At 37.3% G+C, this 59,350-nt stretch overlaps 6 protein-coding genes across 19 annotated transcripts; 4 read left to right on the top strand and 2 right to left on the bottom strand.

The window, feature by feature from the left end:
* The first annotated feature begins 7,868 nt into the window (after window positions 1-7,868).
* LOC142524425 (uncharacterized) lies at window positions 7,869-22,176 on the top strand. 11 transcript variants are annotated; one of them, XM_075628416.1, is made up of 6 exons: window positions 7,869-8,352; window positions 8,494-8,602; window positions 19,864-19,923; window positions 20,042-20,220; window positions 20,679-20,722; window positions 21,535-22,176. In XM_075628416.1, exons 2-6 carry the CDS (start codon window positions 8,548-8,550, stop codon window positions 21,569-21,571), a joined length of 375 nt encoding a protein of 124 aa, XP_075484531.1. In that variant the 5' UTR covers window positions 7,869-8,352; window positions 8,494-8,547; the 3' UTR covers window positions 21,572-22,176. The 11 variants fall into 11 exon arrangements, 4 of the variants coding, with proteins under 4 accessions (XP_075484531.1, XP_075484530.1, XP_075484532.1 ...); XR_012814882.1 differs by having other exon boundaries at window positions 7,869-8,602; window positions 20,598-20,722; XR_012814886.1 differs by having other exon boundaries at window positions 7,869-8,602; window positions 19,864-19,997; window positions 20,094-20,220; window positions 20,598-20,722.
* Window positions 22,177-26,498: 4,322 nt separating this feature from the next.
* Window positions 26,499-27,553, top strand: LOC142525167 (transcription factor HEC1-like). Its single transcript, XM_075629346.1, has one exon. The coding sequence runs from the start codon at window positions 26,693-26,695 to the stop codon at window positions 27,467-27,469; it is 777 nt and encodes a 258-aa protein (XP_075485461.1). The 5' UTR covers window positions 26,499-26,692; the 3' UTR covers window positions 27,470-27,553.
* Window positions 27,554-34,039: 6,486 nt separating this feature from the next.
* Window positions 34,040-37,475, top strand: LOC142524010 (uncharacterized). Its single transcript, XM_075627738.1, has 4 exons — window positions 34,040-35,846; window positions 36,114-36,327; window positions 36,937-37,200; window positions 37,340-37,475. Exons 1-4 carry the CDS (start codon window positions 34,040-34,042, stop codon window positions 37,473-37,475), a joined length of 2,421 nt encoding a protein of 806 aa, XP_075483853.1.
* Window positions 37,476-42,812: 5,337 nt separating this feature from the next.
* On the bottom strand, window positions 42,813-46,275 carry LOC142525366 (uncharacterized). The gene is made up of 7 exons (XM_075629640.1): window positions 45,834-46,275; window positions 45,344-45,458; window positions 45,097-45,189; window positions 44,314-44,997; window positions 43,719-44,058; window positions 43,514-43,595; window positions 42,813-43,227 (listed from the first exon to the last, which is right to left on the bottom strand). Exons 1-7 carry the CDS (start codon window positions 46,035-46,037, stop codon window positions 43,021-43,023), a joined length of 1,725 nt encoding a protein of 574 aa, XP_075485755.1. The 5' UTR covers window positions 46,038-46,275; the 3' UTR covers window positions 42,813-43,020.
* A 2,432-nt stretch (window positions 46,276-48,707) lies between these two features.
* Window positions 48,708-53,916, top strand: LOC142524112 (THO complex subunit 5B). The gene is made up of 8 exons (XM_075627871.1): window positions 48,708-48,993; window positions 49,404-49,694; window positions 50,335-50,671; window positions 51,243-51,580; window positions 51,662-51,921; window positions 52,269-52,872; window positions 52,955-53,089; window positions 53,353-53,916. Exons 1-8 carry the CDS (start codon window positions 48,787-48,789, stop codon window positions 53,617-53,619), a joined length of 2,439 nt encoding a protein of 812 aa, XP_075483986.1. The 5' UTR covers window positions 48,708-48,786; the 3' UTR covers window positions 53,620-53,916.
* A 136-nt stretch (window positions 53,917-54,052) lies between these two features.
* On the bottom strand, window positions 54,053-57,327 carry LOC142524113 (bZIP transcription factor TRAB1-like). 4 transcript variants are annotated; one of them, XM_075627873.1, is made up of 5 exons: window positions 57,198-57,327; window positions 55,591-56,778; window positions 55,193-55,264; window positions 55,048-55,077; window positions 54,053-54,391 (listed from the first exon to the last, which is right to left on the bottom strand). In XM_075627873.1, the coding sequence occupies exons 2-5, from the start codon at window positions 56,659-56,661 to the stop codon at window positions 54,314-54,316; spliced, it is 1,251 nt and encodes a 416-aa protein (XP_075483988.1). In that variant the 5' UTR covers window positions 56,662-56,778; window positions 57,198-57,327; the 3' UTR covers window positions 54,053-54,313. The 4 variants fall into 4 exon arrangements, with proteins under 4 accessions (XP_075483988.1, XP_075483989.1, XP_075483990.1 ...); XM_075627874.1 differs by lacking the exon at window positions 57,198-57,327 and adding an exon at window positions 56,899-57,163; XM_075627875.1 differs by lacking the exon at window positions 57,198-57,327 and adding an exon at window positions 56,911-57,163 and having other exon boundaries at window positions 55,591-56,774.
* Between the last annotated feature and the right edge of the window lie 2,023 nt (window positions 57,328-59,350).

The raw sequence follows: 59,350 nt of genomic DNA, 5'->3' as shown, positions 1-59,350 counted from the left end.
CAGTTGAGTGTGAAAGTTGGCTCGATGACATCGAGATGCTATTTGAGTCTCTTGACTACACTGACGAGCGACGAGTTAAACTTATTGGGCATCAACTGCAAGAAGTTGCAAAGAACTGGTGGCTTACCACGAAGAAAGCATTGGAGCATCGTGGCATAGAAATTACTTGGAAAGTTTTTAAAGCAGAATTCTATCAGCGATTCTTTCCCGTGTCCTACAGAAAAGACAAGGTTGCTGAATTTGCCAATTTGAGACAAGGACAGCTGAATATCGAAGAATATGTGGCAAAGTTTTCGACATTGCTCAGATTTGCTCCTCACGTGGCAGAAAATGACGAGGCTATTGCAGATCAGTTTATCAATGGCCTGAATCCCGATATCTTTACCTTGGTGAATATCGGTAGACCCAACAACTTTGCTGATGCGTTGAATCGTGCCAAGGGGGCAGAAGCTGGATTGCTTAGGCAACGAAGCACTTCTTATGTCGCTCCGACTCCTAGACCGCCACCACCCTCAGTTCAACCCCCTCCCAGATTTGAGAGCGGTGGTAGCAGTAGCGGGAGGAAGGACCAGTTGAAAGCAAATGGCAAACAGTTCAAGAGATCAGGGAGCAGTTCGTCGAGCTCCAGTGGATCACGACAGAGAGGTCCTGGCCAGAGTACAGAGTATACAGGTGTGTATTGTAGTTCTTGTGGAGGCCGACATGCCACCGAGCAGTGTCAGGGTGTGATGGGTCGCTGCAATATCTGCAAACAATAGGGACACTTCGTCAGAGTCTGTCCACAGAAAGGGGTACGACAAGCTCAGAGTGTAGGAGCATCTGGTTCAGTCACTCAGCCTGAGAGGCAAGCTTCATCTGTTCATTCCTTTCAGCCAACCCCTACACAGACCCAGCCCCAAGCCATAGGTAGCCAGACAGTGAGCCAACCTCCCAGACAGCAGGCTCGAGTATTTGCATTGACAGAAGAGCAAGCCCAAGATGCACAAGATGATGTGATAACAGGTAATTGTTTTCTTTGCGGTTATCCTGCTTATGTATTAATAGATACGGGTGCATCTCATACTTTTATATCTGAGCGATTTGCATTGATGCATGCTTTACATGTCGAGTCATTATCTGCTGTAGTATCGATTTCTTCTCCTTTGGGGAGTGGTTTGATATCAGTGACATCGGTTAGACATTGCATGCTACAATTCGAGGGTCATGAGATTGACTTAGATTGCATTGTACTTGGATTGTCTGATTTTGATTGAATTGTTGGGATCGATATGTTAACCAAGTACAGAGCCACTGTAGATTGTTTCCAGAAGATTGTCAGATTCAGACCAGAAATGGCTGATGAGTGGAAATTCTACGGTAAGGGTTCCAGAGCTCGGATCCCCTTGATATCTGTGTTGTCTATGAGCCGATTGCTGCAGAAAGGAGCATAGGGGTTCCTTGTATATTCAGTAGATCTACTGAAATCGAGTCCAGCATTGGCAGATTTGCCAGTAATGTGCGAGTTTGCGGATGTATTCCCAGATGAGATTCCAGGGTTACCTCCAGTCCGAGAAATAGATTTCAGTATTGAGCTCCTACCAGGTACCGTTCCTATATCTCGAGCTCCCTATAGAATGGCACCCATTGAATTGAAAGAATTGAAGGAACAGCTCGAAGATTTATTGGCCAAGGGTTACATTAGACCGATGTGTCTCCTTGGGGTGCTCCGGTACTGTTTGTGCGAAAGAAAGATGGTTCGATGAGATTGTGTATTGATTACCGGCAGCTGAACAAGGCAACAGTAAAGAATAAATATCCCTTACTTTGTATTGAAGATTTATTTGATCAATTGCAGCGATCCTCTGTCTATTCCAAGATCGATTTGAGATCTGGGTATCACCAGCTGAGAGTTCGAGATGTTGATATACCGAAGACAGCGTTTCGAACCAGGTATGGACATTATGAGTTTATTGTCATGCCTTTCGGGTTAACGAATGCTCCAGCGGTGTTTATGGGACTGATGAACCGTGTCTTTCAGAAGTATCTGGATGAATTTGTTATTGTTTTTATTGATGATATTTTAGTTTATTCCAAGAATATGATTGAGCATGCGGGACATTTAAGAACTGTGTTGCATACATTAAGAAATGAGAAACTATATGCTAAACTGTCAAAGTGTGAGTTTTTGCTGAGACAGGTTGTTTTTTTGGGGCATATCATATCTGGAGACGCTATATCTGTTGACCCGAGCAAAGTTGAAGCCGTGATCAGTTGGCCTAGACCGACTTCTGTACCAGAGATACGCAGTTTCATGGGTTTGGCTGGGTACTATCGACGATTCAATAAAGATTTCTCAAGTATTGCAAAGCCAATTACCCAGTTAACACAAAAGAATGCGCCATTTGTGTGGTCTGAAGCCTGTGAGTCTAGCTTCTTGGAGTTAAAGAAACGACTGACCAGTGCTCTTGTATTGACTATCCCTTCAGGTACTGGTGATTTCGTTGTGTATTGTGATGCATCTCACAGAGGGCTAGGATGTGTTCTTATGCAGCGAAGACATGTGATTGCATATGCCTCGAGACAGTTAAAGCCACACGAGACTCGTTACCCAATTCATGATCTTGAATTGGCGGCCATTGTATTTGCATTGAAGATATGGCGACACTATCTCTATGGCGAGAAGTTTGAAATCTACTTTGATCACAAAAGCTTGAAGTATCTGTTTTCTCAGTCAGAGCTGAACATGAGACAACGAAGATGGATTGATCTACTGAAAGACTTTGATTGCGAGATCAAGTATTATTCGGGAAAGTCAAATGCAGCAGCGGATGCCTTGAGTCGAAAGGTATGTTCTTTATCCTTATTGACAATAGGTGTTTCGAATTTAATTGAAGATTGATGTTTGTCTGGATTAGTATTTGAGACAGATCGTAGACCCTTGCGACTTGCTACGATTCAAGTGGAACCAGATTTGATTGTTCGCATTAAAGAAGCACAGAAAAATGATCAGAATGTTCAAAAGTCGATTGAGATGGTCAGAACCGGACATCAGTCAGAGTATCAGGTACATGATCATGTTTTGTACATAAATAATCGCCTTGTAGTGCCAGATGTTTCCGAGTTGAAACAACATATTTTATCAGAAGCGCACTGTAGTCGGTTCAGTATTCATCCTGGTGGCAGAAAGATGTACAACGATCTAAAGATGCAGTTTTGGTGGAAAAATATGAAATTAGACATTGCAGAGTTTGTATCTAAATGTTTGAATTGCCAACAGGTAAAGGCCGAGAGGAAGAAACCCGGAGGTTTACTTCAGAGTCTATCTATTGCTGAATGGAAATGAGATCACATTTCCATGGATTTTGTTACGAAGTTACCACGATCATCCCGGGGTTGTGATGCGATTTGGGTCGTGATTGACAGATTGACCAAATCAGCATGCTTTATTCCGTACAGAATGACGTACCGATACGATCAAATGACAGAGATATATGTCCGAGAGGTAGTCAGATTACATGGTGTGCCGAAATCTATCGTATCAGATCGTGATCCCCGATTCACTTCACATTTCTGGCACAGTCTGCAGCAGGCTTTAGGCACGACATTGCACCTGAGCACTGCTTACCATCCCCAGACAGACGGACAGTCAGAGCGGACTATCCAGACTTTAGAGGATATACTGAGAGCTGTAGTGCTAGAATTTGGCACTAGTTGGCAAGATTCACTACCACTTTGTGAATTATCGTACAACAACAGCTATCAGACGAGCATTGAGATGGCACCGTTTGAAGCTTTATACGAAAGAAGTGCAGATCTCCTCTGTATTGGGATGATATATCTGAAGTACCAGAACTTGGACCTGATATGATCCAACAAATGACTCAAAAAGTTAAAGTGATCCAGAAAAGAATGAAAACGGCACAAGATAGACAAGCCAAATATGCGAACATCAGACGTAGACCGTTAGTGTTTGAACAGGGAGACAAAGTATTTTTGAAGATTTCTCCATTCAAAGGCGTTGTCAGATTTAGCAAACGTGGAAAGTTGTCTCCTAGATACATCGGTCCATACGAGATTCTTGAGAAGATTGGTGATCGTGCCTATCGACTCGCCATTCCTCCTTCTCTATCTGGGATACATGATGTCTTTTATGTATCGATGCTGCGTAGATATATGCCTGATGTTTCTCATGTCATTCAGCCTGATGAAGCCGAACTTGACGACACTATGAGTTATATTGAACATCCAATCTAGATTCTTGACTGGAAAGAAAAACATCTCAGAACGAAGACTATTCCGCTAGTGAAAGTCCAGTGGAGTCGTCATGGCACTGAAGAAGCAACTTGGGAGACAGAATCAGAGATGAGACAGATATATCCAGAGTTATTTCCATGATGTGAGTATTTATTCAGTTTTGATTATATTGATTCTTTTACTTGTTTTGATTGATTGTCTGCGAGTTCGAGGACGAACTCATATCTAAGAGGGGGATAAATGTAATGCCCGAGATGTGAGTTGGTAATCAGCAATTATTAATGCATGATTTGATGTATTTATCAAAGGTCGAAGAAGCGACGTTGCGATTCGATTTTAGTGCAAAATATATCGTTGGGACAGCAAAGACAGTGCACCCGTGGTTCAAAAGATAGTGCACCCGCGATCGTTTCTCATGAAATGTTGAAGGTTTACAGTAGCTTGACTGCACCCGCGGTAAGAACAGGACCGCACCTGCGGTGGATGCACCGAGACAGGAGCGCACCCGCGGTGCAAGAGTCAGCGCACCCGCGGTCGTCCTTCTGAAATTTTGGATATGGTCTAGTATGCTCCGCGCACCCGCGGTATAAGAGTGAGCGCACCTGCGGTGCGACGTGCAACTTGAAAAATAAACCATGTGTCCCTTGCCATGCAATATAAGTGCTGAGTCTTCATTCTTCAGCAGACCACCGAAATAACTCCCATGAAACCTCAAGAATGCTCCTAGCTTAGAAATTAGCTTGCACAAGATCTCACCATCCGATTTTCAATCCGAGACTAGATTCGTGTTCCTCTCATCACCAGCTTCGAAAGGACGTAAGTATTATTACATTTCAGCATGTTTTGAAGTGAGATGATTGGAGAAATCAGATTTTGAGTACTATCATGTGTTCTTATGATTATGGTGAAATGATATTCGCAATCGGATCGTAGAACGGACAATGTATGCTATTGTTATTAATTTTCAGCATGTATCGAATTTGAGATATGCAGATTTCAGCATTGATAGGTGTTTATGATGAAGATTGTGAGTTATTGTGACTGATTATTGTTGTTTGAGATAGCCGGTATCGCGAGATTACGTTGTTATGCCGTCGAAATATACCGAGATTGAATATTGATATGTACATATATCGGTTTGAGTTGTGAATTGATATTGTGCTATTTGACATTGCCATTTCAGATTGATATCGGCAAGATTTGACTTCTAGACTCCGATCTTGCCAAAGACTGAACAACGAAAGGTATAATTCAATGTTTGATTGGGGAGATATAACTCGAATCAGATTCGGTTTGAGTTTCTCACAAATCACATACTAGATTTCTATACCTTGCTATGGTTGTGCTTTATATTGATTTATATACAAGCATTGAGATAGGAGAGTCATTGGCAGATATGCCAAGTTCTAGACGTTTGGTGGTATCGAGGCATAGGAGAAGATCGACTCCGATTGTAGATATTCGATACAGACAGGACCGAAGTCTAGGAATAAGACGTACCGCCACCCCGACTGGGAGAGTAGGTGGGAGACTTGTTACGTCTTATTCACACCGGGATCCCTAGAATTAGATACGAGTCGAGTCAAAGATATGAGTTTGATTTAAGTGCTTGCCTTATATTGATTTCATTCATGATAGTATGTTCATGATTTATATGGTGTATATGCATATGTACATGTTTTATACTGGGATGTATTCTCACCGGAGTTTCCGGCTGTTATTGTGTCTGTATGTGTGCATGACAACAGATGAGACAGGATCAGGGTCGAGACCAAGATGAGAGATCGAGATAGCGTGGTGATTACGGACGTGGAAGATGGACTAGTAGTTTTTACATTTGATATGTAATGTGTTTCAAATACTATTTATTTAAGTATGAAATGGAACAAGACATGTACTTATGTTTGTTGAAATAAAATAGAGTTATCATTTGTGTATGATTCATATACAATTGTTTTGATATTAAAAGCGAAAATTTGACCCACATTTTCTAGCAAAGATCCAGTTAATCCGAAAGACAATTGAGTTAGAGCCCGGATCCCCACATTCTTCGACTCGTGTCAAATACATTAAATAAAAAATTCATAGCAAAGAGACATTAGAATTTTAGAAAATTAGGTCTTTGTAAAACAACATTGTCGTCCCAAAAACCCAACACAAGCCAGCCCTAGACACAAAAATTAGGTTAAATCCGAGGGAGACAAATGATTAAATTCAAGATCCCAAATAATCTTCGCTGAAAAAATCCAATCTTTTATGATATACATTTATTTCGCTAAATCTAAGTAAATAATGAGGAATGTTTGATTAGTAAATCTAGGATGTTCAATGATTTGGTATGCTCGTACTTTTAAACCTACCCTAACCCTTGATTAGTGTGTGGCTAAATTAAAGCATGTTTTTCTTGTCTTTTTTTGTTGCGCGCATGCATGGAACGAACAACACAAAGTTGCACGTGCACCTTGAATACATGATAGGATAGATAGATAGATAGATGTAAGATAACTCGTTGACTAACTTGGAGTTCTTTTGAAATTAAAAAAGTTTTAAGTTTTGTTTTTTGAATTTATTTATAGTGAATTTAATATTCTTAACATATATATATCTTCAGATAATTTATTTTGACAAGAGTAGTCATCTATATTAGGAAAGATATCCATGAAGAAACAGAGATTGAATGAAAAACTCAAGTCGCAGTATTATAAAATGAATAAAGAATACAAAGACGAAATTAAGGTTTTGGCATAGATTAAGAAAGTGGGAGAATACCAAACTAAAGATGCTCTACGAAGAGAGCGTTTGAATGTCGGTTGCTTAACAGTTTATTTTTTAAAAGTTGGGAAAGGGTGAAATTTTGTATGAATACACTGTTCTTTGCTTTAGTTTAATTAGTGCTCTTTATTGACAATTTTAGCATTTATCAATAAATAATATGTACCTACAAATACAACTTTATACGATAACTTAGATTATTTGAGGGATGGTTTAGAGGTCTCTGATAAATCCATCACACAAAAATAAAAGGAAAAACCTTATATTTTCCATTTTCTATATTTATTTTCACTTATTGACTTCCAAAAAACAAGACATCTTAAAAAGATTCCATAGAGCGCATGATAATATTTAAGATTGAAACTTAGCGGAAGCAAAAGTAATTATTTTATTTTGTTTTATTCATTTCAATTACTTTTGGTTGAGAATTTCACTGCTCTTCTTATGAATTTGTATGGAGAATAGATTGTTTTGAAATTAATTGTGTGATATAGAATGGGTTAATGTGGAAGCAAAATATTTTTGCTTCTTATTTCTAATTCGAAATTAAAATTTATTGAGTTGCATAAATTAATTTTAAGTTGATTAATAAATCAATAAAATAATTAAAATATATAATGTGTACCAATAATAACATAGATTTGACAGGGTAATGATATTGGATATTAGAATTAGAAAATAAGAAAGTTGGTAATGATATTTCAATTGGAAATAAAAAAAAATCATAAATTATGTTTGTGGACTGATTTTTATTCATGTCCGGGCTTCCACAAATCTCTGGGCCCATATGGATACAAATTTTCCAACCCAATAATTAAATAAAGACCCAACATTAAGATAATAATTGTCCAGACCACGTGTATCACAGCAGTTAGCCGAAAGGCCCAAAACCTAAACCCAGTAATGGTCATGGAAGAAGCTGAAATCTTGCTAGCGTCATCACCGACGGACGCTGGCATAATTTGTTGGAACCACCGCAGCGATGAGGAGCTGATACTGCACAAGTTATGCTCTTCTCCTCCTCCAGATCTCGCCACCGTAGCCGGTCGCTTTCTTGACTCGTCCCAACTTCGAGATTCTAAGCGCTCTTCTTCTGGTTCCATCTTTTATTTGTCGCAGCGGCTGCCGCTCCCGTTGTTCGCGTCGTATCCAATAGGATGCTCTCGTTCATTGGTTGATGAGCGACGTGGCACTATTTCCAACGAGGCATCAAGAATTTTTATTTGGATTATTGCTTGCACTGGACACTGATCGAATTTTATCACCTCTGATTTTGTTTAATTCATATTTTTTTTGGAAGTAATGAACTTAAAACTATGTCTGTGATCAATCTATTGGTGCAAACTTGTGAGTATGCTAAATAAAGGTTCTTGATTCAATTTTCATGCACGCCCTATTGGCATTTTTTATGGAAGATGGAATTTTGTAATATCTATTGATTTGGGAAAGACTCGATGGAAATTGATTTAAGTTGCTGTGAGTTTGCAGCCACAAGTAGAAGTCAGTAGCTCCCTTGCAGAACCCATTGGGCCACTTGCTCACATGGTGAGGCAACTCATATTGTTGGAGGAGGCCTTTCAGGCGATATCTATGGGAGGTGAATACAATCTAGTCTTCTGTATGATGCCTTTTTGAATTGCTTAAATGATTTTTGTTGCAATAGCTGTTTGGTCGTCTATTATGTTTCTTGCTCTATGTTATGGTATATCATTGAGGAAGGATGAAATGTAAGAATTATGAATATTATTACTATTATTATGGCTATTATTATTATTATTATTAACTATTATGAAGTGCAAAACATTGAAAAAACATGATTGCAAAATATTGAAAAAATATGAGCGCAAAACATTGACAAAACACGAGTGCAAAACATTGAAAATCAAATGTGCCAAACTTTTGACTAAAATAAATAAAATATATTAAAGTATGCATCAAATTGTGGAAATTGTTTTCAAATTTTGCCTATAAATAGATGTATTGAGTTTGATGGAAATCACACCAAAACCTCTCCATTTAGAGCAAGCTTGAAGTTTGAAACCATCAACATATCTTGAAGTGAAATTTAGGAGCAAGAATTCTGTTATATTTCTGGAAATTCGTCCCATCACTCCCGACCACAGAATCCGATCTCCACCGTTCATAATACACTTTCAAATGTTCTAAACATCATATCCAAATTTCAGCCTCATCCAACGGTTCAATTTCTAGGAAACGTATCTGCAAGAATACTGCTCGGAATTCAAGCGAATTTAGCAATCTTACGGTTTTCGGACGTTAACTTCCAGCTTGTTTCTTCCATAATTTAGGAGCACCTTTCGGTAAGTGGGCTTATGTTTTAAAGTATTTAAGTATGTTTTCGAAAATTCGATCGACATGATATATTCCTTCGATTTGATATATGAATATTTCGTTTCGATAAATTGTTAAGCATGTTTAAATCAATTTCAAGTGCATGTTCCTTTCGTTTCAAAATTATGTTGTCTTCGTTTCATGTTATATTCTAATATATGTTCTTAAACACCAATTTGGTGTATTCTAAGAATTATGTTTAAAGGCAATGTTATGATTTAAGTTAGAAATGGTAAAAAATGAAAATTTTCCTAAAACATGATAAGATATGACAAGTTTATGACCCTGATGCGGTGGGTAATAATAACCGATATATGGCCTCACCCCTTAGAGGAATTACATATAGGGGACTGATCAGTAACACCATGGATAATAAGATGAAATAACAGTGTAATACGAATAATATATATGTCTATATGCATATGATAAGTTATGTTTGCTCATTGTTAATATCATGTCTTGACTTTTGTTATGAATTATTATTGTGACATGAAATTCATTTAATATTTACATAAATATATATAAGTTATGTCATGTCTATCATTTTGTCTAATTATTGTCCCGACGTTTGTTGAGACACGGCAAATTTCGAATTGTTAAGATCTATATATGGATATCCTTGTGTTATTATGATCGATCGGCCCCCACTTGCTGAGTATTTCACAAAATACTCACCCTTACACCTCTCACTCCCAGATAAGAATGAAAAACAAGTTGAAGAAGAAGAGCAAATGCATTTCTGGGGATGGTAACAAGGTTTCAGTTGATCAAGATATACTTTGGAATTTGGCTATCTTTTATTTTTACGTTGTTCGCTTCCGCACTCGTTTGTTAAGTTGATTACGTTGTAAAGACAATGTATGTTTTATGAAAAAGACTGGTTTGGTTGTACACTGTACTACGAGGCTTGTTGAATTACGATTGAATAATTGTAAAACAACGTCGGATGTCAACTCACCCCGGTATCGGGACGTGACATTTAAGTGGTATCAGAGCCCTCCAGGTTCATAATCCGGCTGGGAAATTTCCATAGGAAATTTGACAAAGTCAGTTTTTGGCAAGACCCTAGCGACTTCCTACCAATGAACAATATTCACTATTCTTATCGTGACATCTGAAAATCGCAAAATTCTATTGTTGAAGCATCCAAAATCACGTTTTGCCGTTTTTGGTAATAATCGTGAATATCATAACTCCTTGTTCTAAGCCTTTCCATTTGTTTTATTTCAGGAAATGACTCCACGTACTCGTGCTAAAATACCCAAACGTATGCGTGAACTCGCCCTTAGCGACCACGAAATCGCGATGGCACATCTTAGAGCGCAACTTTACGAGGAACAACAAAAATATCACGATCAATTGTTAGCCAAAGACTTGGTATATGAAAACTTGAAGAAGGAAAAACAAGAACTAGAAGATATCAAAGACCATCTTCAGGCTGACGTGCAAAGGTTTGTTTATTATCTTAACTCAGAAGAAAAACAGCACGAAATGACCAAGAACAAACTAGAGGCTTCCCAAACAATAGCCCTTGAAATGGATGGATTACGCCAACGAATGTTAGAGGAATCCCAAGCACTACAGTCTCAGATTCAACAAATGTTGCTAATGGAAAAACAACGCCGTCAGCAAGATGAGGCAACCATTTAAGAACTGCAGAATTCGGTGCAGAATTTGACTATGCAAAATGAACAATTACAGAATCATGTTCATCATCTTGAGGATGCCATCATTATGGCATTGGAGCCGGAAGTAGAACCGGTAGAAGAACAGATGGAAGACGAAATACTAGGAGATGACGAGATTTTAGATGATTGAGTATTTAGTGTCGTAATTATTTGTAATAAGGATTTATAATCCATTTCCTTTCTTTTGTACTTCTTATCTTTGCACTTCTGAAAACTTTGATTTGTATTGCTTTTCCTTTTCATTGGAATCAATAAAAAGTTTATTTGATCTATTTCTTGATTGATTTCATATTTGAGAAAATATTCAATATTTTTGTACATAATTATTCAAACCTCTTAGAAATTCTCATGCGTGTAGGAAATGGTAGAGAGACCCCATCGTAGCAACCGCAACCCGCGATATGCCAATCGCAACAATGATTGTAACAACAATAACAACGAAGATACACCACCACCAGCAAGAGTTGGCCTTAGCAGAGAAGATTTAATGGCCATAGCAACCATTGTGGCAACAACCCTCCAAGGAATGAGCCATTTAAATACCAACACTAATCAGCCACCACCACCGGATGGAATCAAACACCATTATGAATCTCTTCGGAGGAATCGAGTCCCAACGTTTGACGGCAACCCTGACCCAGAAGTTGGTCAAGGCTGGCTCAAGAATATTGAGACACAGCTCCAATTGCTCGAAGTGCCAAATGAACTAAAAGTGACTGTGGTGACACCATTCTTAGAAGAAAAGGCGGCGAAATGGTGGGAGACAATCTCAGCAAATATGACAGAAGTCGGACCAGTCACATGGCAAAGGTTTCGAGAAGCATTCTTGAAACAATACTATCCAGCAGAGTTGAGATTAAAATTGTTGAGTGAATTCGAGAATTTTACTCAAACCCCAGATATGTCTGTTGTGAGGCCCGGGACCGAAGAGGGCGGGGGGTGGTCGCAGGTGCCATCAGTTGCACGGACAATGAGCGGCTTCTGGCAGGCTTCTAGGTGGAGGGAACATGAATGAACCGACCCACACGGGAATGAGAGGGATTCCGAGACTGTTCAATGTAATGGACTGTACAGTTGAAGAAGGGCTTAAAAGATTTGATTTGTACTACTCATATCACGAAGGTGCATCTTCTTTTCGGTAGCTCATCACATAAAAACTCTAAAGTTAAGCGTGCTTGATTTGGGGCAATTTTGGGATGAGTGACCTCCTGGGAAGTTTCCCAGGGTGCGTGTGAGTGAGGACATAAGCACGCTGGAAAGACCCGTCTTGATACAGTGAGTACAGTCGTCGAATCTGGGGCGTTACAGTTGGTATCAGAGCCGACCTCTCTTAGTACGGTGTGGTTCGGGGACGAACCAAGCGGAAGCTGGTGGTCATGTGAGGCCCGGGGCCGAAGAGGGCGGGGGGTGATCGCCGGTGCCATCAGTTGCACGGACAATGAGCGGCTCTGGCAGGCTTCTAGGTGGAGGGAACATGAATGAACCGACCCACACGGGAATGAGAGGGATTCCGAGACTGTTCAATGTAATGGACTGTACAGTTGAAGAAGGGCTTAAAAGATTTGATTTGTACTACTCATATCACGAAGGTGCATCTTCTTTTCGATAGCTAATCACATAAGAACTCCAAAGTTAAGCGTGCTTGACTTGGGGCAATATTGGGATGGGTGACCTCCTGGGAAGTTTTCCAGGGTGCGTGTGAGTGAGGACATAAGCACGCTGTAAAGACTCGTCTTGATACAGTGAGGACAGTCGTCAAATCTGGGGCGTTACATCTGTTGTGGAGTACACTTCTAAATTCAACTTCCTTGGAACCTATGCTCCTGCCATCATGGCAGATGATATCCTGAAGATGCATCATTTCAAACGTGGTCTGAGCAGCCGTATACAATTAGCTCTGGCAGTTAACCAACCCACAGGTTTTGATGATTTAATGGGAGCAGCCATTAGAGCTGAGACTGATATCAAGCGCCGAGAAGATGAAAATAAAAATAAACGACCTCTCACTGGACAATCTTTTCAAGGTAAACAACCAGTTAAAAGGTCAAACCAATCGAGTGGACCATTCAAGGGAACTCCTTCCAATTCAACTACGACATTCTCAAGCATAAAACCGTGTTCATTATGCAACTACCGACACATTGGAGAATGTCGAAGGAACACTGGTGCTTGCTTCAATTGTGGGAAGATGGGACACCGAATTGCTAATTGTCCTGAACCATTATAGAAAATGACATGGTCAAACACTATTGCTACCCCCAACAAGCCAAAGGAGAATAAGACCAATGCTCGTATGTTTGCCATAACACAAGAAGAGGCAGATGAGGCAAACGATGTCGTGGCATGTACCATTATAATCAATAAAATTTCAGCTTATGTGTTGTTTGACCGTGGTGCCACTCATTCATTTATTTCTAAGAGATTCACTAAAAAGTTAGGGCTTATACCAGAGATACTTGTTGAACCTTTTAGAATTGCTACTCACACCAGTAAAACAATTGAAACACATAAGATACATCGGAACTGCATAGTATATATCAATAAACACACATTCAACGCTGAATTGATTCAAGTCAACATGGTGGAGTTCGACGTTATTCTGGGAATGGATTGGTTATCCAAGAGTCATGCAATAGTAGATTGTCGGGTAAGATTATCAAACTCCGAACTCCGAGCCAAAAAGAAATCACATACCATGGCAAGGCTAAGAAACGTAAATCCCTCCTTTCTGCATCTCAAACCTGGAAAGCCATGAAGTCTGGAGAAATAGTCTACCTAGCAATGGTAAATGAAGTAAAAGAAGGAGTCGAGCTCAAGATAGAAGATATTCCAGTGGTACAAGAATTTTTGGATGTCTTTCCAGAAGAGTTACCTGGAATGGTCCCGGACCGTGAGATAAAATTCGAGATTAACTTGGTACCAGGTGCTACACCAATATCAAAGGCACCCTATCGAATCGCTCCAGCAGAACTCAATGAGCTAAAAGAACAACTCCAAGAGTTGTTAGACTATAAACAAATCAGACCAAGTGTCTCTCCTTGGGGAGCTCCGGTCTTATTTGTAAAGAAAAAAGATGGAAGCATGAGATTGTGTATTGATTATAGAGAACTCAACAAGATCACAATCAAAAACAGATATTCTCTTCCAAGCATAGATGATCTTTTCGATCAACTCAAAGGAGCCACAGTAGTTTCCAAAGTATGTCTTAATCAACTGTAACCTTGTTACCATCCCTAGAAATGCATTTGCTCTTCTTCTTCAACTTGTTTTTCATTCTTATCTGGGAGTGAGAGGTGTAAGGGTGAGTATTTTGTAAGAGGCGTAGCTATTGAAGAGAAACATTCAACAAATTTTCGATAGTAACCTGCCAATCCCAGAAAACTTCGAATTTCAGTTACTGTCTTAGGTTTCAGCCAGCCAGTGATTGCTTCCACCTTTTTAGGGTCCACAGATACTCCTTCTTTTGAAATGATATGACCTAAGAAAGTCACACTTTTTAGCCAGAATTCGCATTTCTTGAATTTCGCGTATAACTCTTTTTCTCTTAACATCTGAAGAGTCAGGTGAAGATGTTCTTTGTGATCCACTTCACTTGGGGAATATGCGAGAATGTCATTGATAAATACCACCACAAATTTGTCGAGAAATGGCTTGAATACTCTTTTCATGAGATCCATGAAAGCTGCTGGAGCATTTGTCAATCCAAATGGCATTACCGTAAACTCATAATGGCCATATCTTGTTCTGAAAGCTGTCTTTGGAACGTCTTCTGGTTTGACCTTCAGTTGATGATATCATCCTGTCCTCAAATCAAGCTTGGAAAATACTGTGGCTCCTTTGAGTTGATCGAAAAGATCATCCATCCTTGGAAAATGATATCTGTTTTTGATTGTGATCTTGTTGAGTTCTCTATAATCGATACACAATCTCATACTTCCATCTTTTTTCTTTACAAATAAGACTGGAGCTCCCCAAGGAGAGACACTTGGTTTGATTTGTTTCTTGTCTAACAACTCTTGGAGTTGTTCTTTTAGCTCATTGAGTTCTGCTGGAGCCATTCGATAGGGTGCCTTTGATATTGGTGTAGCACCTGGTACCAAGTTAATCTCGAATTTTATCTCACGGTCCGGGACCAATTCCAGGTAACTCTTCTGGAAAGACATCCGAAAATTCTTGTACCACTGGAATATCTTCTATCTTGAGCTCGACTCCTTCTTTTACTTCATTTACCATTGCTAGGTAGACTATTTCTCAAGACTTCATGGCTTTCCAGGTTTGAGATGCAGAAAGGAGGGATTTACGTTTCTTAGCCTTGCCATGGTATGTGATTTCGTTTTGGCTTGGAATTCGGAGTTTGATAATCTTACGCCGACAATCTACTATTGCATGACTCTTGGATAACCAATCCATTTTCTTTAATGGTTCAGGACAATTAGCAATTCGGTGTCCCATCTTCCCACAATTGAAGCAAGCACCAGTGTTCCTTCGACATTCTCCAATGTGTCGGTAGTTGCATAATGGACACGGTTTTATGCTTGAGAATGTCGTAGTTGAATTGAAAGGAGTTCCCTTGAATGGTCCACTCGATTGGTTTGACCTTTTAACTGATTGTTTACCTTGAAAAGATTGTCCAGTGAGAGGTTTATTTTTATTTTCATCTTCTCGGCGCTTGATATCAGTCTCAGCTCTAATGGCTGCTCCCATTAAATCATCAAAACCTGTGGGTTGGTAAACTGCCAGAGCTGATTGGATACGGCTGCTCAGACCACGTTTGAAACGATGCATCTTCAGGATATCATCTGCCATGATGGCAGGAGCATAGGTTCCAAGGGAGTTGAATTTAGAAGTGTACTCCACAACAGACATATCCGGGGTTTGAGTAAAATTCTCGAATTCACTCAACAATTTTAATCTCAACTCTGCTGGATAGTATTGTTTCAAGAATGCTTCTCGAAACCTTTGCCATGTGATTGGTCCAACTTCTGTCATATTTGCTGAGATTGTCTCCCATCATTTGGCCGCCTTTTCTTCTAGGAATGGTGTCACTACAGTCACTTTTAGTTCATTTGGCACTTCGAGCAATTGGAGCTGTGTCTCAATATTCTTGAGCCAGGCTTGACCAACTTCTGGGTCAGGGTTGCCGTCAAACGTTGGGACTCGATTCCTCCGAAGAGATTCATAATGGTGTTTGATTCCATCCGGTGGTGGAGGTGGTGGTGGCTGATTAGTGTTGGTATTTAAATGGCTCATTCCTTGGAGGGTTGTTGCCACAATGGTTGCTATGGCCATTAAATCTTCTCTGCTAAGGCCAACTCTTGCTGGTGGTGGTGTATCTTCGTTGTTATTGTTGTTGCAATCATTGTTGCGATTGGCATATCGCGGGTTGCGGTTGCTACGATGGGGTCTCTCTGCCATTTCCTACACGCATGAGAATTTCTAAGAGGTTTGAATAATTATGTACAAAAATATTGAAGATTATCTCAAATATGAAATCAATCAAGAAATAGATCAAATAAACTTTTTATTGATTCCAATGAAAAGGAAAAGCAATACAGATCAAAGTTTTCAGAAGTGCAAAGATAAGAAGTACAAAAGAAAGGAAATGGATTATAAATCCTTATTACAAATAATCACGACACTAAATACTCAATCATCTAAAATCTCGTCATCTCCTAGTATTTCGTCTTCCATCTGTTCTTCTACCGGTTCTACTTCCGGCTCCAATGCCATAATGATGGCATCCTCAAGATGATGAACATGATTCTGTAATTGTTCATTTTGCATAGTCAAATTCTGCACCGAATTCTGCAGTTCTTGAATGGTTGACTCATCTTGCTGACGGCGTTGTTTTTCCATTAGCAACATTTGTTGAATCTGAGACTGTAGTGCTTGGGATTCCTCTAACATTCGTTGGCGTAATCCATCCATTTCAAGGGCTATTGTTTGGGAAGCCTCTAGTTTGTTCTTGGTCATTTCGTGCTGTTTTTCTTCTGAGTTAAGATAATAAGCAAACCTTTGCACGTCAGCCTGAAGATGGTCTTTGATATCTTCTAGTTCTTGTTTTTCCTTCTTCAAGTTTTCATATACCAAGTCTTTGGCTAACAATTGATCGTGATATTTTTGTTGTTCCTCGTAAAGTTGCGCTCTAAGATGTGCCATCGCAATTTCGTGGTCGCTAAGGGCGAGTTCACGCATACGTTTGAGTATTTTAGCACGAGTATGTGGAGTCATTTCCTGAAATAAAACAAATGGAAAGGCTTAGAACAAGGAGTTATGATATTCACGATTATTACCAAAAACGGCAAAACGTGATTTTGGATGCTTCAACAATAGAATTTTGCGATTTTCAGATGTCACGATAAGAATAGTGAATATTGTTCATTGGTAGGAAGTCGCTAGGGTCTTGCCAAAAACTGACTTTGTCAAATTTCCTATGGAAATTTCCCAGCCGGATTATGAACCTGGAGGGCTCTGATACCACTTAAATGTCACGTCCCGATACCGGGGTGAGTTGACATCCGGCGTTGTTTTACAATTATTCAATCGTAATTCAACAAGCCTCGTAGTACAGTGTACAACCAAACCAGTCTTTTTCATAAAACATACATTGTCTTTACAACGTAATCAACTTAACAAACGAGTGCGGAAGCGAACAACGTAAAAATAAAAGATAGCCAAATTCCAAAGTATATCTTGATCAACTGAAACCTTGTTACCATCCCCAGAAATGCATTTGCTCTTCTTCTTCAACTTGTTTTTCATTCTTATCTGGGAGTGAGAGGTGTAAGGGTGAGTATTTTGTGAAATACTCAGCAAGTGGGGGCCGATCGATCATAATAACACAAGGATATCCATATATAGATCTTAACAATTCGAAATTTGCCGTGTCTCAACAAACGTCGGGACAATAATTAGACAAAATGATAGACATGACATAACTTATATATATTTATGTAAATATTAAATGAATTTCATGTCACAATAATAATTCATAACAAAAGTCAAGACATGATATTAACAATGAGCAAACATAACTTATCATATGCATATAGACATATATATTATTCGTATTACACTGTTATTTCATCTTATTATCCATGGTGTTACTGATCAGTCCCCTATATGTAATTCCTCTAAGGGGTGAAGCCATATATCGGTTATTATTACCCACCGCATCAGGGTCATAAACTTGTCATATCTTATCATGTTTTAGGAAAATTTTCATTTTTTACCATTTCTAACTTAAATCATAACATTGCCTTTAAACATTATTCTTAGAATACACCAAATTGGTGTTTAAGAACATATATTAGAATATAACATGAAACGAAGACAACATAATTTTGAAACGAAAGGAACATGCACTTGAAATTGATTTAACGAAATATTCATATATCAAATCGAAGGAATATATCATGTCGATCGAATTTTCGAAAACATACTTAAATACTTTAAAACATAAGCCCACTTACCGAAAGGTGCTCCTAAATTATGGAAGAAACAAGCTGGAAGTTAACGTCCGAAAATCTGTAAGATTGCTAAATTCGCTTGAATTCCGAGCAGTATTCTTGCAGATACGTTTCCCAGAAATTGAACCGTTGGATGAGACTGAAATTTGGATATGATGTTAAGAACATTTGGAAGTGTATTATGAACGGTGGAGATCGGATTCTGAGATCGGGAGTGATGGGACCAATTTCCAGAAATATAACAGAATTCTTGCTCCTAAATTTCACTTCAAGAAAGGTTAATGGTTTCAAACTTCAAGCTTGCTCTAAATGGAGAGGTTTTGGTGTGATTTCCCTCAAACTCAATACATCTATTTATAGGCAAAATTTGAAAACAATTTCCACAATTTGATGCATACTTTAATATATTTTATTTATTTTAGTCAAAAGTTTGGCACATTTGATTTTCAATGTTTTGCACTCATATTTTTTCAATATTTTGCAATCATGTTTTTTCAATGTTTTGCACTTCATAATAGTTAATAATAATAGCCATAATAATAGTAATAATATTCATAATTCTTACATATGAATTGAGTGATCACAAAAACACTTAGTTATTGTCGATTGAGAAAATATGTATGTACCTCATTAAGCTAATTTTACCTAGTTAGAGATTGATTATTTATATTTGTATCAAGCAGCCTGGTTAGCTTCTCTTTAAACATTTGGTTCAGTAAATTTTTTATTCTTGTTCTTTAGCTCTGTCGGATGCTACCACTTCTACTAAGTAGGATGACTCCTAAGTAAGAATTCGACCCGACTGCGAATAAGACTTAAAATGCATGATTAGGATATGGAAGAGATTTAGTCTTTCAAAAAACAATAGAGAGCAGAATCAGTGGTCAATTATAACAACGAGAACATTCAAGCTGTCAGAATATAGAAACTGCTACTTCAAAAGAAAAAAAGAACATAGAAACTGCTAAAAAAGAAGGGTGAAAAGAACAGGTGCCTATTTGCATGTGCAAAAATTAAATTTTTAATGGTAGAACATCTGATTCTTAATTGTCTGACTGTGAAATAAGTTTGCGACTTGGCTGGTTTCTAATTGTCCATATAGCATACTTTTGAACTTGATCGCTTTACAGTGGTTAGGTCATGAAGGGAATATTTACTACTATAGAGTGTATAGGGTGTGGAACAAAAGTCATCTTTTTTTTTCCTTGGAATGGAGTGCAATTTTTACGTGCTGTGAAATCTAACATCTTTCTATTCATAAATATTTTTAAATTAGTCGCGCCTTATGAGCTGGGACATGATGGAGATGCATAGGGAATTGTTTAAAAATTTTATGATTGGATATGTAGGTTGCGACGGGGAAATTGCTGAAGAAGTGGCATGCACTTTACAGGGCTGTTACTTGCCTGGTATTTGATGATGACCAATCTCTTTTGATTTCAAGGGCAGAGGATGGAAGTGTTCGGGTGTGGTCACGGTTCTTGTATGTTCGAGGTCCCTATATGTAATTTTGTTCTAATGCTGCAGAAAATAAATATTCGATGGAAGTTCTTGATTTTAGCCGATATTCAATGATCAGAGGAGAGAAGAGGCAAGATCTCGAGTACAGCTTTCATGAGCATTCTTTGAAATTCACTGATATTAAGACTGGACATGGTGAATATAATGCCATCATTGTGTCGGCTTCTGAGGACCGTACATGCAAGGTTCTTATCTTCAGTCTCTGTTTGGCAATTTTGAGCTCATCCTTTGAATGGGACTAACTTGCATTCAGAAATATAGTTTTAGCTCCTTTTAACTTGTATAATTTCACTGTTCTTAAGGCGTACTTTGTCCTTTTTCATTTTGATCAAGATATCTTCATCTACATGGACCCTTGCAGGTTACTTAAGCTGGAATCTTTTGGAAGCATTCCATTCTTAGCATGCATTTTTTTCCTTTCCTTCAGCTAAAGTCCTCTTTAACTATGTAACAGTTTTTGTTGAATTCCAATTAATCTTGTTATGTCGTATGTATGCAAGTCATGAGTCGTTTCTAATAGTTTCTTTTTAACTTTTGGAACCCTGTAAAAACTATATAAAAGCCACTGTTATGCTTCATTATTTACTGAGGAGGGATGCTTGGATGAGTACATTGATGATGTCTGCATTGGTTATTGATCCAGAGCTGGTTGCAAGCATTTTCTGAACAGATGACTGCTTTAACCAGGTGTTGTACAGTTGTAGTAATGATATTGTAGTTTGTGTCATTTTCGTGAGAACTCTATTTCTCATGTTGCCATCTCAGATGTTCATCCTTTTAACCAGTTGAATTGAATGTTCTTTCAATTATTAGAGTATATGGACGTTAAACTTGTATTCTCTGTCCTTGGCCTTGTGCAAGTCCAGTTAATATTGTTCTTGTCGCCAGACAGCAACGATATAAATTTTCTGAGACATCAAAAAAATTCAAAGATTTAGCACTAGAAGGACACAGCTGGTCGTTTCCACCCGAACTAGAAAATTATGCTAGTACGCCAGAGGAGAATGCCCTTGTTGAAGTTTATCTCAGTCACAACAACTCTGATCAATTCTTAGACTCACCGTACATTAGTGTTCAAACAATGGAAGAATCGAATTAAAGAACTAGAGGTTTCAATTTCTCTTGATGGAAGTTTCCTCTTTATTACTTGCTTTGGCATCTAATTTATTTCTTTTTACGAGGACAGTACGTGTTCGTTAAGAAATCAAATTGATGTATGCTGTTTGATTTTTACTTATCTTCTGTGATGTAGTTGTCGGTCTGATGCTTTGAATTTAAAATCTTTGCGCATACATTTTCAAGTTATATTCTGAGGGGAAAGCATTTGATCATTTAGTTTAGCTTAGATTCTGTGTATCAGGAGATTTCTGCTTTCTAATTAAATTTTTTGTGTCTTATATTTTCATCTCGCTGCGTAATATAGCAATCATATGTCACTGAAATGAAATGTGGAGGTAAGATCACTCTTGACTTTTCTCACTTTTGTTTCCCTGTTGCAGCGACAAGGTTCTTCAGTGGCTTCTGAAGTCGAATTAGAAAGGCTGAAAAGTGAATAACCACAATCTGTTCAAATGAATCAGCGATGGCAGAGATTGTGCAAGGAGCTACATCGATTTTGTGTCGAAGAGATTCCGGGTGGTAGTCTCACTGAAGGTGCCAAGAGTCCTCAGATATGAATAAATTTTCTTTGTTAAACTTGTTAATATTTAGGTACGTATTATCAAGTCAAAAAGTTTCCAAGCTGACCATGATCTCGAATAACTTTATCTCATTTTTGGAGGGCACGATGGCACCTTTTAGAGTCCGCTACATGATTATGGTGGTTTTGTTTCGGGGATGTATTTTTCGGACGGTGAATGTAGAGAGCCATTGAGATACAGTCGTCCAAGTTGACTTTGTTGCAGCGTAAATGGCATTGTTCACGAGATGTGGAAAAGTGAAATTTAATCTATTTTAGGGTCATCTGTTTAAAAATATATGAACCGGCAGCTTTATAACCTTATTTTGCATTTGAAAGTCGAAACAAGGCAGGTTTGGGTCATATTAATCAGATTTCTACAAGAACTTACAGAATTTGTTGCGACTTTGTATTTAATATCTGTCAACATGCTAGGAGGTGTGACATCAAGTATATTATAAATTTCCTATCTTTTTGGTACACCTGAAAATTACTCGATTCTTTTTCCAAGAGAAGAGTACTCCATGTTTTTCCAAGAGAAGAATACTCCATGGAAATGGGAGATCGAGAATTTAAACCAAGCAACGAACTTTATACGTTCTGTATGTCACGCTGTTTCTCATTTGTGCAATTTGGTCCCGAGTCCATTGAATACGCCATCTTCTAGCATGATTACCTCGTGTTAGTCCCAGTTCGATTGAAAATAGCTTCACAAAGTTACCAAGTCATAGATATTACTGCAACTTGCTAGAATAATAAAATACATTAAGAACCAAACCCCTTTCCAAGTTGGACCCAAAAAAGTCTCGTGGAAAGAAAGACAAATTGGAAAAAGGGGACCACATCTGATTGACATATGGTAATAAATTTCGCCCTGCGATTTCCAACGAGAGAAGAAGAGTGTAGAGATAGGTGAGAAATATTTTTTGAATAATCCTAACGTGGAAGTAAAATCAAAATGAAGTCATTCAATAAAAACTTATAATAAGAAGATAACAGAATTAAAAAATTACAAAGTGGGGGAGAGAAGATAAGGTGATAATGCAAAGTAACCCTCTGATTCTTTTATCCATTGAACCTCTTCTTGCAGGGATCATGACCCCTTTATTCACGTCTTGCTGAATAAAATACACTTTCTTTTTAATATTTATATTTTCAAAAACCAAAGGCATCAATGAGAGAGGGTGAAAAATTTTCATGAAAAGATGTTTGTACCTCATGCATTAGGGTTTGGACAGTGATTTGGTCGTAGGGTGGTGAATTTTATATTGTGTTTTGCAGAAAAGAAAAAGGAAGCAATCATCTCCCTTAAGAAACACATGTTTGTTGCATTAATTTATTCATTTATTTCTCCCTATCCTTTGCTCCCATCGCTCTGCAAATTTACAACTGTCTCTTGATGGCTCGATGGAACATAAATCTTGGTCCAAAATCAGAAATTTTAACAATTTTTTTTAAAGATTTTGAATGTTTACCCAAAATTTTAATGAGAAAAACTAAAAAAAAAAAATCAGACATAGCACATAAATTTTTAAAACTATTGTGAAATATGTCTAACATGTGAAGCCTTTTGATATTGTGCTGAATTCATAAAAGTCAAACTTTCCACCTATTTACCCTCATAAATTGTGTGCATTCAACCAACTTGGACAAGAATGGAGTATTTAATATTATGTTGCAGGCTTACTCGATTTCATATTTCATTTTTAAATTTGAAGAGATAAGATTCAGTGGCACGAGCAAAATATATATTGCTCCTACTAATAATAGTAGCAAATCTTATATTTACTTGTCAATTCAAGTGATGTAGTAGGATCACAATTCATAGGATCGTGACATTGGAAAAAATAATTTAAAAAAAAGTTCATATTTCTTTAACTATCACATTATTATAATAACCATGATGATAATATACTGTTTAAATAAAATAAATAATACTTTTTTTTTTTCATTTCAAGTTTTTGGATGTACGTATTCTAGTTCAAATGTCATAATGAATAATAACACCCAGAAGATATAGTCTGGTTGTGAGATATAAAAACAAATGACAATCAATTCTCACTTGTCGTCTAACATGATAAAATTTTGTCCCTTACCCAAAGGGTCGTCGTCTCAAGTTATTACCACTATTCATTATACATGCATCCGTTAGTTCATGTCCCTATCAATGTCAAATGCATATGTCTGTTCTTATACTTACTGTTTTGTTGTATTTGATATACCATATATGTAACATGATACTGTGTCTTTTAACACACATATACACACACTATGTGTGTGTGTTTACAAGTTGAAATCACACTTTCCGTAGAATACGTTGTATTTGATTTGTTTTCCGAACATTATTGGTCCAAAGTTAGATGATCACAGTCTGCAAATATAGCTAGATAAGCTGGAAGGTATGTTAAAGGCTTAAGTTGGAAGTCCGTTGGCTATAGTCTAACAGCACATGAAACAGTTGGTGCAGTAATAAACCTGATCAATCCACCTCGAAGGGTGTGCCACCCTTCAAATTCTTTGACCAATACATGTATTTGGTTGAGGTGGGGGTTATTTTATTTTAGGTGTATAAAATGAAAAAAATATACATATTTAATTTACATTTTTTAAATAGAAGATTGAGTATTTAAAAACGCTTGTCATCGATTTCATCAAATAACAAACTCTTAATCTTCGCTTAAAATATATATTAAACAGCGTATTAAGACATGATAATCTGGAACAATGGGGTTTAAATGTGTCTCGTGATGGAATGAGTTGTTGGTGGTGGTCATCTCAAAGAAATGAAAAGGGTTTAATCTTTGCAAAATGGATTTATCCTACAACGAGGCCGTCTTGATTTCATTGACGACGAGCGACGAACAACGCTTTCTTCGCTTTAGAAAGAAAAAAATAAAAATGTGTACATAGTTTTTGAAAATTTTATGCTTAATATCCGTCAATCAGGACGACTCCAGGCTACATCCTTGCTAGCAAGTCAGTCCCAATAAATAAAATAAAAATAACGGCCCTTCTCTGATCAAACTAAATGAGCTTTTTTTTTTAAAACTGATAATACATTGCTAAATATGTTAAAAATTAAAATTAAAATGAATTTAACTGGTAGAATCACCAGCAACGGGATCTAACTGTCGACCACCGGCTGTAGGGTGGTTCATTCATACAGGCTTCTGACTCCTGTCATGTGGGTGGGGTTTGTTTTACACTTGTTTAAAGAAACCAAAACTTTTAAGCCAAAGTTGGGACATATATCAAATATATATGACTTGCCATTTTTACAAAAGTTGTAGTACATGAGACTAAGTGCTTATTATTTAATAAAAAATTATAGTCGATGATAGTGGTAAAACTTTAATCTTTCAAAATACTGTACAACGGAGCCTTATGTTTCCGTTGTTTTTTTAACATAGACAATTATTATATCCGAACAAAATATATATATATTAATGTCCTAATTAAAGTGTACTTAAAAATTATATATCTATGTAAACCACCATCATATCGGAAGCATTTATGGCAACCAATAGAACAGTTGGTAGATTAGATCTCTGGAATCGGTACGGTGGGCCAAATTCTTGTTGATGTAGAGTGTTACATCTTCATCAGTACCCTTTCCCCTTTCATGTTTGTTTCGATTAAATACTGTAATTGTTTTTAAAATATCAAAATGTTAATGTAGTTTTAAATTTTTATTATTAATAAAAAAAATTTATAATTGTAAGCTTTAAAATAATTCAGCCTCAATAAAATTCTTAAGTTTTTCCATGATATATATATATATATATATATATATATACACACACACACACACACACACCTTCATACATGATCGAAAAGTTAAATTTTGAGGCTTGGGAGTTTTTTTTTAATATCAATATTTAAACATTTTTACCATGATACGTTAAAAAAACATAATCATACTTGCTGTGATGAAAACAATCAAACCTAGACGTTGTTTGTAGCTAGACTTTGCTAAAGTAACATAAAACATTAGGACACATAGGTTAACAATTCGAAGAGTTAATCATGCACCCCAATTTCGGACACTTGACGATAGAGATGTAATCGAGTCGAGCCGAGCCGAACTCTTGAATATTTGAGCTTGGTTCGTTTATAATTGAGCCGAGCTCGAGCTTTATTTAACGAATATATGCATGGCTCACGAGCTTATTCAAGTCTTTATCGAGCCTAAACAAACTTAATAAATATGAATTATACATTTAAATTTTCATTAAATTAATTAAAAAGTAAATTATATATTTAAAAAAATATATTATTTTTATTAAAATTTGTAAATTTATTATAATAAATAAATTTAATAGATTTTTCTATATATTTCATAAATAATATGCAAAATCAATAAATCAAATATCAAAACTATTATTTTTTCATTTAAAAGATTACGCATGAACTTACAAACGAACATGTTCACGAGCTAACGAGCCGAATACTGTAAAGCTTGAGTTTGGTTTGTTATCTTAACGAGCCTCATTAAACGAGTTTTTATGAGCTTTTATCGAATCGAGCTTCGAATAGCTCACAAATGGTTTGGTTCGTTTATATCCTTACTTGACGAATAACTTAGAAGATTAATCGATTAGAAAATGAAATAAATAAATTTTGCAAAAAACGTACAGAGAAAAAGTTCACCAACTTTATAAACGAAATCATGCACAATATAAAAATAAATAATCCCAAGTAGACACTATTATAATGGAGTACCACTTGTTATATATACCTTTCGCACCGGCTCAATTAGCCTGTTCCCAATAATCACTATTTTATTCCTTCTTTCCCCTTAGCTTCGACATCTCTTCTTGAAAAACCTAATTAGTCTGCATCACTCCGATTTCTGCTGAATTTTTGTCCGATAAATTTCTGAGTCCTCTCCGCCTTAATTTACACGCTTCCTTTTTCCCTTTTTGGTACCCCATTTCTTGTCGATATTTGTACATACAAAGGAACTGAAACCACCAGTTATGGATGCTGAATTCTTGAAATCTTCTGTTGAAGATCAGATGGAAATGATGCTGATGCAAATGGACAAACTTCCGGATTTTTCCGGGGCTTATGAGATCCCAATGATGGAATTCAGTAATCATCACGAAACCAGCAGTTTGGGAATCATGAGCAATAATTGTGATTCTGCTCTTGATAATTTACACGTCAACTCACCAGCTTTCATGAATCTACAACCCGGGAATTCTTCATATTCCGACGGGTTTCACCAAGAATCGTCGTCTATGTTGCCGTTCCTGCAGCACAATTCAAGCTGCGAAGGGAGATGGAAAATGGGGGAATTTTCCGACGAAGCTGGGGATTCGCAGAAACGTAATTCAATGGCTGCGATGCGAGAAATGATCTTCAGAATCGCGGCGATGCAGCCTGTTCATATCGACCCCGAGTCCGTGAAGCCACCGAAGAGGAAGAATGTGAAGATATCGACGGACCCTCAAAGCGTGGCGGCGCGCCACCGCCGGGAGAGGATAAGTGAGCGGATTAGGATTCTTCAGAGACTTGTACCTGGCGGAACTAAAATGGATACTGCTTCTATGCTTGATGAGGCGATTCATTACGTTAAATTCTTGAAGAACCAAGTTCAGAATCTTGAAAGGGTGGCGGCGAATAGGCCAGCTCCCGCGGATGCCGGAGTTGGATTCCCGGTGCCAATATCTGGTGGAAATTACTTTCCGATTCCTGCAAAGGGTTACCACCGGTCAATGCCTCCCAATGTGCAGCATCCGCAAGATTCTTGATTTACAGAGAGATTTATGGAGGCTAGTTTCTTAATTTCTCTCTTTATTTATTTTTCCCGTGTAAAAGTGCTTTAAATTCTTGCTTAACTGGGACGTGTTGTAAAGAAAAAGATGGTTCTTTGATATCATTTCCAAATAATGCCATGCATGCGTACACTATCGATCTTGGGAATAATATTACCACCGGCGAGATAATCACATAATATAATATATCACTAATAATTATAAAATATTCAAAAAGTCGTTTGGACCTCGCAAGCTTGGAGATATATAGAACATGCATGTTTTATCAAATTAAGTTTTACGTGCTAAATTACATCTTCTGGAATTTGATTATTTGCACGTGACAAACATAAAGGTGACCCCATGATTAGGAGACGACATGTTCAATATTAATTCAATAGACAAACATGTTGGAAAATGATTATATTAAATAAATAATACGGCCACCAGGCTAATTAAAAAGTAATTATATTAAGTCAGCACCAAATCTTAGAGATGTGAATTATAAAAGTGCAATTAATTAAACATTCTAATTTTCAGTGATGTTACACTCCCATGTGCAAACTATCTTCACATTAAATTTGGTCATGTAAACAAAAAATCTTGGGATACAAAAGAAACTGACATGCTGTGTTAGTGTACTACTCGGAATATTGCCTCTAAATTTTTAAATTTAGATATTTTTTCAGAATTCTTAGGTTTACATGCTGGTACGTAGTAGGTTGAATTGGGATCATTTATCGTGTCTCGGACAACCTCCAATCCAAACGTAATTTTAGTGTTTCATTCTCTCCAATCCGACGCTGCTCCAACCTCCAACGACCCCAACCCAACGCTAGTGCGAAGACACATTGTGGCAACACCGTAGCGACATTGTCAAAATATTTATTTATTTTTAAAAAAAAATGTGTTTTTAAATTAGATTTTATTTCTTGTAATGGTTAATTATAAAGCGTATTGATTTTAAGTTTCAATAATCTGATTAGATTATTTCAATAAACTTGTAACTTTTTTAAAAAATAAATTCTATAAATAATTATATTACTTATTATTGTCTAATATCATATTTAATTAATAAAAATTTATATATATATATATATATATATATATAAACAAGTATATCAAATTTATTAGCAAATTTTATTATTATATTAAATCAAGTAATAAGTTAAATGATTTAATCAATAAAATTTAATATTTGAACTAATTAAGGTAATCGTTTAAATAAATTTATTTAGTTATTTAAATTATATATGTAAAACCCGGGATTTTGGAGTATCGTGATCTCATCAGAATAATATTAGATTAATAATTTGATGGTGTAATCTTGGATATTAATATTTAAATCATTCAGAATATAAGATATTTTTGGGTTATCAATCTAAGGATTTATTAAGGAATTTCGAACATTCGCATATAAATGTCTAAGATTTGAAGTTGATATTGAGATACCTAGGGGTGTTCATCGGTCGGTTCGGTTCGGTTTTTAAACAATTCGGTTCGGTTTTTCAGTTTTCGGTTTTACATATGCCTAATCCGATATTCGAACCATTTTAGTTCGATTCGGTTCGGTGTTCCCGCAATTCGGTTCGGTGTTTTCGGTTTGGTTTTTTCGGTTCAAGGATTTAATTTTATAAGAATAAAATTTTGTAATTTTTGAAGAAACACTCAATTTAAATGAAAAAAAAATACATTTATAAAACTAACAATTCAAGACAAAAATAGAACGAAATGTTAAAATCAACACCAAAAGTTTCATCATTTCTCCTATCAACTGATAACAAAACAAAAGGTAACAGAGTTATGCTTTGGAAAATAAAAAGCGACAGATTTACAATTGATAAAACAACTAGAAGAAAATGAAAGACATGTTGTCATGTTTTGGCAGCTTTGCTTCTTTGTTACTTTCATTCTTCAACCTGGTAGCACCACATCTATCAAATCTGGGAGAACAACTCTTATTAGAAAAAGAACAAAGTTAAAAAAAGAAGAAAACGACAATTTTAAATATGTTTTATCTTACCGGTTACCACTTCTATTGGAATTGAACCTATACATTGGTTACACAAGAATCTTTGTCGTTGTTAGTCCGAAAATCTATATAAAGTAAAAATATTGATCATCAATCAATAAAGAACAAAATAATTATAATAAAATAAATATACTCCAAATCTTACCAGATTCAAGTCGTTCAAGATTATTCAAGTCCTCCTCTATTTTAACTGGTGAAGATTCTTTTCTAAGCCAATCTTGAAGACAAACAAGAGTTTGCACTAACTTAGGAGTTAATGAACTTCTAAATGAATCAAGAACACGTCCTCCTGTACTAAATGCACTTTCTGATGCCACAGTAGAGATAGGAATTGCTAACACATCACGAGCCATCTCAGCAAGAATAGGAAATATGGGTGAGTTAACTTTGCACCAAAGTAAAATATCAAGACTTTCATTTGCAACCTCAATTTCTTCACCAAGATACTTATCTAACTCAGTTTTGGCATCTATTCTTCCAATGTTGGCCTAATGTCTCAAGTATTCTTGTTGTATTAGAGTTCCTTTATGGGTGCTTCCAGAATTTGTACTCAATGCTTCCAATGTGTCAATAGATGAAGTAGATGAACTAGATGCTAGCTTAGATATTTTTGAAGTTATCTTTTGATATTCATCAAATAAAGTAATCATGTATGACTTTACTTGATCTGCCATTTTCTCTCCTTTTTCTTCCCCATACATCCTCAAATATACAAAAGCAACATAATCAAATTTGAAACGAGGATCAAACACACATGCAATAAAAATCATCTTATTCATCTTTTCTGGAGCACCCCAATACTTGTCAAATTTAGCTTTCATCTTCTTTGCCATCATTCTCAAATTAAGATCATCACTTTCTGTTAACATTTTCAAAACACAAGAAAGCTCACTAATTTCATGAAATTGAACATTTGAAGTGACATACAATGACCCTGATACCCTTCAAAGTAAGATTGAAAAATGATTCAAGAAACTTCTCCATGTTTCTGATAGTTGCCCAATCATCACTTGTTAATGCCCCTGCAACTTTTCCATCTTCACAAACATAACCAAGAAGATAATCCAACAATCCCAAGTCATGGTCAGCATAGGTAACAAAAGCTTTCTCAAATTCTTTTGCCGTTTTCAACATCAAATATGTAGAATTCCATCGAGTGACAACATCTAAACACAAAGTCTTTTTACTTGTTATTTTTTCAATTTCACAACAATCCTTAAAATTTTGAATCCTCATAGGAGATTGCCTAATATATTTTACAGCTTGTCTAATACGTATCACAGAATCACCAATTTCTTTCAAACCATCTTGAACAATGAGATTAATAATATGAGCCACACATCTCATGTGAAGATGTTGACCGTTCATCAAATTAAATCCCCATTTACTGAGTTGTTTTGACATTTCTTTCACAGTAACATCATTTGAACTAGCATTATCAACCGTGATAGTGAAAACTTTATCCAAACCCCAATCAAGCAAACATTTTGTGATCGCAACTGCCATATCATCACCTTTATGACTGAATACAGGACAAAAATTTAATATCTTCTTATGAAAGTTCCAATCTTGGTCAATAAAGTGAGCAGTGATACACATATAATTAATTTTCTGTATTGAAGTCCATGTATCAGTCGTAAGACAAACTCTTTGATTTATACCTTTGAAAAGATTTTTAAGTTTTTGTTTTTCTTCCAAAAAGAGTTCGAAACAATCCCTTGTCACTGTAGCACGAGATGGGATTCGAAATTGAGGTTGTGTCACAGTCACAAAGTACCTAAATTCTTCACCCTCGACAAAACTAAAAGGTAATTCATCCACAATTATCATCTTAGCTAAAGCTCTTCTACTTAATTCTTGATCATATTTCCAAATGTTTATTGTTACTTCACTCCTTTGATCTTTTGAAATTTGTTGAAACCCAATTTTTGCTTGACTGGTTTCCATGTTGTGGGGATTTTTCTTACATTTTTTCAAATGATTACTCAAAGACGATGTACCATTAGCATTTGAATCAGCTGCATAATTCGCACCACAATAATTACACTTTGCTCTAAAAGCCCCACAAGAATCAGTATATTTCTCAAAGTGTTCCCAAACAACAGATCTAGTTTTCATGGTTTTTCTTTTTTTACTGACAGGAATCGAATTTGTAGGCGAAGCAATATGCACGTTTCCATTTCCAGTTGAACCTCCACTTTCATCAATTACAACATTATTTTCAGCCATCTATTAGGATATTCAAAGAAATACAATGAACTTAAAAAATAGAATTCCATATACGTAATATGAAAGTGAGAATGTGAGACAAAGTAAACAAATAATGAAAAAAATAAAACTGATATAAACATATTTAATCAAGAAGATATCATCAATCCATCATCAAATAATTTTTTAATCAGTTAATCTACGGTAAAAGAAATTAAGAAAACAAATTTAACATAGAAAAATACCTTGGGAAATATAGAGAGCACCAAGACGTTCGATTATTCTACCTCTTCAATCGAGATCTGTGAAGTAGTGAACTCTTGAAGGCTCGAAGCAAAACAGGCTCTTTTTCTCCATCTTCATTTGTGCGGGCTGTGCGGCTAATATTCTGAAACTTCAAAAGTCATCTCAAAGCCCTAAATAAATTAGTTTATTATTTATTAACTTGTTTTTAAATTTTATTTTTATTTTTTAGGTTAGGGCATTTTTGGGGTACAATACAATAAAAAAACAACAAATTCTCATATATTTCGGTTTTTCGGTTATTTCGGTTTTTGAACACCCCTAGAGATACCGAGATAAAAAATCAAGCAAGAGATAATAAAATCCCTAGAATTCGAATTAAACAGTGTTTATATTTGCAAATTTCGAAGTTGAGGGAAGATAAAAGATTTAAATTTCGAACAATATCACGGATATATCATGATTTTAGATGAAGATTTGATTCAGAGTTCAAATGCAACTATAACTCTTGATCACGATAGTAGCCAACCCCTATAATAGGAGGACCCTATAAGCTCAATAATATCACCCTATATCGTTTCCTCCGCTTCCGGTACTCTTTCTTCGATCGACGACCAGATCTAGGACCGCCTCGATGAGACGAACAAAAGCCCTCAAACAATTTCGGATTTCGTGTTCAGGTGCAACCGGAATTTCGGATCTACGGATTTGGCGTACGAACCCTAACGCCGAATTGTATTTTTTCCAATTACCCTAACAATCCTACTCCGATTTTCAATTCCTTATACCCAAACAATCTATGATCCATGGGTAACTTTTTCCAACAATCAATTTCGAGTTCGGATCACCCAATCGGAAACGCCCAATTTCATTGAGTTAACCGAGTTGCGCAAGTTCCCCGCCAAATTAGGTAGTTTTCTGACCGATTCTGGCCGTGCCACCACCGGTTCCGTGATCCTGAACCCTTCGCCGACACACACCTTTGCTCCGACCTTACTCCGGCGAGTCAACTCGGCCGATTCAACGAGTCAACCCGCCAGCATGCACCCTCTCGACACGTGTCTATCTCAAAACTTTTCATTTTTGGAAATTTTCGAAAATTTTTAATTTTCAATATCTTACTCTATCCTGATATTATATTCTGTCCTATTTTTTTGATATTCTGAGCATTTTCCTTTTTATTATTTTCTTTCAGGAAATGTCTCCCCGATTCCGCACTCGTGCCCAAGCTGCCATCCACATGAAGCAGCTTGCCATTGATAATCAGTCGCGCTTGATAAAGCGCCTTAGAGCCAGACTAGGTGAGAAAAGACGGGAGAATGCGACCTTAGCCACAGAGAAAGAGGAAGTATGGACCCAACTTAACAACGCAATCTATCAGGGAGAGTTGATAAGAGGAGATAACATGGATTTGAGGGATGGCATAGAGCACGGCTTGTATCGAGGGAAAAAGATGCAAGAAGATATCGACCGATACCGTAAAGAATTGGAGGAAGAAAAACAGCAAAATACCAGGAGCAAGAAGAGACTGGAGAATTTAAGTGAGGCTATAAGCAGCATTGCAAGGGTGAACCAGCATCTGACTCAACATGGGTGAGGTATTGAAGAAAAAGATCAAGCAGAATAAGAAGGATTACGAAATGCGCCACCGGCTTACCATTGATATGTTGGACGAGGCAGAGGCAGACTGTTCAGGGGTGGAAGACACAAGTGGCCCAGCCTTAATACAGAGAATGCTCAGCTCACTCATATGGTAGAGCTACTTCAGGAAGGAGAGCCGGAGGAGGAGTCGGAAGAGGAAGAGCCTATAGAGATTGAGGAGCCGATAGCAGCCATTGGGGATGGAGAGATAGAGGATTAGACTAGGATGTCTTAGTGATTTTTGTTCTAGGAGTTTTATTTTACTTTTTCGTTGTTGCTATTCAGTACGACTTTTATTTCCTTTAGATTGGTCATGTTCTTTCTTTTAGAAATCAATAAAAATTTGTTCTATTTGGTTCATTGATTTCAATTTATTTCAGCACAATCTATTGTATGAACTCTACTCGTACAACAAATTATTAGAACTTGCAAATCTGTAGGAAATGGCCGGCAGACCCCCAAGACAAAACCGCAACCCGCGTTACGCTAATGCCAACCGTGAAGGCGGAAGGGAGAACGAGCAAGGGAATGGATCCCCGCCTGCAGTCAGCTTAAGCCAAGCTGATCTTATGGCCATAGCCACCATTGTGGCGACAACACTGCAAGGATTGGAAAACCAGAATGCCAATCAGCCACCACTACCACCTAATGGAATTAGGTTCCACTATGAATCGCTTCGCAAGAACAGGTGTCCAACCTTCAGTGGAGCTGCAGACCCTGAAGTTAGCCAGAGCTGGCTGAAAAGTGTAGAGACGCAGCTGCGACTATTGGAAGTTCCCGAGGCACTGAAAGTGGACGTGACTGTGCCGTTCCTGGAAGATAAAGCAGGAAAATGGTGGGAAGCAATCTCGCCAGCCATGACAGCTGCAAGACCAATGACTTGGCAGCGATTTCGAGAAGCCTTTCTGAAACAGTATTATCCAGCCAAGGTCAGACTGCAGAAAGTGAGTGAGTTTGAAAACTTCACTCAAACTCCGGATATGTCGGTTGTGGAATACACCTCTCAGTTTAATGCCCTTGGATATTATGCTTCGGCAATCATGGCGGACGAAGTTTTGAAATTGCACCGTTTTAAAAAGGGATTGAACAGCAGGATCCAATCAGCTCTAGCAGTCTACCAACCCGCGAATTTTTCAGACCTAATGGGAGCAGCTATCCGAGCTGAAACTGACATCCAGAGCAGGGAGAAGGAAAATAAGAACAAAAGGCCCATGAATAGTCAGTCCTCACGTAGCAATCAGACTTTCGAGAAGCCTAACCAGTCTGGTGGACCATCTAAAGGGCCTTCGCCTGCCTCAAGCTACCAGGATATTAAGCCTTGCCCAACTTGTCACTTGCGACACCTGGGAGAATGCCGAAGAAATAGTGGTGTATGCTTCGGATGTGGAAAAGCGGGGCACCGAATTGCCGAATGCCCTACTGCCGCCAACCAAGCCTCCGAGTCCAATAAGGGAACTGGGCCAAATTCAGTAGCTAACCCCAACAAGCCAAAGGAAAGCAAGCCTAACGTCAGGGTCTTTGCTATGACTCAAGAAGAGGCCGACGACGTCAATGAAGTCGTGTCAGGTACCATCCTAATTCAAAAAGTGCATGCTTATGCGTTATTTGATTGTGATGCTACACATTCTTTTGTATCTAAGAGATTGGCTAAGAAACTAGGACTTAAGCCCGAATTATTAGCTGAACCTTTTCGAATAGCCACACCTACAAATAAGGCCATCGAAACTCACGAGATTCACAAGAACTGTTTAATCAGTATCGGTAATCAGACTTTCAGTGCAGACTTGATACAATTAGTTATGGCCGACTTCGACATCATTCTAGGAATGGATTGGTTAGCCAGAAACAATGCAATAGTGGACTGTAAAAGGAAAAGAGTTAAGCTCCGAACCCCAAATCAGGAAGAGATCGTGTATCATGGTAAATCCAAGGAACGGAAATCACTTCTCTCCGCTTCCCAAGCATGGAAGGCCATGAAATCCGGAGAAGATATCTACCTGGCCACGATCAGCGAAGTACAAGGAGAAGTCGAACTGAAGATAGAAGACATCCCAGTAGTATGTGAATTCCCGGATGTTTTTCCAGAAGAACTCCCAGGGATAGTCCCGGACCGCGAAGTTGAGTTCGAAATTAATCTAGTTCCTGGTGCAGCACCAATTTCGAAAGCGCCTTACAGGATGGCGTTAGCTGAACTCAAGGAGTTAAAGGAACAACTCCAAGAATTGCTGGACAAAAAGCAAGTGCGACCCAGTATGTCACCATGGGGAGCACCAGTACTCTTCGTGAAGAAGAAAGATGAGAGTATGAGATTGTGCATCGACTATAGAGAACTGAACAAGATCACCATCAAGAACAAGTACCCCCTCCCGAGGATTGACGACCTAATTGATCAGCTTAAGGGAGCCGCAGTATTTTCTAAACTGGATCTAAGGATAGGATACCAACAACTGAAGGTCGGGGCGGAAGATATCCCCAAAACAGCCTTTCGGACAAGATATGGGCATTATGAGTTCACAGTGATGCCGTTTGGGTTGACCAACGCGCCTGCAGCCTTCATGGACCTAATGAATAGAGTGTTCAAACCATTCCTGGATCAGTTCATAGTGGTATTTATTGACGACATCCTCGTCTATTCCTCAAACGAGAAAGATCACGAAGAGCATCTCCGCATTGCACTTCAGACTTTGAGAGAGAAGGAACTCTATGCTAAGTTTAAGAAATGTGAGTTCTGGTTAAAGAGTGTATCCTTTTTAGGACGCGTAATCTCTGAAGCAGGAGTATCAGTGGATCCCAAGAAAGTCGAGGCAATTACAGAGTGGCCAAAGCCTAAGAACGCCACAGACATCAGGAGCTTTCTTGGACTGGCAGGGTATTACAGAAAGTTTGTCGAAGGTTTTTCCTCAATCGCCATACCACTGACTAGACTCACTCAGAACAATTCCAAGTTCATCTGGGACGAAGGTTGCGAGAAAAGTTTTCAGATATTAAAAGAAAAGCTCGCATCCACGCCAGTACTAATCTTACCCACTGAAGATAAGGAATTCACCATCTACAGCGACGCATCTAAGGAAGATTTGGGATGCGTACTCATGCAAGAGGGAAGAATAATAGCCTACGCATCAAGGCAGTTGAAACCGCACGAGCAGAACTACCCTACGCATGATCTGGAGCTAGCAGCAGTTGTCTTTGCCTTAAAAATTTGGAGGCACTATCTCTACGGTGCTAAGTGTGAAATTTTCACAGATCACCAGAGTCTCAAGTATCTGTTCACACAAAAAGAACTGAACATGAGGCAAAGGCGGTGGATCGAACTGCTGAAGGATTATGACCTGACTATCAGTTACCATCCGGGTAAAGCGAACAAGGTGGCCGATGCTCTGAGTCGGAAAAATGAGAGCAAGATTACTCTGGCCTCACTCTCCGCGAGACCATGTCTGCAAGAGACCGTCAAGTTAAACAAGGATCGAGACCCTGAGCTAAAGAAACTTAAGGGACAAGTCGAAAGCGGGAAGTCTCAAGATCTACAAATTGATGACAAAAGAGTCATGTGGATGAAAGGACGACTGTGTGTACCAGACAGCGATAACCTTCGCCAAGAAATACTGTCAGAAGCACACAAGTCCAAATTTTCAGTCCATCCAGGGAGTACAAAAATGTACAGGGACCTTAAGATGATTTTTTGGTGGAATGGAATGAAAAGAGACGTGGCAGAATTTGTCTCTAAATGCCAAGTGTGTCAACAGGTCAAAGCAGAGCACCAGCGACCCGGAGGATTATTGCAACCGTTGGAGATACCTGAGTGGAAGTGAGAACATATCTCCATGGACTTTGTGGTGGGGTTACCAAAGTCGAGGCAAGCTCAAGATGGAATATGGGTAATTGTAGATAGACTTACAAAATCTGCACACTTCCTACCCGTCCGTATGAACTATAATCTGGACAAGTTGGCTACAATGTATATGGACAATATTGTACGACTTCATGGAGTACCAGTGAGCATCCTGTCTGACAGAGACCCAAGGTTCGTCTCACGTTTTTGGAAGAGCTTTCAGGGGGCCATGGGAACTAAAGTGACTCTTAGTACGGCCTATCACCCACAAACCGATGGCCAAACCGAGAGAACAATTCAAACCCTGGAAGACATGCTGCGAGCCTGCGCCCTAGAATTCAGTAGCAATTGGAGCAATCATCTACCATTGATCGAGTTAGCTTATAATAACAGCTATCACAGCAGTATTGGGATGGCTCCACACGAAGCTCTGTATGGAAGAAAATGCCGATCACCCTTGTATTGGGATGAAGTGGGAGAAAAGGCAATAGTAGGACCCGAGCTCGTACAGATAACAATAGACAAGGTTACAGTAGTCCGAGAGAAACTCAAGGCAGCTCAATATCGACAAAAGAGTTGGGCAGATCTGAAAAGAAGGCCAGTGGAATTCAACGTTGCTGAGAAGGCCTACGTAAAACTGTCGCCTATGAAAGGAGTTGTCCGATTCAGTAAAGCTGAGAAGCTAAACCCCCGTTATGTAGGACCCTTTGAGATTTTGGAAAAGGTGGGCACACTAGCATACAGATTGGCCCTGCCACCAAGCATGTCTAGAATTCACAACGTTTTCCACGTGTCCCAACTACGGAAATACATCTCGGACCCAAGCCACGTGTTGGAAGCAGAACCACTCATGATCGAAAGTAACTTGGGAGAAGAGCTGAAGTATGAAGAAGTTCCCATTAGAATTGTGGACACCAAGGACCAAGTACTAAGGCGACGTATCATCCCCTACGTCAAGGTGCAATGGTCTAACCACACGGAAAGAGAAGCCACGTGGGAGCTAGAAGAAATGATGAGGGGCCAATACCCTTACCTCTTCATAGACCAAGCCAACCCAAGTTTCGAGGACGAAACTTTCCATAAGGAGGGAGGGATGTAAAACCCGGGATTTTGAATATCGTGATCTCATCAGAATAATATTAGATTAATAATTTGATGGTGTAATCTTGGATATTAATATTTAAATCATTCAGAATATAAGATATTTTTGGGTTATCAATCTAAGGATTTATTAAGGAATTTCGAACATTCGCATATAAATGTCTAAGATTTGAGTTGATATTGAGATACCGGGATAAAAGATCAAGCAAGAGATAATAAAATCCCTAGAATTCGAATTAAACAGTGTTTATATTTGCAAATTTCGAAGTTGAGAGGGGGATAAAAGATTTAAATTTCGAACAATATCACAGATAGATCATGATTTTAGATGAAGATTTGATTCAGAGTTCAAATGCAACTATAACTCTTGATCACGATAGCAGCCAACCCCTATAAATAGGAGGACCCTATAAGCTCAAAAATCACACATAAATTCTCACACAAATTTCGAAATTCTCCCTCTAGTCTCCTTAGGAATTTTCGAGCACAGCGAAGCCCTGCCGCCGTCCAGCCAGTGAAGTAGGAATTTCGAAGAACCCTAGCCTTTTTCACGTTTTTTTTCAAGAATTTAAGGTAAGTGGGCAAATTTTAAATTCTTAAATTTTCGGTTATGTGTTTTCTCTTTAAAGAAAAATCCGGTCGAACACCGTCTACGTTTTTTTTTAAATCTGGTTACGTTTATACGTTGACACTGTGAGAATTCCCTGAAAATGGGTGGAATTCCAACATATGGCCCTTAACAGTGGGATAGAACTGTTTTATGGCCTCGCCCCCTTAGAGGATCAAAACTTAGGGACTGATATCAGTAAACCATGAAAGGTGAAAAATCGCAGTGTTATTATGATATGATTATGATGTTACGATTATGAAAAGCATGCTGTATTTATATGTATGTTTCGAAAATATTATAAAAAATGTTTATGTTGTTTTCAATATCCCCCACTTGCTGAGTATTTCGCAAAATACGCACCCCCCTTACAACCTGTCCCAGAGAAATCCGAGAAGGAAATCGAAGAGAAGGAATCAGAACAATTCTGGGGATGGTGATTCTTCGAGATTTAGTGTTAGTCATGTTAGCATTATTTCGAATTTCGTTGTTTTTAATTTCATGTAAGACGCTTCCGCATTAGTTATTTCAGTCGTAAAGACATTGGTTTTTGAGAAATTATGATTAATAAACTGGCTTTCAGTTTATACTATGCTACGAGGCTGGTTGTTTTCAATTGTGTGATTGTTAAACGACGCCGGTGTCAAATCCCGAGTTTCGGGGCGTGACAATATATATATATATATATATATATATATATATATATATATATATATATATATATATATATTGATGTGTTGTACGTGTAACTTATGTGAGCATCGTTGAGGTGTAGATCATCTATTGGATATGATGAAACATATCAAAATTGTACATCCAATAAGTGAGTGTCACATCAACAGAGTTCACATAAATGTACACGATAAGTATGCAACATATCATTTGTTTCATTGGAGATGGGGTTTTCGATTATGAAACACAAAATTGATGAAGATGAATATGCATTAAAACAAGCAGAATAGGGACCATTAATGTTGCACTTGGTAGGGATTTGAATGGCACACTTGCTCCTTAAACAAGTAACTTGTAGGTCCATTTTGAACTATACACAATGTACAATGTCTAGATCAAACGTCAGTTTCTGGGCAAAAACATCACTTCATTATCGAACTTTCACAATATCGAATTATGAATGTATAAATCTTAACTTCTAAAGAACTACGGATAGAATTTAATTTACAACTTCGCTAGCTTGTCATTACTTTGCTTGCAATAAGGATACTCCATTAATGTCAAATGTGCATATAGTTTGATTCGTTGGATGAGATAATAAATGATATATCATATAAGAATGATAAATCAATATATATCAAAAGTCGAATGAAATAAAGATGTGTAGTAATCAACTAATATTTCATACACCACTCGCAGGTTTGGCGTCCAAGTGGCTTTACGGGATATTTTTATCATGCATATTGTAACAACTAATGCGATTCATAAATCATAACTGGATCATGTTACAATTATTAATGAACTTAGAACCCTATTCACACAAATACGTGGTTTCACTGTATTGTAGCCTATATATGTTTACACACACTGACATACATACGTTATATGTTATATGTTATATGTTATTTATATACATATATGTGTATATGTACACTTCAATCTTAATTAGCTGGCTGAATCTTAATTATATATATATATATATATATATATATATGTATGTATGTATGTATATATTATTTCATTCGCATCCTATTGTTAATAAAAATCTAGCAATTATTATGAAATAAACTATGCAAGATTTAAAAGGAATTTCTCGCCAAAGGGTTGGTTGTTTCATAAAGCAGGATGAAATTTGGTGGTGTTCGTGTCTTACGAATCATGCTTTATTAAAAGCCATTTATTCCTTTCATCCAACACAAATAAAATAAAATAAAATCTCGATGCAATCCAATAAAAATCTTGGAACATTGAACAACTATATATATATTTATTTATTTATTTATTTATTTATATAAAAAGATATTCAGAAGAAAGCATTTCACTTCAAGGGGAAATCCCATGTGGGAAATTCAATGAATCCCCAGCATCTTGTGATGGGAATGCCGCCCTGTCAACTGTTAATTAAGCATAGACTTTTTTCTCCAATGTACAATGAATCTTTTGTATGTATAATAACATAAACTTGCTTCTTTTTTTTCCATCCCAAAGGATAGTTTTAGTTATTATTATATATGTGTATATATATGATATTTTTATTTTAAAAAAATGTGTGGTCTTTAGGAATATAAAGTTTCTTTCGGAATTATATTTTGTTTGTCACAAGAGCTTTATATAACCATTTCCATATTTAAAATATCAGATATTAGATGTATTTAGTATTTAAAAGAAAGATATACATATTATATTATGTCTTGGTCTAAAAATGCATTTTATTCTATCTAATATCTTTGTAATATCTGGAGGAAAAGAGGGACACTAAAAGTGTTCTAAAAACACATGCAAGTGGCCCATGTTGACGGTTTTTTACCCCTAAAATATACACACACCTTACATATATCTACAAATAAATATATTTATGCAGTGCTCATGTCTCAAATGTGTCCAGTACAGTCTTGATTGATTTTATTGTGTATATATTTAATTATTTTACAGAAAATAATTTAATGGACGTATGAAAATGAATGAAATAACATTGATGTTATATATAACTTTATGGTTGATTTGAAATTTTAGTGGGGCGTCTTGTACTAAAGAAAAAGACATTAAATTAATATCTCGTGAGCACTAAATTCTTCATCCTTTGTCCTTTGTTCTAGGTGGTCTGAATCGGAATCGATATTTAGAAACCTTGTCCACATGCTGTTTCTGAAATGTGTCGAATAATACACAAGTTCAATTTTATTGCATGGCTTTCGCGCAACATTGTATTGATACGTCTTATATCCTTTGGTCTACCAAATTGTTTCAGTCTAGTTATGTGTTCCATCGAGAATTCAAACAAAGTGAAATATACGAGGAAGATCGATGGTTAATAAGATATGACGATACATTGGTATGAAATATTTTGAGTAAAGTATAAAAATAAATTTTTGAGAGCTTAAACCAAAGTGAACAATATCATACAATTATGGAGATATGTAACTTCTATTGTACAACATATTCAAATCTTTTGAGCTTCAAATATGAGCGATGCACATTTTTTGGTATGTATTTTCTCTATCCATTTTAATTTATTGGGAGGAAAAAATATGGTGTATTCCTTGATTTGATACAAAGCAAGTCCTTGAACTTCGCATAATTGAACATTGCACAAATATTTTGGAAAAGGCCAAAAAGCTCTGGAACGGATTAGTCGATTTTAATAACAACTTGAGTCAATCATTTTAATTAATTAAAAATCATACGGAGTTCGATACTGAAGTGTTGCTTGCGCGGCATGAGCCCAATCCGTAACACATTCACCATAAGCTACCATTATCCCACAATAGCACGAGAATATTAGTCTCTTATGCTCGACATTTGAAAACATTTTGAATTGAATTATAAAGAACACTTGGGAATTACATCTATAATATATATATTGAAAAAAGGAGGTCATTTTTGTTTATTCATTATAAACAACTAAACAATTTCTGTGGAAGTTGATAATTATTAATACAATCTAAATGTCAAGTACTGAAAGCATATTTAAAACTACTTTTTTTGGGGCCTCGCTAAGCATTCAAATATAGAATACAAGGCAAACTCACACCAGCCTGGATCCCGAACAACATAAACTGCATGTGAATGGATCTCTTAGTCACTTCTTGATAAATGTCTGAGACAATATATACTTACAATAAGACATACAACCACAACGATTACAAGTAAAACCTCGGTAACAAATGTTTAGCGCGTTGTGAAAATTATCATGGCCCCAATATTATCGAAAGGATCTAAAATGCATGACAAGTAAAGCAACCACTTAATGAACCTATTTGACGAGTTCTTCGAAATGATAATGCCTTGACAGAGGGCCTTTCAACCTGATGAGACTGGTTCGTGATCGCCAAGCTTCTCATATTCTGAGCCTTCTTCTGTGCTGATCTCAGTTTGTTCATAATTTTGTCCGTAGAAGATGACCTCTTCTTCTCCAACTTCATCTAAACCATGTTCAAAAGTTAATTCATTGATGTCTATGTTGATGTAAAGCATAATGGTCATCATTTTACATTCCCAGTAGTTCATGTGCTTAAGTGATGTGAATTGGGGAAAAAATCTACGTTGGTTTCTATTTTAAACTTCTCACAAGAATGACTGGATACTATGCGCTTAAAGTTTTTTTTCTTGTCAGCCAACGAAAATCAAGTGAAAATTTGTAGTTAACACAAATGAAGCTGCAAATTGAGCTTTATGACAGCTAACGAGTGAGGGAAAGCTTGAAATTACCTCTAGTTTCCTTATAGCAGCTTCAGCTTTTGCTTTTTGCAAATTCTCCCATGCAGTAATTCTGGCTTCTTCCCTCTGAATCCTGAAAGTGGTAGCAACAATAAATTGCATATGCACTGAGCACCCTTTGCTATGATAGATATATTTATATGCATACTTGTAATTGTGACGAGCAAAAGAAAAGGAAAGAGTTGAATAAGATTACGTCGAAATACTCATAGATGTCTCAATCGAAACTTCCCAAGTAGCAGAGCCAATGTTTACAGCTTTTCTTTTCCAGTCATTTATATAGCCACCGCCCCTCTTAGAATTCTTACTCCTATTCTTTTTGGACCACCTTGTCATGGTGACTGGTTCATCAACCGGCACATCCCTGATCTCTGGTTTGGAGGCATGCGTACTTTCAAATTCTGCAAGGGGTAACATAGGAGTTGCAAGAGAGAAGGATGATCTCCTCTCGGATGAGGAGTGGATACTACTCTCTGGACTCATTTGAGTGGCCATGTCCCGCCTCGAAATATCGCGTGATATATTGTTGGACGAATCTTCAAAACCATTACACTTCCCATTTACATGGATATATAGCAATAGATAAAGTGATAATCAATCAAATACCACCTAGAAGACGAGAGGATCGATAGAGAAAACAAGGTTGGTTTATACAATATATCTTTTGCAATATGAATTTCAAATGTATTTATGTATAACCAGAATGCGTTTAAGTACATCCGATGGCATATGATACAAGGAAAAGGTTTGCCTTAGAGTAGCACAAAATAACCGAGAAATCAATTTTATACCTTGGAGTCTGGGCAATGATGATTGGTTTATCATTTCTGAACATCCGTGTATGCTAACGGACCTTGCCATACAAGGCTCCGTCCCTATAAGAAAGTTCGCATTACCATCAGAACCAGCATTTCGAATCCACAAGCCATCCGCAGCCAACACTCCGGCCGAAAATGGCGAGTTTGCAATTAGCTTCGCTGTATTCCCTCCTGCAGGCATAGGTGCAGCGGGAGAAAACATCTGATAGTAAGCAACACCTGGAGGCCCAAGTGGCCCACTCTTTGATCTGGGACGTCTCCGTGGCTGATGAGTTGAAGCCCTTATAGAACCATCGCCAGATACAGGACTAAAAATCCACCTTTCTGCATCTTCCCATTTTGAAGGCAAGGTCCTTCCATTACTGTAAGAAAACAATGCATTATTTACAGTCCTCTTATTCGCATTGGTATGAGATGGAATCCGTTCAGAACTCCATCCTTTCTGAATCCTCATACTTGGGTGCCGGTAATTAGGTGTGCCAGGACTCGGGAATGCGCTGGTCCTTCGAGTTGCAGCAAACTGTTTTTTCATCACACCAACCCGTGGCGAAGAGGAGTTTGCAGAATTACTCACGGAAATGTTGAGATCCAGAGAAGCAGTTCTGCGATATGATTTGTTCAATAACCCTTCAGATCTCAACCTTCTGTCTTGACATTCTAATCAAATTAACCCACCATGAAAAAGCACTAAATTAATGAACATAAAAGATGCATTTTTTATTTACACGAGGAATTATAATGCATTGATTGTGATACCTTTAAGGGCTCGAGAGAACGAATTTCTTGCGGACACTATAGCCAGATTTTCATCCTCTGTAGTCTCTGCCTCACTGCTATCTAATATTTGAACTAAGTACACATCATATTTGAACAAAACAAAGTAAGTATTCCGCTCCATGGTTGAATTTCGTACCAAATCTTGTTACCATTCAAAATACATCAGTATATGGTCAAAAGCCAGCTAATCTAGCGTCCAAATTCAAGCACAAAGGGAAAACAGTACCTTTAGTCTTTCCTTTCCTACTGAGGTTAACATTATTATTGTATACTAGTTTCGGCTTTTTTGGATCTAGATCTGGACCACTCAAATCCTCAGCCAGTTCATGCCCTGTCAAATGCTGTTTCAAATCAAAGATTTCAACTTTCCAGTTCATTGATTGAACTCAAATGCTAAAATTCAAAACCCGCGTCTAGAATTCCAGTTCATAGATTCTTTAACCATTTACACCAACTACAACCAGCGAGTTTTCTGTTTCACGTTTACGTCTCGACAGCATTCTCACTTTTCAAATGTTGACCAATTGGGAACGACAAAACCAATTTTATTTATTGAACATGTGTGCATGAAAGGAAGGCAAACAAAGTACATATCGAGGATCTAAACATAATGCAATTTTACCAGTGTCAAGTACATTGAACAAGTACATATATTTCTTAAAATGCAAGGGGGCAAAGAAAATATAACGAGAACTGGAGAAAAAGATCAGCATTACTTGAGAAACCTCAGAAGCGAGAGAATCTTGATCAGGCGCATCAGATGTAAAAGAGCAGCGCTCCACACTACCAGAAGCTGACGAGAAGAGGCTGAAGTTTGATTCGGCATTATAAATGAGAGAATTCGGGCTCACATGTCGGGCCCTGAAGCCCGATCCCGATTCTTGAATACCTGTTCCTGGCATTCTCAAGGAAAAGGCCATGTCTGCAAATAATCCATGTTAATACAAAAATCGTGTCTTTGTCACCTGCTTTTTAGCTCATGGATTAACGATAAAGACGATGTTGTTTTCGAGTTTGATGGGATAAAAGGAAGGCCCGTGTTGTCTCCATCAAATCATGATTGTCTGTAAACAAAAGTTTTGATTGGGTCTTGATCTATTTTTCATGGGGCGTGGCTGGGAAAAGTGTGACTGCATTGTGGAGGATTCTTTGGCATAGATTGCGGAAAAGTGATATTTGGAAATAAATAAAATTGTTGAATTAAATAGGAATAATTATCCCTGCACCCTGTTTGGAAACTGTCACAGGCGCGATTCCAAGTCCATGCAAAACATAAAAAAAAAATAATTAAAATTCCTCTAGGACTTATTTGTTTTTCATGTAGATTAAAAAATCATCGAACAATTTATTTTGTTTTCACTTAATTTATTAAAAATGTATTCATAGATTTTTCAAAATTAATTTAATAGAGATATGTTCGTAAAAATTTAAAAAGATTCTAATAAATATAAAAACTGAATTATATATTTATGACAATCGAAAAAAATGAACCCTAAATAATTGAGATGTAAAAAGTATAAATATATTCAATCATCTAATGTCCTCATAAGTCAAAATGTTGTGCTCTTCTATGTTCTATGTTATGGCAAATGGGTTGGGATGATTAAGAGAGATAAAATAAAATACTTTAGAATCCCATTAAACAAGATGGTCTCCAACGCAAATTTTAGTAGGACTCTTATGAGATGGTTTCACGAATCTTTATCTGTAGACGGGTCAACCCTGCTGATATTCAAAATAAAAAGTAATATTTTTCATTAATGACCAAAATAAGATATCCGTCTCACAAAATACGACCCGTGAGACCGTCTCACATAAATTTATGCCAACTTACTGCATTGATTCCATGCTTTTGAATCCATTCTTGTATTTTTTCCACGCTTTAAAACCTAAGAGATGGCTTCATAGATTATATTGGTCATAAATGGTTTCAAGAGATCACACCGCACCGGGTCGGCCGGCTGCGCGCGTGTTTCATCGAGATCCAGCATATCAGCGTCTTCTCCCTTCTAAAAACTTCTGGTATCTCTTGGACTCAAACTTAGAACTAATAAAGAAGATTTTATTTGATATATTTCTCAATATGGGACAGTTCTCACGTCTTTTTATTCACTATTCACCCTTTATCCAATATTAACTTGTCTGGAAGAGCAAATTAATGAACATCACGTTTCTGCCATTTGCAATATCTTTAAAGTTAAAAAGAACATTATTTATTTATGTAAGAGTAGAAACAAACATAAAGTTGAATTCCTACCGTCAATGTGAAAGCATCCGATGTTGGCATTTTTATTCAAGACGATACAAAAGGCATCACATGGTGCCAAATATTACATTAATGCAATATGTAACTAAACAAGTATTATATGATAACCCATATAAATGTTAATTTATGGAGTCCAATATTTTGGCTTCCTTTATATAAATTTTGCCTTCAAATTTATCTTAGAATGAGTCGCTAAATAATGTTTTTGTTGAAAGCACGTAAATACCATAAATGTACTTTAAACATATTTAATTAAATAATTTCTTGGTGAATAGAAACAGTTTTCGAAAAGAGGCAAAGTGTAGAAAGGAAACAAATCGTACAGAAAAATTTTCTGATACATCGTTGTTTAATAAAATTGAGAAAACAAATTTTACTCGCCAACGATGAAAATGACAAATAACAGTAGAATTTATTAAATGTGGAATAAATCCATTTCCAACAGCACATAATGGGGTTATGATCTTGAAATTAATTAACTCAAAATTTTGTAATAGCCCAATCAGTCCTTTCCAACCAATTATAGCCCAAAACCCATAGGCCCAGCATAGGTTGTTAATATGTAGGATTTATTGGGCTGACTTCTTTTTAAACGGGCCGAACTTGGATTCGATCTAAATCACTGTGATTCTTATACATACACTCGATTATGTCAAATTCGAACGGGTGACAGACAACAAGATTATATAACAAGCATATAGTAGAAAACACCAAAGCACACAAACAAACAAAAACTAACGAGTAGGTATCTTGTGAGATGGTCTCACGAATATTTATCTGTAAAATAGATGAATTCTACTAATATTTACAATAAAAAGTAAAAATTTTACTATACTTTTTCATGAATGACCCAAATAAGAGATTCGTCTCACAAAATACGATCGTGAGACCGTGTCACACAAGTTTTTGCCAAAACTAATATAAGACAATTTATGTATAAAATTTATGAAACAAATCTGTAATATAATTCAATTCATGAAAAAATATAATTTTAAACTTAAAATATTATTTTTTAATTTAAGTATGAGTTAACTTAACTGATTTCACAAAACAAGATATAATACGTCTTAAATAAAAATTAAATATATTTTAGTTAGAATATAATATATTTTCTTTTGGTATAATATATTCTCATGGTAGGTACTTTTCATGTAAAATATCCTATATTACATTAAATTTAAAAATATCGAGATAGTTTTTAAATGTTTTTTTATACTAATTAAACATTATTAGAGAACAGCAAACTTTTTTGTTGTTTTTAAATTTACGGCATTTTATATATATTTTTCCGTTCCAAAAAAAAAAATTTACGAAAACCTAAAACCTGTTTTATTATTTTTAACAAAAACAGGGGTCTTTGCGTCGCCAGACAAGTTGAACGAAGCTGGTTAGTGATTTGGAAAATGGAGGAGACGATGGCTGAGCCTGGCGAAATACTGCCGGAGCGTAACGTAGATATGGCTGCGCTATACGATGTGTTGCAGCGGGGCAAGACTTCGATCGAGGATATCGTAGCCAAAATGTTGGCCATCAAGAAAGAAGCTACTCCCCAATCCAATCTCCGTGAACTCGTCACGCAAGTTCTCCTCAATTTCGTCTCCCTTCGTCAGGTATTACATGTCATATTTCTTTTGATCGCGTTGAGGACACTTACTTCTGTTCTCATAGATTCGAGGCTTCAAGTGTTTTCTCATGACTAGGGCTCTGTTCGTGTTTAACGAAATGAATGGGAAATTGCTAATTACGGGGCTTTCCCGACCAGAATGTCACATTGCGATGGAAGAATGTAGATAGCAATTAGCAAGTTGGAATTGGATAACCTTGGATCTCACCATTTTTTTAACTGCTAGTTCATTATTATTCTCCAAGTCGTCATCTTCACTCATATGTATAGATCTGCTCGACTCGAGCGCCGTTAATTCAGTTCCAGATTATTCTGGATGTCCCATGTTGGGGAAGTTTGCTGTGAACAGTTTATTGTTAGGTAGAGCTAACATGGTGTACAATGTTCCGGAAACAGGCCAACAGGTCCATCTTGCTTGAAGAAGATCGGATTAAAGCCGAAACAGAGCGTGCTAAGACCCCGGTGGACTTCACAACCTTGCAGCTCCACAACTTGATGTACGAGAAAAATCACTACGTCAAAGCGATAAAAGCTTGCAAAGATTTCAAGACTAAGTACCCTGACATTGATCTTGTACCTGAGGAAGAGTTTTTCTCTGATGCTACAGAGGAGATAAAAAGCCCAGTATTATCAACTGATAGCAACCATGACTTGATGCTCAAAAGGCTCAACTATGAGCAATTCCAGGTAAACCTTTTAGTACGATTTTTTTTTGTCTTTTTTACTCATTTACTTCTATACGCACTGCGCCCTTTATTTTATTTCTATCACTTTTCTGAATGAGCTTGAATTTTTTTTTCCTTTATCCGAATTATGATTGGTCTGCTGCTTTTCTTATTAATGTGAGTTGTGAAGAATGTGATTTTCTGTGTAGAAGATTTTCGTATCTACTAGCGTATGCACTACAAATTGGATGGTTCATTCTTTACTTTTATGTAATATTTTAGCGGTATAGAAAATTTCAAGAGTTCTAGTTATGAATCAATTGTTTCTGCGGAAAAACAAAACGGCATATGAAGTTGTTGACTTTTGTATTAAACATGCCACAAAATATTGAAGTGTGAAGTGCTCTGGAGTCTGGATGCCTAAAAGGTTATTTTATTTAGCTTTCATGCTGGATGGTGTAGTAGAAACACTCACTAACCATGTATAAAATGGTCTGAGTTCAAAAGACACCTTTGAATTGTGATGCTGATTGTTGATTTCTACTCTTCTTCTCTCCACCATTCCCCCTCTCCTTCTTTGTCTCTGTTGGGTTGTGCATTTGATACTCAATGCATTAAATAGCACTGTTGAGCATTGACACATTAATGTATTTACTTGTCAGCGTAAAGAATTATGTAAGCTACATGACAAATTGGAACAACAAAAGAAAGCTCTTCAAGAGACAATTGCTAACAGGAAAAAATTCTTATCAAGTCTCCCTTCACACCTCAAAGCTCTGAAGAAAGCATCCTTGCCTGTGCAGCATCAGTTAGGTGTTCTGCACACCAAGAAACTAAAGCAGCAGCAATTAGCAGAACTGCTTCCACCTCCTTTATATGTGACCTATTCTCAATTATTTGCTCAAAAGGAAGCCTTTGGAGAGAATATTGAACTGGAGATTACTGGAAATATTAAGGATGCTTTGGCTTTTGCCCGTCAGCTAGCAAACAAGGACACTGGTAACTATGCCTACTAATCTTTAAAGTCGTCGGGTAACGTTACATAGTTTTATGCACCTCGCCAATTCTATGTATGAGACATGATGTTCGTTGTTGCAATTGTTGGGGAATTGATTTGTATGTGCTTAGACGTGTAAAAATATTCTCTATTAAGCAGGGATGAAAATTCTTATAGCAAGGAATGGAATGCTGGTGACTTTTGTAGGAAGTCGACTGGATAACTTGAAAATGAAATTTTTCTTTCTGTGAATTATGACAGAAAATAACTTCTCGATGTTAGTTTTTTATGCTGGAATCTTTTTTTTTTCAAGCCAATGCTCTATCTTGTAATGGATAGAGGAGTTTCCTTTATGGTGCTTAGCTAGTAAACAAGATTTCAAAAATTGTGCTGAATTTGTTTAAGCTTGTTTTTTGCCTTCTGTTGAATTTCCTAAATACCATTAGTTCGTTTGATTGGACAAGTACTTGATTGTTGTTTCAACTTGTTTTTATTTTTATCTACTTTTGTATTTCTTGGAGTATAGCTCTTCGAGTGAATCTGATAAATATTATCTCATATATTAATTGTCAGCTACATCTACGAACTCAGAGAATTCCAAGTTAGAAGATGACATGCCTGATGAAGATGATGATGGTCAAAGGAGGAGAAAGCGACCAAAGAAGGTTCCAGGCAGGGAAAATCTTGACCAGTCTGGAATATATCAGAGTCATCCTCTGAAAATTTCCCTGCACATACATGATGATGAGGCTTCCAATTCAAACTTGGCAAAACTTATCACCTTGAAGTTTGAATATTTGATAAAGTTGAACGTTGTGTGTGTAGGAGTGGAGGATTCTGACGAAGTTCCTCCAAATAGTATATTGTGTAACTTGTTTCCTGATGACACTGGTCTTGAGCTCCCTCAGCAGGTTTGATTATGAGATTGTGCATCAGTGATGAACTAATGTATGCTTCATTAGCATTAAAGTGATTGCTTTCAATGTTTGCAGTCAGCCAAGCTCTGCATTGGAGATTCTTGTTCCTTTGATGTAAGCAGAGCTTTACGACCATATAAATGGGCTCAGCATTTGGCAGGCATTGATTTTTTGCCAGAGGTGTCTCCACTGGTTTCAGTTTCTGAAGATCCAAATAAGGAAACTGCTAAGCACTCTTCCATTTTATCGGGTCTGTCATTGTACCGTCAGCAGAATAGGGTTGAGACAGTTGTGCAAAGGATTCGTGCTCGAAAAAAGGCTCAGCTGGCTCTTGAGTGAGTCGTTGCCCAGAATGTTTATTGTAGCAATGCACCATTAAAAATGATAGATGCTGTAGGGCTATGAAAAGAAAAGGTTGAACCTGATTGTGATCTCTGAACCATTTGAAGTGTTGGAATCTGTTTTAATATGATAGCATATATAGCTATTTTTCGTCTCTTCTGAATTTCAATTTGACTTTCCTTCTGTATCCTTGCGTTTCCCCTACAAAGTTTCTTTTGGAGATATCTTGTCTTTGATTCTCACTTTGATTTGTATCCTTGGTAACTTGAATAGTTCTGCTCTCCTGTATAATGGCTTGCTTAATGTTTGTTTGAAGCCGGAAATCTTGGTTGACTTACAGGGAGTTACTTGGTTCACTAATGAAGCGTGATTGGCCAACTCTAACCTGTGAAAATGTTCCATGGACCTCGCACACCCCACGCTGCAACTTGCATGGCTGGTTATCCTTGGCTTTTGCATGTGATAGTAATACATCTTTGCCTGTAACTGATGTCCGGCAAGGAGAGCGTCCTGCGAGTTTTGACGAATACAGCAAATCTGCTTTGTCCAGAGAAGAGATGGAGACCACAACAGAGGATGGGGAACTTCCATCTTTGCTTCCAGTTGCTACTGGTGTTAATAATGTTAAACTGACTCCATCGAAAGGAAATGAAGTTGAGCATTCCAGAAAGCTGAGCTTCATTTCAAAGAGTATCGTATCTCCAATAAGTAAAGGAAAGTCACATAGTTTTAAGAAGTATGAGGAGGATATCGATCTCATGGTGGAATCTGAAATTGAACTGGATGAGCCAGTACAAGTAGAGGAGGTGTCTGACGATGCATCACCATTGGGAGGACTAGGAATGGTCGAGAATTCATGGGCTGACTGTGGGGTCCAAGAATATAGTCTTGTACTAATGAGAGGATCGGATAATAGTAGCGAGAACATGAAATTAGAAGCCAAGGTTAAATCTATTGTTCCTTTGCTGTCGTTTGTGTTTTCCACTGATTTCATTTCTGTCTTGCTTTAATTTATTTTGTTTTCAGATAAAGATAAGTGCGGAGTATCCTCTTAGGCCGCCCCATTTTGAACTTAGTATACACGGTTCATCTCATGGTGAAAATGATTCGAAGGGTAAGGATTCCAAGTGGTCCAATGAACTTCGTGCAATGGAGGCAGAGGTGAGAATACTGCACCTGATTAATCGATGAAACAGTTGTTAAGTTTTACAACCCCGGAAAATCTCCAGAATGAACAAATGTACTGGCCTGAGTTATTTAGTTGAGAAATCTCTTATAAGTGATTGCCTTCCGCTGGCCCAATGCTCCAATAGTTGCTTGTGTTCTGTCTGATATTTTTGACATCGTGCGTTGGTTTTTTTGTTTTTTAATACATTTTGCACTGTGAGTACTGCTAACTCAAATTGTCCATCTATCCTTTTCAGGTCAATGTTCACATGATAAAGACGATACCTTTCGATCAGGAAAATTCAGTGTTAGGTCACCAAGTGCTTTGCCTGGCGATGATGTTTGATTTCTTCTTAGATGATGAGCATGCATCTCCTGAGAAGAGAACTTGTACTTCAGTGATTGATGTTGGTTTATGCAAGCCTGTGATTGGCAGGCTTATCTCTCGATCCTTTAGAGGCAGAGATCGAAGGAAAATGATTTCTTGGAAGGACCACATTTGCACTCCTGGCTATCCTTATTAGAATACAAATCAGAACTTATCGAGCTCGTACAAGGTTTGAACTCGGACAAGAAATGGATGCTCTCTCCCTCAAATATCTGCTCACAGCATAATGAGTTAAATTATCAACTGATGCTCACGGCCCTTGTCTTTGTTATATGCGTTGCTCAGTTTTTGTCCTAGAGGTTGTCTGATGTTGAATAGATCAAAATTAAGCTCACGGAATTTCCAGATCTTGTCTTCAGTATTCATATCAAATTTCAACATGTTACAATAGAAATTACTATATTTACCATAACTTTCAAACTCTAATTATTATCATCTTTCTGTAGAGGCTAGTTTAAGCCCGGGACGGAGTATTCACTATAAGTGGTTCTTGAGTCACTCTCACAATCTCTGAAATCTTCCCTTGCAGACTCCCTTAATGTCAATTGAACTTGGCCTCGTCAACGGAATACAAGATAAAATATAAAACTTTCATTTCCAGCACGTTCATAGGTACCGTAAAACCGAATAAATATACACGTTCCATGTATAAGTGAAGACATAGCGACGTCACCTTTGTGATCGTTGTAACAAGATGTACATTGAGAGACGTATCGTCGCAAAATGGAGTACTTTTTGTCCAGTTCCTTTTATCTACGGCTGCGACATTTTCCTATAGGCTATTTTTGTCGACCTATATCACATTATAGTCGTTGATGCAGCAGCATCGTCTACCATGGACCTGTATTCGTCCTTCGCAAGCATGGCCTCTTAGCCCCATTCATCTGCTGGTTTGTCATCTCTCGAATCTATTGACATAAAACGAGACGTGAAAAAAGAAATAATGGCAACATTTCGGTTGAAATTCTCTCTATGCCGCTACTACGGCGGCGTGTATTCACTATTAGATAATCATTTCAGACAGAAAACAAAACTTATGTAGTATCATTGATACAAAAAATTAAATTGCCAAACAATTCGCTGAAAGTTTAAGAATAATTAAGGTGGTACTTTATTCTAACCCAAGGTTGATTTGATATAACTAGATTTTGATGTAGGCGCCACATATTAGATTTTAGGGTAAACTGTTTTGTTCTAACTAAATTTGTCATGTATATTATATCTTAACTTTTACATTCTTTTTATTAGAAAAATTAATTTCACCTATTTTCAATCAAAATGAATGTTTTTAATCAAAATTCTAAATTTTCAGACTAATTAATCTATAATTATGATTTAGGAAGAAATTTATATTGACATGATATGTTCATCGGTACGAAAAGTCATTTAAACAGATTTTTAACATAACACTGATTTAATTGTTTTGCTTATATGAGATTTTGTGGAGCGGAGTTTTGATAATTTTCCCTATATTTTACTCAAGATACGCACCAAGTTATCGTGAATCATAGTACTTGTGTAGAATAATGTATGGTACTAGGATTAAAAGATGGATGATGAATACCAGACTCTTCTGCATTGCCTTCATTCCTGCCTGTGGAGCACAAATCCAAAAAAAAATGTATCAATATACAAGAATGAACATTATCAGTGAAACATATGTAATAAAGTAGCTAGAGTGATCAGTGCATAATCATTAATTTGTTTACCTGTTTCTTCTGCAGTTCTTGGTTTTCCTCCTTCAGTTTCGCCACTTCTTCTTCCAGTTCCCTCGTGTATGCCTTTCCAAGTATCCATTCTTATAATGAGTTAACGAAGACTATGCTATACATAAGACTTACTAGTAAAATACTGAAGCAAAACCATGTCAAAAGCTTCAATATGGATTGAAGCTGCCTCTTGAGCTATTTCAACCCATTGTTCGAGTTCGTAAATTTCACGTTTGAGTTCTTATGGTATACTTTAGGTCGGGTCATGTCTTTATTTTGATTCAATATTATTTACTACTTGATCAAGCTCGAGTAGTAGGAACTATGTGTCAACGTGAAATTATGTCAAAAGCATAAAATCTAGAATACATTGGCATCCAAATGTTTAAACTTCTTACCTGCTTCCGAGCCCGTGATCTTGCCGCGGATTCTCTATTCTTGATCATTCTCCTTTGCCTCCTTTCGAGAACCTTCTCCACCGCGGCCATTTTCCTACCCCGTAAACCGCTGAACATGTACGGGGTTGGCGACACGGACGACGACATAGCACCATTACCCTTTAAGTCGTCTGATGAAACTGCCGGTGATCCTGCCGAAAAACCAACACCATTATTTCCTAAACCATGAATTCCCAATCCTCCACCCTGTAAAACTGTATTCTGTGTCCCTGTATTGTTTATTTTCGGACTTGTAATCCCCAGGATTCCGGCCATAGCACCTGGACTTCTCAACTGACCATTGCTTGTCACCACCGTGGGAGAATGAAGCAACTGCTGCAATTGCAATGGCTCCTGCTGACCCCCGAAATTTATATTCAATGGTAAATTAGCAGGTCTAGCAATCTGATTGCGGCTTTCCGCAATCCCAGCATTGATCGTGTTCAAATCTCCATTCCCATTTTCTTGCTGATTGTCAAATCTGAAATCCCAATTATTCGAAGGATCATTATTAGGCCTTCCAGTTACATGATCCTCATCCCTAACGACCCCGGCTTTAGCCAAGAAATCCTCAAGTGTCATCTCCCCTAATGTCGGCTCCCTCTGAGACCCACTAGCACCAACTCCACCACCACTCGATTCTATCCCCCCGCCACACTCCTTCAGCATATCCTGCCAAACCTCGTCTACCGTCTTTAGGCTCAGTGTCCGAGGAATAGTCAATGATCCCTGCCTCTGCAGACAACCACCCCCAGCCCCTACTTCTTGGTCGCCCCCACTGCCACCACCACCATTTATGGATCCAATGTTCTGATTTTCCTCCGCACTCCATATGTTTTTCAGAAACTCATCCATGTTCATCGACCCAAAATCCTTCCCAAATCCCCCAACTGTGTTTTGGAACTCATCAAAAGTCAATGAATATACTGAGGTCTGCCGCGATAAAGGGAAACTAAACGGCGTCACTTCGCCGCCGTCTCCCTCCGCAGGCCTTCTGTTTCCAAAATCCTTGAAGTTCAAATCGGTCTCCATTTCAAACTAGCTATACGAATATATGTGGTAAGCAAATTCAAACTCCTTTATTCCTAAGCAAACACCAAGAATGACTGGAACCAATACCAGATCAGCCTTTCGTTAGCTCTATTCTTCCTGCATATACACCAAATTAAGATGCATGTAAATGGTTATTGGCGATGATGAAAATTATGGAAAACCACGTAAAATCACTGCCAGCCATGAATCAATCTTCAAACATGAATATTAAATTACAGCATCATTAACGTGCATGGAAATATAAGCGCATGTGTATCTCCAAGCAGCCCACCAATCCCACCAAAAAGGAAAACCAAGATCGAAACCAAAAACAAGAAGCAAATGCTAGTTAGCCCACATGAATAATTATACCCCAAAAGCAAAAGGGCACAAAGGTTTCATCTTTGACTTAAATTTCACTCATTTAGGCAATGGAAGAAGGCTTAATTAGGAAAAAAAGAAAAAAGTAATACACAGAAGATAAGGCAAGATAGATTTTTTATCTTTTTTCCAAAAAAAGGAAAAACATTTTTTACCTGGTTTTCTTTGTGTATTTTCTTTAAATTTAGGGCCTACTAGAAACTGCCATGGGGTACTGACAAGTGTGACGCTACCTGCGGACTTTTCAAGCAAGAAGTGGGGATGGGAGAATAATGGCAATAGCGTTGGCCACATGTGCTTATCATTATCTCCTCTTATGGAATATATTAATTTTGTGCAATTAATTTTACAAGAAAAAGAGAGGAATTAAGTTGGTCAAATCGACAAATAGTGACATAAGAAAATCGTATATTAGAAGGAATGGTCCCACTGGCCATTAATTCCTATTGCTAGAACGGTCGAAATGATAAATTAATACAATCAAGTTGATGATATATGTGGTGATGATTTGTATTTTATCTTAAGTCAAGATTTTAAATTTTGAGTTTTGAGATCTAATTACAATAAAATTACTCCCTCGTCCAACTCCCAAAAAAAAAAAAAAAATCAAGAATACACACAAAAAATTTAAATAGTAAAGTTTGGTTTTTCACTACAAATACAAAATGGGAATGCATACGACGGCCAGGCATGGTAGGTGGAATGGACAAATAAAATAATGATGTTGATAAATGATAAGGAGCGGTTGATGCGACCTTAGCAGAATGGGAAATGGGAAAGCGAATTAATCGACCGTCCACGTTTCTGTCGTATAAATAAAGGCAAAAACTTACGTGAGACGATCTCACGGATCGTATTTTGTGAGACGGATCTTTTATTTGGATTATCCATAAAAAATTTTACTTTTTATGCTAAGAATATTACTTTTTATTGTGAATATCGATATGGTTGACCCGTCTCACAGATAAAGATTCGTGAGACCGTCTCACAAGAGACCTACTCATAAATAAATTTTGGATAAGAAATAGTTTTTAACGTAGCATATGAATTAGCTAGATATTATCAAAATATATTTGTTTCAAAACCATAATAATATGTTTGTTTTGCATCTTAGGAATCGGTAAAAAAGTTGGATTATATGTAATGATATGTTGGCAAATGTAAAAAGATGGCATAAATATGTTTTTGGAAAAAGTGATTAACGATAATGAAGAAATGCTTGAGAAAAAAATTCTATCCATATTATTGATAATTCACCTATATATATACAGGAGTAACACACAAAAGAAGGAACAAACACAAAACCAAGAACTGAAGATCCGAGAAACAAGCTCAGAGAACAACTGACTACACAAATTCAGCTAACAAATTCTACTCATAAAGGACTATCAATTCCACGTTGGAGATGCTTCTGGATAGATTAGCTTCTGGATAGATTTTCTACACTCCCCCTCAAGCTTGATGGTAAATATTCAATAAATCAAGCTTGCTGCATAAGTCCAAGAAGCTTGATCGTTGGAGGGGTTTTGTGAGAATGTCCGCAACTTGGTGTCGAGAAGGAACATAGTTCATGGAGATTACTTTGGCATTGATCTTCTCGTTTATGAAGTGACGATCAATTTCGATATGTTTGGTTCTGTCATGCTGTACGGGATCTTTTGACATACTGAGAGATGCCTGATTATCACATAGCATTTTTATGGGACCATCTACTGTGGTTCTGAGATCTTCGAGCAGACGTCGAAGCCATATTCCCTCGCAAACTCCGTTAGCATAGGATCTTAGTTCGGCTTCTGCACTACTTCGAGCTACGACGGTTTGTTTCTTACTTCTCCAAGTGACTAGGTTTCCCCATACGTAAGTACACATTCCTGAGGTAGACCTTCGATCTGTGATAGATCCCGCCCAATCAGCATCAGTGAAGACGTCAATCCCTCTGCTCGTAGTTTTCTTGAACAGTAGTCCCGTTCCTGGAGATGCTTTAAGATACCTCAAAATTCTCGTGACAGCGTCCATATGAGTTTCGGAAGGGTTGCTCATGAATCTACTCACCATACTAACCGCAAATGAGATGTCGGGTCTGGTGTGAGCCAGATAGATTAATTTGCCGACGAGTCTTTGATATCTTCCCTTATTTACAGTAGCCTCAGTGGTTCTAGTTTGAAGCTTGAGGTTTGGATTCAATGGGAATGTCTACTGGTTTGCAATCCAGCATACCCGTTTCTCTGAGCAAATCCACTGTGTACTTCCGCCGAGAAACTGATATTCCTTTACTCGATCGTGCCACTTCCATGCCTAGGAAATACTT

The sequence above is a fragment of the Primulina tabacum genome, chromosome 14, assembly GCF_025594145.1.
Source record: "Primulina tabacum isolate GXHZ01 chromosome 14, ASM2559414v2, whole genome shotgun sequence".
Lineage (NCBI taxonomy): Eukaryota > Viridiplantae > Streptophyta > Magnoliopsida > Lamiales > Gesneriaceae > Primulina > Primulina tabacum.
The sequence above is the reverse complement of the archived record's forward strand: the minus strand, read 5'-3'. Positions and strand labels throughout refer to the sequence as shown.

Excerpts from the sequence above, each read along its gene's own strand:
- LOC142525167 (XM_075629346.1), top strand. The coding sequence starts at position 26,693 with ATGGATGCTGAATTCTTGAAATCTTCTGTTGAAGATCAGATGGAAATG.
- LOC142524113 (XM_075627873.1), bottom strand. The coding sequence starts at position 56,661 with ATGGAGACCGATTTGAACTTCAAGGATTTTGGAAACAGAAGGCCTGCG. Across the intron at positions 55,265-55,590 it reads GATCACGGGCTCGGAAGCAG|GCATACACGAGGGAACTGGA; the intron begins GTAAGAAGTTTA and ends ATACTTGGAAAG. Across the intron at positions 54,392-55,047 it reads AGGCAATGCAGAAGAGTCTG|ATTCGAGAGATGACAAACCA; the intron begins GTATTCATCATC and ends TTATGTCAATAG.
- LOC142524112 (XM_075627871.1), top strand. The coding sequence starts at position 48,787 with ATGGAGGAGACGATGGCTGAGCCTGGCGAAATACTGCCGGAGCGTAAC. Across the intron at positions 48,994-49,403 it reads ATTTCGTCTCCCTTCGTCAG|GCCAACAGGTCCATCTTGCT; the intron begins GTATTACATGTC and ends TTCCGGAAACAG. Across the intron at positions 53,090-53,352 it reads TTCGTGCAATGGAGGCAGAG|GTCAATGTTCACATGATAAA; the intron begins GTGAGAATACTG and ends TATCCTTTTCAG.
- LOC142524425 (XM_075628416.1), top strand. The coding sequence starts at position 8,548 with ATGGTGAGGCAACTCATATTGTTGGAGGAGGCCTTTCAGGCGATATCT. Across the intron at positions 19,924-20,041 it reads ACAGGGCTGTTACTTGCCTG|AAAATAAATATTCGATGGAA; the intron begins GTATTTGATGAT and ends CTAATGCTGCAG. Across the intron at positions 20,723-21,534 it reads CAGATGACTGCTTTAACCAG|CGACAAGGTTCTTCAGTGGC; the intron begins GTGTTGTACAGT and ends TCCCTGTTGCAG.
- LOC142524010 (XM_075627738.1), top strand. The coding sequence starts at position 34,040 with ATGGCCGGCAGACCCCCAAGACAAAACCGCAACCCGCGTTACGCTAAT. Across the intron at positions 35,847-36,113 it reads CAAAAAGCAAGTGCGACCCA|TGATGCCGTTTGGGTTGACC; the intron begins GTATGTCACCAT and ends ATGAGTTCACAG. Across the intron at positions 36,328-36,936 it reads TTTAAGAAATGTGAGTTCTG|TTACCATCCGGGTAAAGCGA; the intron begins GTTAAAGAGTGT and ends CCTGACTATCAG.
- LOC142525366 (XM_075629640.1), bottom strand. The coding sequence starts at position 46,037 with ATGGCCTTTTCCTTGAGAATGCCAGGAACAGGTATTCAAGAATCGGGA. Across the intron at positions 44,059-44,313 it reads ATCATTGCCCAGACTCCAAG|ATTCGTCCAACAATATATCA; the intron begins GTATAAAATTGA and ends ATGGTTTTGAAG. Across the intron at positions 43,228-43,513 it reads CTGCTATAAGGAAACTAGAG|ATGAAGTTGGAGAAGAAGAG; the intron begins GTAATTTCAAGC and ends AACATGGTTTAG.